Genomic DNA, 72,089 nt, shown 5'->3' on the forward strand with positions numbered 1-72,089 from the left:
ATTAAAAATTTACTTTGAACTTTGAACTTGTTTCTTCACAGTTATTTTATTAAGCGCTGATAGAACAAAGGGAACCAGGAATGTCGAGAGTTAAAGTACGGTAGCTAAGATCAAAATAGAAAAAGAAAAAAGGATGGCAGGCCAACATGTTCAGCCCTACTTACACCCAGAGGTGATAAATACTCCACACAAATTTGTAAATAAGAGTTAATCAATCCGATAATCCAAGTTCAAAAACTGTAATTAGGTACCAGAGTAGATTCCGGAATCATTCAAAGAAATGTAACCAGAAGGGGAAATGCTGAACAATGGTATCAGTCACGTCTATCCAAATACCTGTATATCTTTGTCCCCTGGAATGCCTTCCAATAACTTTCTCACAACTGATGTCAGACTCACTGGCCTATAATTTCCTGGTTCATTTGTAGAGCTTTTGTTAAACTATGGAACAACATTGGCTATCCTCCAATCCTCTGACAGATCCACAGCTGTCACTAAGAATGATTTAAATATCTCTGCTAGGGTCCTGGTAATTTCTGCATTTCCCTCCCGCAGGATCTGAGGGAACACTTTGTCAGGCACTGGGGATTTATCCACCCTAATCTGCCTGTGAACATTTCCTCCTCTGTGGACTCCATGCAGCTGGTGTCACTTTGCCTCACTTGGGGGTTTCCAACTCCTGAGTAAGTACAGATGCAAAAAAAATTCATTTAAGATCTCCCCATCTCTTTGGGCTCCACACATGGATTACCATTCTGGTCTTCCAGAGGACCAATTCTGTCCTTTGCAATTCTTTTGCTCTTAACATAACTGTAGAATCCCTTAGGATTCTGCTTCACTTTGGCTCCTGGCAGAAACCTCATCAGGAATTAGTTTCCCGATTTCTTCCTGAAGTGTTCTCTTGTATTTCTTGTACTCCAGAAGCACCTCATTTGTTCCTACTTGCCTATACCTGCAATGCACCTCCCTTTTTGTCTCTTAACCAGGGCCTCAATATCTTTTGAAAACCAAGGTTCCCTATTTTATTCTGACAGTATACAAGTTTTGTGGTCTTAAATTTTCACTTTTGAAGGCCTCCCTCTTACCAAGTATACCTTTGCCAGAAAACAGCCTGTCCCAATCCACATTTGCCAGATCCTTCCTGATATCATCAAAATTGTCCTTTGTCCAATTTAGAATCTCACCTGTGGACCATACCTATGTTTTTCCATATTTGTTTTGAAACCAATGGCATTGTGATCATTAGATGCAAACTGTTCCCCTACACAAACTCCCTGTCATTCCCTAATAGCAGATCAAGTATCGCACACGCTCATTGGGACTTCTATGTACTGAGGAAGGAAACGTTCCTGAACACATACAACAAACTCTATCCCATCCAGTCCTTTACAGTATGGAAGTCCCAGTCAATATGTGGAAACTTAAAATCACCTAATATAACAACCTTATTATTCTTGCAAGTCTGCAACCTCTTTACAAATTCATTCTTCTAAATCCCTCGGACTGTTGGGTGGTCTGTAATATAGCCTATTAACATGGTCATGCTTGTCTGATTTCTCATTTCCACCCCTGACACCTCACTGGACAAGTTCTCCAGCCTGTCCTGACTGAGCACTGCCGTGACATCTCCCCTGGCTAGGACTGCTACCACTCCCCATTTAATCACTCCTGTCGGTCGCATCTGAAACAAGTGAACCCCGGAATATTGAGCCACCAGTCCTGCCCTACCAGTAACCAAGTCTCACTAATGGCCACAATGTCATAATTCCATGTGTTGATCCATGCACTGAGCTCATCTGCCTTTCCTACGATACTTCTTGCATTGAAATATGTGCAGTTTAGGATTGTAGTCGCACTCTGCTCAACCTTTTGATTCCTGACTTAGACTTATGTATTATCAACACCTGTCTCCCCAACCTCTCCACTATCTGTTCTGGCACTCTGGTTCCCATTTACCTGCAACTCTTCTTCATAATTGTATCACTATGTTGGGAGCACCAGATCCATAATTTCATAATTCAAATTTAAGTTCAATTTCAGTTTATTGTTATTCAACTGTACACATGTATACCGACAAATAAAACCATATTCCTCCAGACCAAACTGTAAAACACCATACATATCATTCACACATGAAGTTCCACAACCACAAATAAATTAACAAACAATAGGGCATGTGTATAGGCAATTTAAAAGTACGTGCGCTTTATTTATATGTGATGTGGTGGAGAGTTCGGTAGTCTCATGGCTTGGAGAAAGAACCTGTTTCCCATCCCAACAGTCCTTGTCCAATACCTCCTGCCTGATGGTTGGGGTTCAAAGAGACTTTTGGAGGGATTCCATAATTTCATGCAACATTTATGTTTGTAATCTAGCGTGCTGCTGCTGTAAAAAAACCATTTGTCATGGTATTTGTACCTTGGATATGTGTGTTTGTGACAGCCTTTCAGTTAATGCCCCCGGCCCCCAAATGAGAACTGGATGTCGCTATTACAAATTTAGAACAGCCAAGAATCCGCTTACCAAACCTCTAAAGAGCTATTAAGTAAAATTAAATGGTACGTTTAATAATTTACAGCCGAGATGATTCAAAAATGCCTTTAGCAGTGGCTGTTCATGCAAATGAGCAGCACAATAAAACATAAACGTCAGCGTTTTGCTTTGTGTTACGCAAATTCAAAACAACATATATGTTTTAAAGCGTCTCACTGCCAGTTTGAAAAGAAAGTCGCTCGTCCTTTTAAAGGTGTCAACCACACTTGATCGCGAGCGGCCGCCGGCGTCTGGTGATTGACGGGAGAGTTGGACCAATAGATCTGCAGCACCCTGGTTTCCTATTCGTGGAGCTGTGGTGACAGAGCCAATTGTCTTGAGGTGTGGGCGGAACCTAGACCCAGCTATCAGGTTAGGGGGAGAGGTGGCGTAAGGCGGGAAGTTTCAGTGTGGCGACGCCTGAGGGAGTGAGCAGAGTGAGTGCGGGATCAGAGGGACGGCGGTCGGAGGGTGAGCTTTGGACGGCAGTAGAGGATAAGGATGAAGATGAGGATGTCGCCTTAGAGGAGTGGGCGGTGCCTGTAAAGTCAAGTCTTTGTTGCCATGGTTACTGCTGCCGATTTCGTCGACCTGTGACTTTCTCACCCCCGATATCACTTCATTCACCCGTGACCCCCTCACTCTCTGAGTAACCTAATCCACTTCTCCGTGAATCAGGTTTAATGTCACTGCCATGTGTTGTCTTACTGCAGCAGTGCATTGCGATACGTTGCAAAAAGAGAAAGAAAAGTAGTGAGATAGTTTATTCTCCATTCATGGCATTGGGGAAGAGGGCATGTCTGAATGATAGATGCTGCCTTTCTGAGGCATCACCTTTGGAATCACAATGCAGAATCAGCACATGCCGTGAAATTTGTTAATTTTACGTCAGTAGTACAATGTAATAGGTGAAAAATATAACAAACAATTACAGTTAATAGATATTAAATACTGTATTAAATTAAAGTAAGTAGTGCAAAAACAGAAATAAAGTAGTAGTAGTGAGGTCGTGCCCTTGATAGAGCTGGCTGAGTTTACCACTTTCTACAGCCTTTTCCAATCTTGCCTCTCCCTCCAACCCTGTGGCTACCCCCTACAATCTATGACCCTCCCATACTGTGATACCCTCCCCTCTATGGACCTCCAGCCCGTCCTTCAATAACCCACTCCTTGCCCCGTGGCATCCTTTCCTCTACTTCACCCTGTCATCAAAGACCATCCGGGCCTTTCTGACACCCATCAGAGATATTTATCGGAAGTGCTGTGTACGCAGAGCCCTTAGCATTGCCATTGGTCTCTCCTATCTGTCCAACAATCTCTTCGACCTACCATCAGGCAGGAGATACCACAGCATTGGAATTAGGATGGGAACATCTCCCTCCACCCAACCCGTAGGACTACGGATCTCCCTGTCACCACCCAGGTTTCCTTACATATGAAGTGCCAGCAGCATTATACTGTTTACTTTTTAACTTGTATCATATATGCACCTTATTATTTGTTAATTTATTTGTGGTAATGTTATTTGAAGTGTTAGGTGTGTGAGTTATATGTACTATGTTGCACAGACATCACATTGTTTGGTGGTACACATACTGACAGTTGAAAGACAATAAACTTGAACTTGTGACCATCTGCACCTTCTTCAACCAAGGAGCTGATAGTAGACTTCAGGAAATCAAAGCGCGTCGAACACTCTGCTTTGCACATATACGGGAAAGAGATGGAGAGAGTAGAGAGTTTCAAGTTCCTCGGCGTCCACATCTTGGCTGACCTCACCTGGACTGCCCATATCTCTTATCAGGTGGGGAAGGCCCAACAGAGGCTCTACTTCCTAAGGAAACTAAAGCACGCTCTCCTCCCTCATCACCTACTGATCAACTTCTATCGGACAACTATAGAGAGCCTCCTGACGTATTGCTGTGCAGTGTGGTTTGCCAGCTGCACAGAACAGAACAGGAAGGACTTGTAGCGGGTGGTGAGGGTAGCAGAGCGGGTTATTGGCACAACATTACCCTCCCTCAGAGACATTTATACTGGCAGACTTCAAAAGAAGGCTACTTGTATTTCAGAGGATCCCACTCATCCTGGACATCACCTGTTTTCCCCCCTACCTTCTGGGAAGAGATACAGAGCATTAAGGATGAAAACAAAGAGACTCCTTAACAGCTTCTACCCACAAGCAGTGAAATGTATAACACCCACTTCCCTTCTCCTGTCCCCCCACCAAGACGGCGGCAGCTAAATGCATCACACTTCCAGGAATGGCAGGTGTGCAATAGTCCCACCCCCCCATCCATATATTATTAATTTTGGACTGCACTCCTGAGGTTTTAGAGTTTATGTTATGTATATATTCTTTGTCATGCTGCAAAACGTTGAACTGCTAAACTGTGTTTCATTGCTCCACAACAATGACAATAAAGATCTTCTTCTTCTTCTTCTTCTTCTTCTTCTCCTTCTTCTTCTTCTGCCTCCTCCTCCTCCTCCTCCTCCCCCTCCTCCTCCTCCCCCCTCCCCCTCCTCCCCCTCCCCTCCCTCCCCCTCCCCCCTCCTCCTCCTCCTCCCCTCCCTCCTCCTCCCCCTCCCCCTCCCCCTCCTCCTTCCCCTCCCCCTCCCCCTCCCCCTCCTCCTCCTCCTCCCCTCCCCCTCCCCCCCCCTCCCCCTCCCCTCCCCCTCCCCCTCCCCCTCCCTCCCCCTCCCCTCCCCCTCCCCCTCCCCTCCTCCTCCTCCTCCTCCCTCCCCCCCCCTCCCCCCTCCCCCTCCCCCCCCCTCCTCCTCCTCCTCCCTCCCTCCCTCCCTCTCTCTCTCTCTCTCTCTCTCTCTCTCTCTCTCTCTCTCTCCCCCTCCCCCCCCATTTGGTACTAGAACGTACAATCATCACAGTGATATTTGGTTCTGTGCTTCACACATATTAAATATTAAAGATATTAAAATTAGTAAATATTAAACATTTAAATTATAAATCATAGATAGAAAATAGAAAAATGGGAAGTAAGGTAGTGCAAAAAAAACCGAGTGGCAGGTCCGGAAATGTCCTTCTGCTCCAATGGAACGTGCCCCTCCACTGTCTGGGTTAGATTTCATGCAGGCCCAGTGATTTATCTGCCTTCAAACACCATCAGTATTTTCTCTGTTAGATTGTTTAATCTCAGTCAGTATTTCCCACCTTTCCTTTGGAATTCCTATCCCCGATCCCATTCTGACACGTCTGCCCACGGCCTCCTCTTCTGCCACAATGAGACCCCCTCCGGGTGGAGAGGCAACACCTCAGATTCTGTCTAGGTATCCTCCAATCTGATGGCATGAACATCGATTTCTCCTTCTGCTATTTTTATTTTTTCCTTTACACTTCCCTCTTCTATTCCCCACTCTGGTTTCTTATCTCTTTAAGAGGCCGATCAAGGGCTACATCTGCAGCATGCTACCAGCCACACTGGACCCCCTACAATTTCCCTACCGATGGACAGGTGACACAATAGCCACAGCTGTACACACCATCCTTACACTCCTGCAGAATAGGGATGCTTATGTGAGAACGCTGTTCTTGGACTACAGTTCAGTATTCAACACCATAATACCTTCCAGGCTTGACAAGAAGCTCAGAGACCTCGGCCTTCACCTGCCTGGTGCAGCTGGATCCTGGACTTCCTGTCAGATTGCTGGCAAGTAGTAAGAGTGGGCTCCCTCACCTCTGCCCCTCTGACCCTCAACACAGGAGCCACCCAGGGCTGTGTCCTAAGCCCCCTCCTTTACTGTCCGTACACGCATGACTGTGTTGGCATCCACAGCTCCAACTGGCTAATTAAATTTGTAGATGATACTACATTGATTGGCCCTATCTCAAATAATAACGAGGCAGCCTCCAGAGGAGAAGCCATCAGCCTGACAGTGGTGTCAAGAAAACAAACTCTCCCTCAATGTTGCAAAAACAAAGGAGGTGATTGTGGACTGCAGGAGAAATAGAGACAGGCCTATTGACATCAACGGATCTGGAGTTGAGAGGGTGAACAGCTTCAAGAAGGACATCGAGGAGCAGATAGGCAGACAATTCTGGAATGGTGCAGTAATAACAGGGTCGTCGTGATGGGAGATTTTATTTTCCCCAGTATCGATTGGTGTCTCCCCAGAGCAAGGGGTTGAGATGGGGTGGAGTTTGTTAAGTGTGTTCAGGAAGGTTTCCTGACACTATATGTAGATAAGCCTACAAGAGGAGAGGCTGTACTTGATCTGGTATTAGGAAATGAACCTGGTCAGGTGTCAGATCTCTATGACTCTTTGCGGCAGGGTTAGCTTGGCTTCACCTTTTTCACAGACCTTCACCTTTGTCCTTCTCATTCATCCTGCTGCCTTCTCTGCGTCTTAACTTTCTTTATTATTGCTCTTTTCTCGTTGAGGTCGAGGTGCTTGCACCTGAAACTTTAACTCTGTTTCTCATCCCATAGATGTTGCCTGAGGACTTGAAGGATTGTGAATAGCAGTGGAAAACATTGAAAAGAACAAGCCTCCTTAGTTGTGTGTTTCCCTAGGGCCAATAAAAAGTTGGGATTAAGTGGCACAGGTATTCTGGGAGCAGCTGCAGTCTGAGTGGACAGGGTTAGAGCAGGGAGCTGAGGCTTTGGCTCCGAGGCCAAGGCTAAGATGAACATCTTTCTGTTTTATTATTAAGTTTCATTCGCAGGACCCGGGACAGAGCAAGAACAGGAAAATTGAAAAGAAGTGATTCTTGTTGCTTGTGCGAGAATTTCACTCGCGGGAAAAGAGGTGGGTCAGCTAATTGTTAATTTTATTTATTTAAAGATACAGTGCGTAACAGGCCCTTCCGGCCCAATATGCTGCACCACCCAGCAACCCACCTATTTAACCCTAACTTAATCACAGGACAACTATCAATGACCAATTAACCTACTATCCGGTACGTCTTTGGACTGTGGGAGGAGCCGCCCGCAGTTCACGGGGTGAATGTGCCCAGAATTGAACTCCGAACTCCAATGCCCTGAGCTGTCATAACCTTGTACTAACTGGTACGCTACCATGTCACCTGTCAATTAATAGATGATTGGCTAAGTACTAACAGCCAATAAAAAGAAGTAGGGTCACGCAGTGGCCCATTGGAGAGGGTTGATTTCTAATCTGAGTCCTGATGGCTGTCATAGTGTGGACTTTGGTGAGGAGATGAGTAACATTGAGCTGAGGGTAGGTTCATTCTTTTTATCTTTCTTTCCACCCTCAAAACTTTTTTAGTTATTGCAGATGAGCTCAGTTCTGTATCGTGCTTCTCCTGTGCAATGTGGAAACTCAGGGAGGGTATTGGAGTCCCGGATGACTGTGTGTGTGCAGCCCTTGACAGTCCACGTGACGGCCCTGGATCTGTGCATGGATTCACTTTAGATCAGGGGTTTTATGCCACGGACCCCCACCATTAACTGAGGGGTCTGTACACCCAGGTTGGGAACCTCTGCTTTAGAGCTTCTGCGATGCTGGGAACCCTGTCCCAGATACCTCTGTGGCTGAGAAGTAGCTACACCTGACGGACGATCATCCGGCTCCTCACCGTACTCTGCTGTGGGTATGCTGGAACCGGTAGAAGCCAAGGTGCTGGCCCTAAATGTAGCACTGATATGTCCTGGTCACTGTTGCTGTCGGTGCAGTGTACGATAGCCTTTCCGTCCTTTGGTGTCCCATTGAAGCACAGCATGTGAAACAGACTGAGTGCTGCCAGGCTGCCAGTGGTTTTTCTCTGAGACCGCTGCATGGTGAGGATATTTACAATGAGTTTAAAAAATATGTCTGTGAAAATGACATCCCCATTCATAAACTGGTGGCAATTACTACTGATGGGGCCCCAGCAATGAGCGGTGTGCACGTTGGTTTTATAGTACTCAAAGTCAATGCCTCCTTTGGGTCAAATTCACCATGTGAAATTCCATTTTCACAGATGAAAATTATTAAATCTAAGTACAGGAGCTGTCTTACTGACTCACACCTCACAGACTGTCTCAGACTGGCTGTCTGTAGTTATGAGCCAAATTTCAGGAACTAGCAGAAAGTATTCAGCCCCAGTTATCACACTGAGTGCAACAGTCAATTTTTATTCATTTATTTTTCCTGTTGAAATAAAATTAAATAATGAAACTTAGAATTAAAGGTGTGAAGTATTGTAATATTCTTAAAGAAAGGCAACTATGGCCTGTTTGATATGCTAGTTACAGTGTTTTCTTTTTTGAATTAATTTGAAAGTTTAACAGAAGTATTTTGTGTAATTCAAATACAATCAGCTCAAAAGGCCTCAAATTGGAAGTACAATCTGAGCTGTTTTTTCTCTGAACGATTTAGTTGGTAGATCTTGCCTTTCACTAAGGTCGAGGTAGGGGATCTTGGGCTTAAAAAGGTTGGTGACCACGAGTGTAGAGTATCTAGGGGTTGAGTTAAGCAATGGCAAGGGTAAAAGGACCCTAATGGCCTCCAAACAGCAGCTGGGATCTGGATTACAAATTACAGCAGGAGATAGAAAAGGTATGTCAGAAGGGCAATGTCACGATAATTGTTGGGGGTTTTAACAAGAAAGTGGATTGGGAAAACCAGGTCATACTGTACGTCAAGTGAGAGAATTTGTAGAACGTCTAAGGGATGGCTTTTCCGAACAGCTTGTCGTTGAGCCCGCCAGGGGATTGTCTGTTGTACAATGATCCGAAGGTGACAAGAGAGCTTAAGGTTAACGAACCCGTAGGGAACAGTGATCACAATATGATCGAGTTCACTTTGAAATTTGAGAAAGAGAAACTAAATATCAGTGTGTCGGTATTTCAGTGGACTACAGGAAATTACAATGGCAGGAGAAGGGAACTGGCCAGGGTTGACTGGAAAGGGACACCAGCAGGAAGGACAGTAGAGCGGCAGTGGCTGGAGTTTCTGCGAAAAATGGGGGAAGGGTAAGACAGGTATATTTCAAATAAGAAATTTTCAAGAGGAAGAAGGACATTACCGTGGCTGACAGTGAAGTTAGAGCCAAAGTGAAAACAAAAGAGATGGCATACAAGGAAGCCAAAGCTAGTGGGAAAATAGAGGATTGGGAAGCTTTTTAATAACTTTCCGAAAGAAACGAAGGTCATTTGGAAGGAAAAGATGAATTATGAAAGAAGCTGGTGACTAAATCAAAGAAGATACTAAGGCCTTTTTAAGTATATAAAGGGTAAAAGAGAGTTAAGAGTAGGTATAGAACCCATTGAAAATGACGCTGGAGATATTGTAAGAGGAACTGAATGCGTATTTTGCATCAGTCTTCACAGAGGAAGACATTTGCAGTATACCGGACATTCAAGAGTGTTAGGGAAGTGAAGTATTGCAGTGAAAATTACGACTGAGAAGGTGCTCAGGAAGTTAATGGTCTGAGGCTGGATAAATCTCCTGGACCTGATGGAATTCACCCTCGGGTTCTGAAGGAAGTAGTTGCGGAGGTATTAACAATGATCTTTCAAGAATCGATAGGTTTTGGCATTGTACTGGATCATTGGAAAATTGCAAGTGTTACTCAGAATCAAAATCAGGTTTATTATCACCAGCATGTGACGTGAAATTTGTTAATTTAGCAGTAGCAATTCAATGCAAAACATAATCTAGCAGAGAAAAAATAAATAAATAAACAAGTAAACCAATTGCATATATTGAATAGATTACCAAAAAACATGCAAAAACAGAAATACTGTGTACTAAAAAAAGTGAGGTAGTGTCCAAAGATTCAATGTCCATTTAGGAATCAGATGGCGGAGGGGAAGGAGGTATTCCTGAATTGCTGAGTGTGTGTCTTCAGACTTCTGTACCTCCTACCTGATGGTAACAGTGAGAAAAGGGCATGCCCTGGGTGCTGGAGGTCCTTAATAATGGACGCTGCCTTTCTGAGACAGCACTCCCTGAAGATGTCCTGGGTACTTTGTAGGCTGGTCCCCAAGATGGAGCCGACTCGATTTGCAACCTTCTGCAGCTGCTTTTGGTCCTGTGCAGTAGCCCCTCCGTACCAGACAGTGATGCAGCCTGTCAGAATGTTCTCCACGGTGCAACTATAGAAGTTTTTGAGTGTATTTGTTGACATGCCAAATCTCTTCAAACTTCTAATAAATATAGCCGCGGTCTTGCCTTCTTTATAACTGCATCGATATGTTGGGACCAGGTTGGATCCTTAGAGATCATGACACTCAGGAACTTGAAGCTGCTCACTCTCTCCACTTCTGATCCCTCTGAGGATTGGTATGTGTTCCTTCATCTTACCCTTCCTGAAGTCCACAATCAGCAAATTTATAGATGGTATTTGAGTTGTGCCTAGCCCCACAGTCATGGGTATAGAGAGAGTAGAGCAGTGGGCTAAGCACACACCCCTGAGGTGTGCCAGTGTTGATTGTCAACGAGGAGGATATATTATCACCAATCTGCACAGATTGTGGTCTCCCAGTTAGGAAGTGGAGAATCCAATTGCAGAGGGAGGTACAGAGGCCCAGGTTCTGCAACTTCTCAATCAAGATTGTGGGAACGATGGTATTAAATGCTGAGCTGCAGTCGATGAACAGCATCCTGATGTAGGTGTTGTCCAGGTGGTCTAAAGCCGTGTGGAGAGTCATTGAGATTGCGTCTGCCGTTGTCTATCACCACAATAAGTCAAATTGCAGTGGGTCCAGGTCCTTGCTGAGACAGGAGTTCAGTCTAGCCATGACCAACCTCTCAAGCATTTCATTACTGTCAATGTGAGTGCTACCAGTCATTAAGGCAGTCCATGTTAGTCTTCTTAGGCACTGGGATAATTGTTGCCTTTTTCAAGCAAGTGGGACTTCTGCCTGAAGCAATGAGAGGTTGAAAATGTCCTGAATACTCCCGCTAGTTGGTTGGCACAGGTTTTCAGAGCCTTACCAGGTACTCCATCGGGACCTTTGGCCTTGCGAGGGTTCACTCTCTTTAAAGACAGTCTAACATCAGCCTCTGAGATAGAGATCACAGGGTCATCAGGTGCAGCAGGGATCTTCACAGCTGTAGTTGTGTTCTCCCTTTCAAAGTGTGCATAGAAGGCATTGAGTTCATCTGGCAGTGAAGCATCACTGCCATTAGTGCGATTGGGTTTCACTTTGTAGGAAGTAATGTCTTGCAGACCTTGCCAGAGTTGTTGTGCATCTGATGTCACCTCCAACCTCGTTCAAAATCGTCTCTTTACCCTTGAAATAGCCCTCTACAAATCATACCGGGTTTCTGGTACAGGGCTGGGTTGCCAGATTTGAATGCCACAGATCTAGACTTCAGCAGACGATGTACCCCCTGGTTCATCCACAGCTTTTGGTTTGGGAATATACAGTAAGCCTTTGTCGGCACACACTCATCCACACAGGTTAATGAAGTCGGAAACAACTGCAACATGCTCATCCTGGTTGGAAGATGAATCCCTGAATACAGTCCAGTCCACCCGATTCAAAGCAATCCTGTAGGTGTCCCCTGTGCTTCCCTTGTCCATACCTTCTTGGTCCTCACTACTGGTGCTGCAGTTTTCAGTCTCTGCCGAAACTCAGGGACTAAAAGTACATCCAGATGATCAGGCTTCCCGAAGTGAGGGCATGGAATAGCACGGTAGGCATTCTTGATGGTGGTGTAGCGATGGTCCAGTGTGTTGTTTCCTCTGGTATTGCAAGTCATCTGTTGATGGTAATTGCTTAGTGATTTTTGCCCTTCATCTTTGTTAAAATTCTTTTTCTCTCATTCTACCTCAGAGGCTTCCTTCACCAGGTGGCCTCAAAGCCATTGGCATGGCACAGTAGTTCTGTGCTGTCGAAACCAATCCTATGGTCATCGTGAATGTAATGTTCTGCTGCTGATGATTTCTCTTGGCTCGATCCTTTTTCACTTTTAGTCCTGCAATGATTAGGTCTTAACAAGCCAGATACCAAGCCAAATCTAATGCACCTGCAGCTCCTGAATGAGGATATTGTGGAGACTGGTTTGCTAAACACGTGTCCTCGGATGGATTGAAGCTCAGCCTGTCCATGCCTGTGCAGATGGGATTAGCAGCAGCAGCAACTCTGTGCTGTGTTGAAACTGTAGAAGGGGGTGTTGTGGGTTTCGACCATGACTGTCAATCCCTGGACTAAGTGAAAGGTTGGCTGAATGGTGTGAACAGCTTCTACCTGTAGAGCTGGAAGCACTGACTTTTTCATAGCCAAAGTGCATTTGGACATATTCTTTCAGAAGCTGCATTGGCTGTTGTGATGACAAAGCATGACTGATTCTGGTTATATGTGGACTCATCACTGTCTAAGTCAGCTTTGCCCAACTTTGCACACATGGCACTGCGAGGGCAGTAGAGTGAAAATATAACACATCTTCAAAGCCATTGCCACAGACTGGAGACGTGTCTGACAGCCGTATGCTACAGTGTCAGCTTCCAACCCCAGCAACGTCAATCACCGAGCACTGGATCAGGTCAGAATGTGGCGCGTCTATCATGTCTTCGCAACGTTCAGACAAAATCACAACTAGCATAGCTGCTGCACAAGCCAAACCAGCGAGGCTGAAGCAGCAAGAATGAGAGCAGCTCATGCTAAATGTGAAGTTGAAATGCTGATAGGAAAAGCTCATGTAGGAGCTACACTGAGTGTGTTCAAGGAGGAGTGTGAAGTTGAGACGGCCTTAGCAGAGGCAAAGGTGTATGAAGCAGCTGCTGACTCTGAGAGGGTGACTGAGAAGTAATTTTGTGTACTTCTATCAAATCTCCTTTCATTCTCTTACACTGTAGGAAATAAAGCTGTAACCTATTCAATCTTTCCTTATAACTCAGATCCTTCAAGCCGACCGCCTCAGTAACCCCCACAATCCCAATTTAACCCTAAACTAATCACTTGACAATTTACAATGACCATTTAACCTACCCAGTATGTCTTTGGACTGAGGAAGGACACTTAGGGAAAACCCACACATTCCACCTGTGGGACGTACAGAGACTGTGTATGGATGATGCTGGATTTGAACTTGAAACTCCGACACCCTGAGCTGCCATTGCTTTGCGCTAACCGCTACGCCACTGTGGCATCCAAGTATACGAAGTGTGTTTCTGTATGTGTGTGGTCTTCTGTTGCTATAGTACATCCACTTTGAGGTTCAACGAGCTGTGTGTTCGGAGATGGTCTTCAGCACACCACTGTTGTAACGCGTGGTTATTTCAGTTACTGTTGCCTTCCTGTCAGCTTAAACCAGTCTGGTCATCTGCCAGGCGAGACACACTAAACATTCAGTAAACCCTTCAAGTTATACTCTGTTCCTACTGCTTGTGCGCAAGGCCCTCTCTTCCTGCAGCAAACTTCCACTTTCTGTGGCACCATCTGTGATTTGGGTCACAGTGACCCACAGAGCAAAAGGAGAGCGGTTGCTTTCCATGTGCTAGATGTGAACTCCAGGGATGCCGTGGTCTCATCAGCTAAACAGCAGCTAGTGAGATGGGCTGCAATGCTTCTTAAATGGGTCAGTCGCTGGCTACCACGGGGGAGTGGCTTTCGATGATGGACGCTCACTGCAACAGCATCATAGTTGGCACAGATACTGTGGGCCGAAGGGCCTGGTCTATATAGTATTTTACCTCACTGCCACGGGTGAGATTGCAGTCAGCAAACAGTGAAATGATGATTTTTTTTTCTTTCTCTAGTGACACTGTGACGTTCCTCTTTGTGCTTTTGCTGTTGAATAAGGACTTGTCCAGCCAAAGTATTTCACGAGGAGGACTGAGAGGGGACACCCCGATAGGAGGCTGTTTGTCTCCCTACACCTCTAGGCAGGCATCTCGCAAACGGGAAGGGAGTGTGGAAAGTCGGGGTGGATCACGCAGCTGGGTGACAACCAAGCCAGCGAAGTAGATGGTGCGGACAAGGCGGTGCAATGGCACCAATGATACGGTCCATGAGACCGACAGTGACAGGCTCCTGATGACTTCCAATGGGGGTAATGGGCAGAGGAGGCCCAGGCCCAGAAAGTCAAGTGGCAAGAGAAACAACTACTGGCTCAACAAGACGCCTAATGCCCGTGCGGTGAATCTCTCTCTGCCCAAAACAGAGATGAGGGGCACCAGCTCCAAATGTGCTGAAGATCAGGACAAAGCAAAAGATCCAGAACCAGAGGACCAGAAAGAAGAGGAAGTCGACTGGTGGGGTCAACAGCTTCCGATTGAAGTATTGGTTCATATCTTCGGTTACGTGGTGTCATCCAGTGGAGCTGTACCATTTCTCTGCAGGTGAGGGGCCAAGGTGGGAGAGGGTGCAGAGGAGATCTACTAGGTTGCTGCCGAGATTAGAGAGCATGTCTTATAAGGATAGGCTGAGTGAACTAGGGCTTTTCTCTTGGAGTGAAGGAGGATGAGAGGTGACTTGATAAAGGTGTATAAGATGATAAGAGGCGTAAATTGAGTGGACAGCCAGAGACCTTTTCTCGGGGCCAAATGGTGAATATGAAATGGCGTAGTTTTAAAGTGATTGGAAGGAAGTATAGGGGTATTTCAGAGGTAGGCTTTTTATTTGGAGAGTGGTAGATGCATGGATGTGTGTGTGGTGGTAGAGGCAGATATATAAGAAATATTTAGAGTGTAGAGAAAATTTGCAAGGATGTTGTCAGGACTTGAGGACCTGAGTTATGGGGAAAGGTTGAACAGGTCAGGACCTTATTCTCTAAATTGTAGGAGAATGAGGGGAGATTTGATAGAGGTATATAAAATCATGAGTGGTATAGATGGGGTAATTTGTAAGCAGGCTCTTTGCACTGAGGTTGGGTGAGACTAGAACTAGAGGTTAAGAGTGAAAGGTGAAATGTTTAAGGGGAACATGAGGGGGAACTTCACATAGAAGGTGGTGAAAGTGTGGAACAAACTGCCAGTGCAAGTGGTAGATGTGGGTTCAAATTCAACACCTAAGAGAAATTTGGATAGGTACATGGGTGGTTATGGTCCGGGTGCAGGTCAATGGACTAGGCAGATTAGTTTGGCATGGACTAGATGGGCTGAATGGCCTATTTCTGTGCTGTAGTGTTATATGACTCGACTCTCAACTCTTAGGTACATGGATGACTGAGAAATGGAGCACTATGTGGGAGGGAAGGATTAGATTGATCTTAGTGGGTTAAAAGTTTAGCACACCATTGTGGGCCAAAGGGTCTGTACTGTGATATGCTGTTCTATGTTCTGCGTTGAGGTATTGATGCACATGTGTGGTGACTAGTGGCATGTGAGTGTAGGGCTGATGAAATTGGGATTTGGAGATGGAGGGGAGGGTGGGGTGGTAACTGGTTCCCATGGGAGGTGGATGGTGATGAGTACAGAATTTAGACAAGGACAGGAATTTTGTCCCAATGTCTGTGCGAATTATTAAACACCCATTGATGTCAATCCCACAACCAATCCTATTTCATTCTCCCTGCACTCCCATTAGCTCCCCTTTGATTCCACCACTCATCTGCAGTATACATTGGGGACCGCACTTCATTTGCCAAAGCAGAAATTCCTGGTGACCAACCATTTTAATTCCTATCCCTATTCCTGTTCTGACGTGTGCCACAATGAGGCCACTCTCAGGGTGGAGGAGGTCTAGGAGCCTCCAACCTGATGGCATAAACATAAATTACTCCTTCGGGTAACTTTTTTTTCACATTTTTTTCTTTTCCCCACTCCCTTCCCTCTTCGAGACCCCACTCTGGCCCCTTACCTCTTCTCACCTACCTATCACCTCCTCCTTCCCTTTCTCCTATGGTCCACTGTCCTCTCCTATCAGATTCTTGCTTCTCCAGCCCTTCACCTTTCCCACCCACCTGGCTTCATCTATTACCTTCTAGCTTGTCCTCCTTTCTCTCCCTGCCACCTTTTTAATTCTGGCATCTTCCCCCTTCCTTTTCAGTCCTAATGAAGGGTCTTAGCCCAAAGCGTCAAATGTGTTCATTTCCATAGATGTTTCCTGACCTGCTGAGTTCCTCCAGCACTTGGTGTGTGGTGCTCCAGGTTTATACTAGTTAATTAACCCTTTGGGTGTTCTGTACCGTCAATGAACTTGGGAGTACTCTGGATTTGGGAGGTGGGAGGATCGTGAGAGAGCTCGAAGTTGGAGGTGAGATGGTGACTTTAAATTTCTGTTTCATACAGTTGGATAGAACAAGAATGCCTCTGCTGCATCCTGAGAGTTACAGACTGGATATACACGGCATGGTAGCGTGGTTAGCACAGTGCTTTACAGTGCCAGCAATGGGGATTCGATTCCCACCACTGCCTGCAAGGAGCTTGTACATTCTCCGTGTGACTGTGTGTTTCCTCTGGGTGTTCCACTTCCCTTCCACATCCCAAAGGTGTACGGGTTAGAGTTAGTAAGTTATGGGCATGCTCTGTTGGCACTGGAAGTGTGCGACATTTGTAGGCCACACATTTTCTTTGGACTGTGTTGGTTGTTTCAATGCATTTGGATTTACGTGTGACAGTTAAAGCTAATCTCTATCTTTTGGCTGAGGTGTTCTTTTGATCTGATCTTTGATCCTGCATTTTGAAACAGAATGGCTCGAGTGTGTCACCTATGGAACGCAGCCGCTGAAACCCCCACACTGTGGCGCAAGGTTACCATCTCTCGTTGCTGGGCCAGGCCTGGACATAAATTGCAGCCACCGGTTCAGCAAAAAATCCAGAACACCTTAAGCTGGCTGACAGAGAACAGGTTTGTTAAGGCAAAAGTGTTGTTATTAGTGGTTTTGACATGATTGGTTGGGGTTGTCAGAGCTGATGTATTTTCAGCTGGGGGACATAAATGAGGGCTCTGATGTACCGTGAAGAGAGATGAAATGGTCTGTCTCTGAATGGACTTAAACTTGAGGACAAGAACTGCAAGTCTGCAGAGGAATCGAGTCATACCCCAGGAGGGCATCGAGGACTTCTTTAAAAGACAATGCAGCATCAGTCATTTAGGACCCCCGTCACCCAGGACATGCCTTCTTCTCATTCCTACCATCAGGGAGGAGGTACAGGAGCCTGAAGACACATATTCGATGTTTCAGGAACAGCTTCTTCTCTGCCATCCAAATTCTGAATGGACCCTGAACACAAACTCACTATTTTTTTCTTTTTTCTTTGCTCCCTTTTTCCATTGCTTATTTAATTTAATTTGTTTTATGTACAGTATGTATTTCATATTGTAATTTATTATTTATTGGCATTGTGCTGCTGCTGCAAAACAATGTTTTAAATGGACTTCCTTCTATTCTGAGGCCTAGACTCCCCCACTATAGGAAACATCCTCTCACATCCACTCTATGTAGGGCTTTCATATTTGTTAAGTTTCAGTTAGATCCCCCCCATTCTTCTAAACTCCAGTGAGTTCCGACCCAGAGCCATCAAACATTCATACGGTATTTTAAACATAGTCCTATGGCCCACTGAGTCTGCACCTATTTTCACTAGTCCTGTTTTATTCTCCCCTTATTCCTGTCAACCCTCTTACCTGGATTCTACCTCTGTAAGAGAGACAATAGCAAAGGTCGTTTGGCCCACTGAGTCCTTGCAGATCCATTTTTTGATTCTCCCTGCCCAAGATTCCACCACTTGCCTACATACATTGGCCAATCACCTCACCAACCTCCATGTCTTCGGGATGCAGCCCAGCACATCATGGAAACTAGCCTCCCTCAATGGACTCGCTGATTTGATACAGCGGCGAGCATAATCAATGACCAAACCTCCCCCCGCTACCCCGGACATTCTCTCTTCTTCCCTTTCCCATTGGGCAGAAGATGCAAAAACCTGGAAACACGTACCACCAAGCTCAAGGACAGCTTCTATCCCACTGTTATGAGCTGTGGAAGCCAATTTATTGGGTATATTTAAAGCAGAGGTTCATGGGTACTTAACTAGTAAAGGCATCAAAGGTCACAGAGAGAAAGCAGGATTGAAAGGGAAAATAAATGGCAGAATGGCCTAATTCTGCTCCTATGTCTGGCCGTGCTACCCAAGTTGATAAGAAACGTGCGGTGAAATGAGTTTAATGTGTCGACAGTTATTGGTTCTCCGAATTCAGGTTCCTTTCCTACGATAGAGGTAGGGAACAGAGAGAGGAGTTGCCAACTGATTGATCTGCATTGATGTGCTTTTTTACACACAGGTTTTCACAACTTCGCGTGTTCTCTCTCTGCCACTGGAACAGCCTAGTGGGTTACACCCTGAAGGTAAGCCAGTAACTTCCTCTCCTGACACATCAGAGGCATCACTTTGTTTCAGTTCGGCTCCTCAGAATTTATTATTAAAGTACCTATATGTCATCGTAATTTTTTATTGAGATACAACATGGAACAGTCCCTTCATTGAAAACCTGCACACAGCAGAAATGGACAAACAGCCAGTGTGCAAACCACAATAAGCTGTGCAAATATGAAATAAAAGAAAAAATAAAAAATAAATGAGCAATAAATATTAAGAATATGAGTTGTATAGTCCTTAAAAGTGAGTTCATGGGTTGCAGGAAAAGTTCAATGTTGGGGTAAGTGAAATTGAGTTGAAGTTATCCCCTCTGGTTCAAGAGCCTGGTGGCTGAGGGGTAATAACTGTTCCTGAACCTGGTGGTGTGTGTTCTACGGCTCCTGTACCCCCTGCCTGATGGTAGCAGTAAGAACAGATCATGACCTCAGAATCAGAATCGGTTTTAATATCACAGGCATATGTCATGAAATTTGTTCACTTTGTGGCAGCAGTACAGTGCAATATGTGATAAATATTGCAAAGAAAAAACTGAATTACAGTAAGTATATATACAGGGCCTATAAAAACTCTTCTCCCCTTGGAAGTCTTCATGTTTTATTGTTTTCGAATATTGAATCACAGTGGATTTAGTTTGGCTTTTTTGATACTGATCAACAGAAAAAGACACTTTTGTTTCAGAGGGAAAACAGATCTCTACAAAGTGATTTAAATCAATTACAAATATAAAACACAAGATAATTGATTGCATGATTATTCGTCCTTTTTAATATGCCACATCAAATCATCACTGGTGCAGCCAATTGGTTTTAGAAGTCACATAATTAGTTAAATGGAGATCATGGTGTGCAATCAAGGTGTTTCAATTGATTGTGGTAAAAATACACCTGTATCTGGAAGGTCCAACTGCTGCACAATTAACATGGGCAGACCATATCAGGAAAGTTGAGGAGAAATGTAAAAAAGTAATAAATGTGATGAGATGTTTGACTGGTAGGGAATGGGGAGCAAGTGGTTCAGCTTTGAAGAGAATGTATGTGGCTTTAGTGAGATCTGTATTGGATTATGGAAATATAGTATATGGATCAGCAGCTAGGTCTCTTAAAAGGAAACCGGATGTGATTCACGCTCAGGCCTTGAGAGTGTACAGTGGGGCTTTTAAAACATCACCAGTGTCAGCACTACAGGTAGAAATGGGAATAATGCCTTTGGAACTAAGAAGGATGCAACTGATGGCAAACTACTGGGCTAACTTGCAGGGGCACAATGATTCTCACCCTACTAAAGGAGTGTTGCAGGAGTGCTGGGAAAATGGGAGGTTTCAGAGGGATACCTTCAGTTGGGTAGGGAATGATATCGCGAAAGAATGTGGAGTATTTGATCTGAGGATAAGTCCTTCAGTAGTTTATCCGGTTGTAGCTCCATGGAAGCTTGTATGGCCTGACATAGACTGGCATTTGTTAGAGGTAAAAAGGAAAGAAAGATATAAAACAGATTTGGTAAATGCATTTAACTGTCATGTGATGGAAAAGTATTGTGATTATACTCACATTTATACGGATGGTGTGAAGGAACGTGAAACAGGAGTGACAGGGTTTGGGGTGGTAATACCAGCAAAAGAAATTGGAATCAGCAGAAGAACATCTAATAAGTTAGGGGTGTTTACAGTGGAGATGCTGGCAGTGTTGGTTGCGTTGCAATGGGTGCAGAAAGCCAGACAAGCCAAAGCATTGATATGTTCAGATTCATCCTCAGTTCTAGCAAGTTTAAGGTCTTTTCACACAAACAGTCGGCAAGATGTACTTTATGAAGTCCTTCAGTTAGTTACAAGAATTGCAAATCAGGGAGGTCAGGTAAAATTTCTATGGGTTCCAGCACATGTAGGGGTGAAGGGGAATGAGAGGGTGGATGAGTTGGCAAAGAGGGCGTTAAAGAAAGAAAATGTGGAAATGCACATTAGGATCAGTAAAGCAGAGGTTAAGTGTGTAATCTGGGAAAAAGTCAACCAAATGTGGCAAGAAAGATGGGACAGGGAGGGGAAAGGGAGGCATTTATATCAAATACAAAAGAGTGTTGCAGTTACTAGGGTAGGTAATGGAACCAGAAGAGAGGAAATTGTGTGGACTAGGTTAAGGCTGGGGCATTGTGCATTAAACAAAACATTGAAAATGACAGGGAAACACCAGACAGGATTGTGTGAGGAATGTCAGGAAGAGGAGTCAGTAGAACATGTAGTTCTGAGTTGCAGAAAGCATGGGGTACAGAGAGAGATGATGAGAAATAAATTAAGGGAGTTGGGGATGCAGGAATTCACATTAAAAGGGTTGCTGGGCATGGGTGAGAGAGCACAAGTCCGGGTATTTTTAGCGTTTTTAAGGGATACAGGGGTTTTTTATAGAATATGACGAATAAACAGGAATAGGATACTAGGATGGTCAAAGATGGGAGGGTGAAGTGTAGGTTTGTGTGTGTGTGATTGGGTGAAGGGATTTAGAATGTATGTCTAGTGCACATTCTGGAGCAGAGGGTGGCGGTAATGCACCATTAAGCTGGATGCCAACTGCTGTAAAACAAGATACAGACTGACAGGTCCAACTGCTGGTGAGTCAGTATCTTAACAGGAACTATACCACGAAGACAAAAGAACACTTGAAGCAACTCCGCAAAAAGTTATAGAAAAGCACAAGTCAGGAAATTGATACAGGAAAATTTCCCAGTGGCTGAATATCCCTTGGAGTACAGTTAAGTCTATCATCAAGAAATGGAAAGAATATGGCACAGCTGTAAATCTGCCTAGAGCAGGCCATCCTCAAAAACTGAGTGACCGTGCAAGAAGGGGACTGGTGAGGGAGGAATATAAGATGATGAGAGGCTTTGATCGTGTGGATAGCCAGAGACTTTTCCCAGGGCTGAAATGGCTAACACAAGGGGGCATAGTTTTAAGGTGCTTGGAAGTAGATAGAAAGCGGATGACAGAACTAAGTTGTTCTACACAGAGACTGGTGGGTGCGTGGAATGCACTGCCAGCAATGGTTGTGGAGGTGGATACAATAGGGTCTTTTGAGGGATAAATGGAGTTCAGAAAAATAGAGGGCCATGCAGTAGGGAAATAGTAGGCAGTTTCAAGACTAGGTTATATGGTCGGCACAACATTGTGGGCCAAAGGTCCTGTAATGTGAGGTAGATTTCTATGTTCTTGGTCATGCTAGGATCGTTCCTGTCATATACATGCTCGTAGCTTGTTAAGCAGCCTTATGTGTGGCACCTTGTCAAAGGCCTTCTGAACATCCAACTACACAACATGAACAGTGAAGACATGCAAAACATTTATTCAGTTCGTCCCCTATTACTACCACTTCAGCATTGTTTTCCAGCAGTCCGATATCCACTCTCACCTCTCTTTTACACTTTATGTATCTGAAGAAATATTTAGTATCCTCCTCAATATTATTGGCTGGCTTACTTTTATATTCCATCTTTACCTTCTGATTGACTTTTTTAGTTGCCTTGTGTTGCTTTTTAAAAGCTTCCCAATCCTCTAACTTCCCACTGATTTTTCCTTTATTAGGTGCCCTCTCTGGCTTTTATGCTGGCTATGACTTTTCTTGTTAGACACAGTTGTTTCATATTTCCTTTAGAATACTTCTTCCTCTTTGGGATGTATATATCCTGTTCTTTCCGAATTTCTTTCAGAAATTCCAGCCATTGCTGCTCTGCTGCCATCCCTGCCAGTGTTCTTTTCAAAGCCAATCAAGTGAACTTTATTGTCGTTTAACTGCATAAATGTATATAACATATATAATGTATGTAGAAATGAGACAACGTTTCTTCGAACCAGGGTGTAAAGTGTCCAACACACTTAAGGGAAATAACACACAGTTCAAAGGGAATAGAATATAAAAGCCTTTGAGGAGACTGTTAGATAGGGACATGGAGCTTAGAAAAATAGAGGGCTGTGCGGTAGGGAAGTTCTAGGCAGTTTCTAGAGTAGTTTACATGGTCGGCACAACACTGTGGGCCTGAGGGCTGTAATGTGCTGTTGATTTTCTGTTTCTATATATGGTGTAAGCCAAACACACACCATCCCTAACGTAAAACGTGGTGGTGGCTGCATCATTTTGTGGGGATGCTTCACTGCTGCAGGGTCTGGAAGGTTTGTGAAGGTGCTGGTAAAATGAATGCAGCAAAATACAGGGAAATCCTGGTGGAAAACCTGATGCAGTCTGCAAGAGAACTGCGACTTGGGAGAAGATTTGTTTTCTAGCAAGACAACAACCCCAAGCATAAAGCCAAAGCTACACAGGAATGGCTTAAAAGCAACACAGTTAATGTCCTAGAGTGGCCAAGTCAGAGTCCAGACCTCAATCCAATTGAAAATTTGTGACTGAACTTGAAAAGGGATGTTCACTCATGATCCCCATGCAATCTAACAGAGTTTGTGCAGTTGCAGTGTCCAGATGTGCTCAGCTGATAGAGACCTATTCACACAGACTCAAGGCTATTATTGCCACCAAGGGTGCATCTGCTCTACTAAATACTGACTTGAAGGGAGTGAATACTTGTGCAATCAATTATTTTGTGTTTTATATTTGTAATTGCTTTCGATCACTTTGTAGAAATCTGCTTTCACTTTGTCTTGCTCTGTTGATCAGTGTCAAGAAAGCCAACTTAAATCCACCGTGATTCAATGTTGTAAAACTGAAACATGAAAACTTCCGAGGGGGGTGAATAGTTTTTATAGGCACTGTATGTATATTAAATAGTTAAATTAAATAAGTAATACAAAAACAGAAATTTTGCAAAGTAGTGTGGTAGTGTTCATGGGTTCAATGTCCATTCAGAAACCAGATGACAGGGGAAGAAGCTGTTATATCACCAGGTTCAGGAACAGCTACTACCCCTCAACCATCAGGCCTTTCAACAAAAGGAGATAACTACCCTCATTTAAGGACTCTTTTATGTTGTTATTTCATGCTTATTATTTATTGCTATTTATTCATATCTGCATTTGCACAGTGTGTTGTGCACTGACCCTGTTTACAGTCACTGTTCTATATGCTCACAGAAAAAGATTCTCAGGTTGTATTCTGGTGGCCCCATCAGCGGCAGGAGCAGGCCACAGCGACGCGGTTTGTCACAGATCAGAAACGCTTGTTTAAAAGGAGAGCTTCGAGGCATTCCGGGTCATTCTGGTGGCACAATCAGTGGCAGGAGCAGGCCATAGCAACAAGGTTTCTCGCAGTTTAAAAGTACAAAAGGGATGGCCATTGTTGGTGCAGAGTTGGCCAGTGATGAGAGTAGAAGTGTCAGGCTTTGGCTCAAAGAGGCATTGGCTCTGGGTCATCTTCTGTTAAGGTTCCCTTTTTTTTCTCTTGCTGTACCTGGCTGTTGTGTGTTCTCCATACCGGATATCGGAGTCCTGGGAGACCCAGAATCTCCCAGGGAACTAAATCTGCGTGAAATACGTGCAGCTACAGCACCTTGAGACTATGTTAAGGATCTGGAGCAGCAGCTGAATGTCCTTCAGCTTGTACAGGAGAGTGGGGAGATAATTGATCAGAGTTACAGGGAAGTAGTCACCCCTAAGTCGCAGGAGGTGAGTCGCTGGGTGATTGTCAGGAGGAATGTAAATGTGAATAGGCAGTTAGTGCAGAGCACCCCTGTGGCTATTCCCCTCAAAAGTAAGTATACTGTTGTGGGGTATGACCTCCTGGAGGAATGCCACGGCAGAGTACTGGTACAGAGCATGGGTCTGTGACGCAGAAGGGAACGAGGGAGAAAAGGGTTGTGGTAGTGATAGGGAAGTCAATAGTCAGTGGAACAGACAGGAGGTTCTGTGGACGTGAATGGGACACCCGAATGGTATGTTGCCTCCCAGGTGCCAGGGTCAGGGACGTCTCAGATCGCGTCCATAACATTTTGGAGAGGGTGGGAGAGCAGCCAGATGTCTTGGTACATATTAGTACCAGTGACATAGGAAGGAAAGGCAAAGAGGTCCTGAAAAGAGAATTTAGAGAGCCAGGCAGAAAGCTAGCCAGCGTCATGCAGCAATAAGGGTAGAAAAAGGATGATTTGGCAGATTAATGTGTAGCTGAGATGCTGGTGCAGTGGGGCAGGGCTTCAGGTTCTTGGATCATTGGGATCTCCTGGGGGAAGGTATGACTTGTTCAAAAATGATGGGTTGCACTTGAACCCAAGGGGGACCAATATTCTCGCAGGCAGATTTGTTAGAGCTATTGGGGAGATTTTTATCTAATCTGACAGGGTGGAACTGGAGTGAAGGGACTCAGGGTAAGAAGGATGGTAAAGAAAAAAGCAAAGGTTGCATGCTGTCAGACTTAAGATAGGGCAGGCAGATGATGGGACAAAATTGTAGCTATCACAGTGAGTACCAGTGCATTAGGGATGCAGAATCAAGAAGGGTAGCGAATACAGTACTCTTAAAGTGTTGTATCTCAATGCACGGAGTATAAGAATTTAGGTGGATGACCTAGTTGCACTATTACAAATTGTCTGGTATGATGTTGTGGCCATCACTGAATTGTGGTTAAAGGATGGTTGTAGCTGGGAGCAGAATAGCCAAAATTACACCTTGTATCGGAGGGATAGGAAGGTAGACAGAGGGGATGGTGTAGTTCTGCTGGTGAAGAATAGCATCAAACCAGTAGAAAGATATGACATAGGATCGGAAGATGTTGAATCCTTGTGGGTTGAGTTAAGAAACTGCGACGGTAAAATGACCCTCGTGGCAGTTATATACAGGCTTCCCAACAGCAGCTGAGATGTGGACCACAGATTACAATGGTAAGTACAATGGCGTGTCAAAAGGGCAATGTTATGATAGTCATGGGAAAATGTCAATATGCAGGTCGATTGGGAGAATCAGGTTGGTAATGGATCTCGAGAGTGAGTTTGTTGAATGTCTACGAGGTGGCTTTTTAGAGCAGTTTGTCATTGAGCCTACTAGGGGATCAGCTATACTGGTTTGGGTGTTATGTAATTAAGCGGAGGTGATTAGGGAGCTGAAGGTAAAAGAACACTGAAGCGACAGTGATCACAATATGATTGAGTTCAACTTGAAACTTGATAGGGAGAAAGTGAAGTCTGACGTAGCAGTGGATTAAGAAAATTACAGTGGTATGAAAGAGGAGTTGGTCAAAGTAAATTGGAAGGAGCTGCTGGCAGGGATGTCAGCAGAGCAGCATTGCTGTGAGTTTTTGGGAAAAATGAGGAAGGCGCAGGATAGATGTATTTCAAAAACAAAGAAATACTCAAATGCCAATATAGTATAACCGTGGCTTACAAGGGAGGTCAAAGCTAATGTAAAAGCAAAAGAGAGGACATACAGCAAAGCAAAAATTAGTGAGTAGACAGAGGATTGGAAAGCTTTTTAAAAACCTACAGAGAGAAAGTAAAAGAATCATTAGGAAGGAAAACTTGAAATATGAAAGCAAGCTAGAAAATTCAAAAAATCTGAGATGCAAAGGGACTTGGGAGTCTTTGCGGAGAACACCCTAAAGGTTAACTTGCAGGTTTGAGTTGGTGCTGAGGAAGGCAAATGCAGTGTTAGTATACATTTGAAGAGGTCTGGAATACAAGAGCAGGATGTGGTGCTGAGGTCTCACCTTGAGTATTGTGAACAGTTTTGGGCCCTTCATCTATGAAATGATGTGCTGGCATTGGAGAGGGTTCAGAAGGATGATTCTGGGAATGAAAGGGTTATTTTACGAGGGAAGTTTGATGGCTCTGGGTCTGTACTCGCTGGAACTTAGAAGAATGAGGGAGGGGAATCTCACTGAAACCTTTGGAATGTTGAAAGGCCTAGACCAGGGCTAGGCAGCCTATTCCGGCCCGTGAAGGTATTTTGACTGGCCCACGAGCAAATATTAGGGAAACTATGCTTATCCGGCCCGTGAGCGATTTTTCCTTATTCTGAGTGTTTCGCACGACCACACTGATGGACATGCATGGCGTCTTGTTACACTGGCCCCAGGTTCTGTTTTCTTCCAAACCAAACCTTGGTCATATACGAATGATGGGAAGGCAGACTACCTTATTAATATGTATTAGATACTCTCCATGCACGCGCAGGTTTTCAGATGAGATCGTTCAAAGTTGTAAACAGAAATAGCGTCACTGTGTTTTAACAAGAAATCCACGCTAAATATCCAGATATCTACATGTGCTATGATACTTGTTGAATAACTCGCGTTACGAAATAAAATCGAAGAAAAAAATTCCAATGGCAATGAATGCAAAACGCAGGAAGGTAGACACTGAGTGCCGAAATTTCCAAGACACTTGGACACTCGATTACTTCTTCATTGAGCAAGCTGGGAAACCAGTTTGTCTCAGTTGCCTGGAAAATGTTGCTGTGAAGAAGGTGGCAAATATCAGGCGACATTACGAGACCCGCCATAGTGGAAATTTTAACAAGTTTACCGGGCAAGCAAGGAAAGATGAAGTTGAGCAAATGAAGGCTAGTTTTGGAAAACAAACGTCCTTTTTTCCCCAAGAAAAGCAGTGAAAATGAAGGAAATACCTGTGCCAGCTACGAAGTCTCAAAACGTATTGCAGAAAAGATAAAGCCTTTTACAGATGGAGAGTTTGTCAAAGAATGTTTACTGGCAGTGGTGGATATTGTTTGTCCTGAAAAGAAATCTTTATTTGCATCAGCAAGAATGATCACACGGCGCCTTGAAGAAATGTCAAAAAAGTAAAGCACAAGATCTAGGCAGTTTTGTGAATATGGTCCAAGAATTGAGAAAAGAGTTTTCATCTCGTTTTGCTGATTTTTGCTTGCGTGCTAATGAGTTCAAGCTGTTTGCTACTCCATTTGATGTGGAAGTGGACACTGCATCAGAAATTTCTCAAATGGAATTGATTGAAATGCAGTGTGATGACATATTGAGATTGAAGATGTGTCAGTGCTTGTCTTCTATAGAAAATATATTCATCTTTCCTAACTTAGTGGACCATGCAAAAAAGATGGCATCATTGTTTGGCAGCACTTATCTGTGTGAGCAATTATTTTCAAAAATGAAACATACCAAGAACCATTTGAGAACAAGATTGACTAATGCCCATCTGGATGATGTTTCGCTCTTGGCATCAACAAATCTGACACCCAGTATTGAGAAGCTTTCAAGCAACAAACAGCATCAAGTTTCACATTGATTTATCGATTTTGCATTAAAATGTTCTTTTTTATTACACTTAATTTACCACCATTGACTGCATCATGTTCATACATTTTATGTTTAAGGATTCTTTGTGTCCTTTTAATAGATTCAAAAGATGCCTTGATTGAAATAAGTTGCAACTAAACTGAGTTCCTTGATTACTAATTGGCATCCTTGGTTAAGCACAAATGATTTTCTCGCATGCGTTATTCACTAATTTGAGGCAAAACATAACTAGATGTATTTAAATGGATAATTCCCATATTTCAAGTTTCTTGTGGCATTTATCTGGCCCACTGTCCGCTCATTAATACGCGACCTGGCCCACAGAGGCAAAAAGGTTGCCAACCCCTGGCCTAGACAGTAGATGTGGAAAGGATGTTTCCCGTGGTGGGGGACTCTAGGACAAGAGGGCACAGCCTCAGGATAGAGAGGGGTCCATTTAAAACAGTGCTGCAGAGAAATTTCTTGAGCCAGAGGGCAGTGAATTTATGGGATTTGTTACCGCAGGCAGCTGTGGAGGCCAGGTTGTTGGGTGTGTTTAATGCAGAGCTTGGTCGGTTCTTGATTGGACACTGTATTGATGATTACGAGGAGAAGGCCAGGAAGTGGGGCTGAGGAGGGGGAGAAAAAGGATCAGCCACGACTGAATGGCGGAACAGACTCGATAGGCCAAATGGCCTATTTCTGTTTCTGTGCCTTATAGTATATGATGGCATGCATTAACTCTGATAGTAAATTTTACTTTGAACTTTGAATTTTGTTCCTGAATCATTGATTGTGTGTTCAGGCATCTGTACCTCCTTCCTGATGGTAACAATGAGAAGGGAACAGGTCCCAGGTGGCTGGAATCCTTAATGATGGATACTGCCTTTCTGAGGCTGTGTTCCTTAAAGATGTCTTGGATACTATGCAGGCTAGGACCCATGATGCAGCTGACTAATTTTACAACTCTCTGTAGTTTACTTTGATTTTGTGCGATAGCCCCCAATATCAGATGGTGTTGCAGGGAGTCAGAATGCCCTCCACAGTACATCTGTACTGGATGGTGAAGTTGCAATGAGGGAATCTGAAATTGGGAGGGTTAGTAAGTTATGGGCATGCTCTGATGGTGCTGGAGATGTGGTGACACTTGTGAGATGCCCCCAGCACATGCTCGGACTACTTTGACCATTGATGCATAAGACACATTTCAGATAATAGATGAGCTTTATTTGTTTACACATACATTGAAACACAGTGAAATGCAATGCTTGCATCTGATGTATTTTAAGTGTACGTTTCAATGTACGTGTGATAGACAAATGAAGTTATTCTTGAAATATAGATGAGAATTAACTTTGTTCATTGTCAAATGTACATGCATGTAGAGGTGCAGTAAAAAACATAGCATTTATAAACAAACAGACATTACTTTGTCATTCTGTTGTTAAGGTGCTGAGAGTGCGCACCTCAGTGTCTTTCCCCCCCAGTATATTCTTGTAAAGGATTGGCTTTATGGTGCCCTTCCCACCATGCACTGCGGAATATTCCATCTCTTTGGTAACAGGGATGTGAAAATATGTTTGTTTTTTGTATACTGTATTTAAAGTAGCTACTTCTGTTTAGGGTGCATCATATTTTAATTCAAAGTTCAAAGTAAAATTTATTTCAGAGAACATACGATCCTGAGATTCTTTTTCTGCGGGCATACTTAGCAAATCTATAGAAAGGTAACTGAGTGTAGTTATTCCCTTGCCAGTCCTGAGGTACTTCTACCTTCTACCTGATGACAGTAGTGAGAAAAGAGCATGGCATGGGTGGTGAGGATCTTTGATGATTGATGCTGCTTTTCTATGGCAGCGTTTCATGTCGATGTTCTCAGTGGGTTTGACCCATGATGTACCGGGCTGAATCCACTACCTTTTGTAGGATTTTCTGCTGAATCAAAGATGATATGTCCTTGTGTCTAAAAAACATAACAGAGCTGATTGCTGTCAGTAGCTGGAAGAGATCAAGCTGCCAGGAGTTCACACTGGAAGTAGTGGGGACCTATTCTGGTAGACATCTTTTGTAAATATTAGCAGAAACCTTTTTTTGATTTTTATTTTGACGCACCAAGTAAACACCCAGGCACAAAAGTGCGAAGCGACTCCAACCATCTCTTCTTTAGTCAAAACCCACGTATACGTAACAGTTTGTATTCAGTTGTAGTCACTTCCTCATAGGAAGGATGTGGAAGCTTTAGAGAGGGTGCAGAAGAGATTTACCTGAATACTGCCTGGATTAGAGAGGAAGACAGATTGATTGAGAAAGGACTTTTGTCTTTTGATAGAAATAGGATGACAGGTGACTTTATACAGGTGTACAAGATGATTAGAGGCATAGATCGAGTGGATAGCCAGAGACTTTTTCCTAGGGTGAGGAAGAGTGATTTGAGGGAAGTATAGCAGGGATATCAAAGCTAGGTTCTGGAACTAGAGGTGGTGGTTGAGGCAGATACATTATTGACATTTAAGACACTCTTAGATAGACACATGGATGATAGCAAAATGGAGAGGTTTGAGGAAGGGAAGGGTTAGATTAATCTCAGAGTAGGTTAAAAGTTTGGTACAACATTGTGGGCCGAAGGGCCCGTACTGTGTTGTACTGCTGTACATATGTGGTAGTTGTCATTCAAAATAGAAGGATCCTGATATTGGTTGTGGAAAATTCATGAGGGTGCACTTGAGCAGTTGTGGTTAGACTGGTTACTGAAAACAAAAGATCTAATGTCATCCAACATCTTTTGCCCATCAATTTAATATGATGTCCTTTTATTAGGACATTATTTTGCATTCTTCTGTTGTCTTAGAACATTGAACATTGCAGCACAGTACGGATCCTTCAGCCCACAATGTTGTACCAACCTTTTAACCTACTCTGAGATCAATTTAATCCTTCCCTCCCACACAGTGCTCCATTCTACCTCATAAGAGATGGGTTGGCATTGGAGAAGCGCGCGAGAATGAAGGAGTTAACATATGAGGAACATTTGATGGCTCTAGGGTTGTACTTGCTGGAATGGTGGGAGGCGGGTGGTCCCATTGAAACCTATCGTACGCTGAAAGGCCTAGAGGGAGCGGATGTGGAGAGGATGTTTCCTGCAGTGGGCAAGTCTAGAACCAGAGGACACAGCCTCAGAATAGAGGGACATCCTACTAGAATGGAAATGAAGGGTGATGAATCTGTGGAATTTGTTGCCACTGACAGCTGTGCAGGCCAGTTCATTGGGATTATTTAAAGCAGAGGCTGATTGGTTCTTGATTAGTCAGGGTGTCAAAGGTTATGGGCAAAAGGCAGCAGAATGAGATTGAGAGGGATAATAGATCAGCCATTATGGACTGCCAGAGCAGATTTGATGGGCCGATTGGCCTAATTCTTCATCTGTGTCTTATGTTTGTACACTTAAATGTACCTGCCTCTGCCAGCACCGCAGCAGTGTGTTCCACGCGCCTACCACTCTGTGTAACCACAAACAACAGAAAATTTGCAGATGCTGGAAATCCAAAGTAATACACCCTAATGCTGGAGGAACTCAGCAGGGCCAGGGAGCCTCTATGGAAAAGAGTGAACAGTCGCCATTTCAGGCGGAGAATATGAAGGGTCTCAGCCAAAAGGTTGACTGTTCACTCTTTTCCTCAGATGCTGCCTGGCCTGCTGAGTTCCTCCAGCATTCTGTGTGTGTTACTGTCTGTGTAAGAAACCTACCTCTGACATCCATCCTATACCTTAAAATTATGGCCCCTGATATTAGCCATTTCTGCCCCTGGAAAAAGTCTCTGGGTGCCCACTTGATTTACGCTTTTTGTACATTTGGGGTTTTCCCTTCTTGTACCTCAATACACTGTTAAATGAATTGATCTCTATGAACAGTATGCAGGACACACTTCTTACTGTACCTTACCCAGATATTCTACCTCTCCCGGAAGTTCTGGGAGTCTCCCGCATATTGATAGTTGCTCCCTGATGCCTGGAAATTATATACAATATCCCGGAAATCGATTTTTTTTGAGAAAGAGAGGGAGAGGGAGAGGAAACGTCCATGTCAGCGCGGGAAGAAGATCAACTCCTTGAGCTTGCAAATGACGGTGGGCTGAAACGTATGTTTGACATTACATCTTTGCCGGCATTCCGGATCAGAGTCAAGGCTGAATATCCTGAGATTGCCACGGAAGCACTGAAAACGTTGTTTCCATTTCCAACATATCTCTGCGAAGTGGAGTTTTCTGCAATGAATGCAACGAAAACTAAATTGTGGAATAGGCTGGACATAAGGAACCCCCTTTGAGTATCGCTGTCTCCCACCACACCTCGACGGGACCGTCTTGTTGCAGGGAAACAAGCCCAGGGCTCCCACTGATTCAGCGATATTGGTGTGTTACAATGATTTTATATGTTCATACGAGGAATATATGCGCTGTGTTTAATATCTAAACGTTACTTAAAATGTTATGATGCTATTGACTTATAATTGACTTCTCACTGTATTCATGCGAGGAAAATATGCGCTGTGTGTTTAATATTAAATTGGTTAGATAAACCCTTTTAGAAATGAAATTGAGTGTATTAGCCACTTATAAGGTGACTTGTAGTTGCCTTATTACCTATATTCCGGTCGTGATTAACACCTCCGCCCCACCCCCCCCACCACCGTCGGCCGGTCCGCAAGAATATTGTCAATATTAAACCGGTCTGCGGTGCAGAAAATGTTGGGGACCCCTGCTAAGTAGACCTACCAGTTTTCTCTGTGGGCGGGCTTTACAGTCGACCTCAAAAAGAATGACAGTGTTGCTCGCTGCACTGTTTGCAACGGTGACTTTTCTATTGCCCATGGTGGGTTAAAATGTAAAAGACATGTTGAGGTGAGTTTAACAGGTGTCATTCGTTCATTAGCATAGCTAACGTTATTTAAACTAGCTGGCTAGCTGCTAAGGAGCTACGCTATTGATGTCCTTCGTGATGAGGCCAAACCCCCTGTAGACTTGCTTAAAGTTGTAATAGAATAAACATGATAATTTCATGTAAGTACATATTTTAATGTCACATTTTCTGCATATTCCCAACTTGGTTTACAGATTAGACAAAATGACTAAACAAAGTATTACATACACCCTTGGAGGTCGACTGGGGGTGGGGGGATATGGGTTTGCGGGGCGGGGGGTGCGGGGTGCTACCTCCCTGAAATGGTGGTGCTCCCTGCCTGAAATGAGTTTTTGCAGGGTGGGATGTCTGCTTACCTTTCTTCTTTCTTCACCTTGGAACATGTGACAACAATACACCAAGTTACCAATTTAAATTTCCTTCCATTCTTTTTGTTCCAAGGAGACAGGCCCAGCTTCTCCAGTCTAATGTTGTCACTGAAATCCCTCATCCATGGAGAACTCCAGTACAGTAGATCTGTTTTATGCACTCTAATTCTGTTTGACATTAAACATTTTGAATTTGAAAATACAATCGAATCAATGAAAAATTACACAGAAAGGCAGACAAACAACTAACGCACAACAGAAGACAGAAAGTGCAAATACTAATAATAAATAAATAAATAAATAAACAAACAAACAGTGCTGGTAACGTGAGTTGTGGAGTCCAACTTAAGATGTAGAGACTAAGTTATTCCACTGTTCTTACAATGTCACCATCTCTCTCCAGGTTGTCGCTGAGTCCTGTCCTCACTTAACCTCCTTGCGACTGACCAACTGTAACGATATCTCATCTGATGTCTTTGAAGCGCTGGCCACCCATTCCCAGAAGCTGGAAATTCTGAATCTCCAGCACTCAGTGGTAAGATGTTCGTAAGTTTTTGCAGCTGAGTTGTGAATGAATTCCCCGGTTACTTATTGAGAGATACAGTGCGAAACAGGTCCTTCCACCCAATGAGCCGTGCCACCATAAGATATAGGAGCAGAGGTAGGCCATTCAGCCCATCGAGTCTGCTCTGCCATTCAGTCTTGAGCTGATCCAATTCTTCCAGTTATCCCCACTTCCCTGCCTTCTCCCCATACCCTTTGATGCCGTGGCTAATCAAGAACCTCTCTATCTCTGCCTTAAATACACCCGGTGACTTGGTCTCCATGGCCTCTTTTGGCAACAAATTCCACAGATTCCACAAACCCTCTGACTAAAGTAATTTCTCTGCATCTCAGTTCTAAATAGATGTCCTTCAATCCTGAAGTCAAGCCCTCTTGTCCTAGACTCCCCTACCATGGGAAATAACTTTGCCATATTTAATTTGTTCAGGCCTTTTAACATTTGGAATGTTTCTTTGAGATCCCCCCCCTGCTCCATTCTCCTGAACTCCAAGGAATAGAGGCCAAGATCTGCCAGACGTTCCTCATACGGTAAACCTTTCATTCTTGGAATCATTCTCGTGAATCTTCACTGAACCCTCTCTAATGTCAGTATATCCTTTCTAAAACAAGGAGCCCAAAACTGCACACAATACTCCAAGTGTAGTCTCACGAGTGCCTTATAGAGCCTCAACATCATATCCCTGCTCTTATATTCTATACCTCTGGAAATGAATGCGAACATTGCATTCGCCTTCTTCACCACCGACTCAACCTGGAGATTAACCCTTAGGGTATCCTGCACAAGGACTCCCAAGTCCCTTTGCATCTCTGCATTTTGAATTCTCTCCCCATCTAAATAATAGTTTGCCTGTTTATTTTTCCATCAAAATGCACGACCATACACTTTCCAATGCTGTATTTCATTTGCCACTTCTTTGCCCATTCCCCTCAACTATCTAAGTCTCTCTGTTTCCTCCACCTATCTTTGTATCACGGGCAAATTTAGCCACAAATCCATTAATCCCATAATCCAAATCATTGACATACATCGTTAAAAATCAGTGGTCCCAACACCGACCCCTGTGGAACTCCACTGGTCACCAGCAGCCAGCCAGAATAGGATCCCTTTATGTCTACTCTCTGTTTTCTGCCGATCAGCCAGTGCTCCACCCATGCTCGTAACTTCCCTGTAATTCCATGGGCTCTCATGTTGCCTAATGTGCGGCACCTTGTCAAAGGCCTTCCGTAAATCCAAGTACACCACATCTACTGCATCTGCTTTGTCTACCCTGTTTGTAATTTCCTCAAAGAATTGCAGTGGGTTTGTCAGGCAGAATTTTCAGAATACAGGCCTGTGACTAGTGGTGTGCCCCAGGGATCAGTGCTGGATCCATTGTGATTTGTCATCTATATCAATGATCTGGATGATAATGTGGTAAATTGGATCAGAAAACTTGCTGATGATACAAAGATTGGAGGTGTAGTGGACAGTGAGTAAGGTTTTCAAAGCTTGCAGAGGGATTTGGACCAGCTGGAAAAATGGGCTGAGAAATGGCAGATGGAGTTTAATACAGACAAGCGTGATGTATTGCACTTTGGAAGGACAAACCAAGGTAGAACATACAGGGTAAATGGTAAGGCACTGAGGAGTGCAGTAGAACAGAGGGAATACAGATACAAAATTCCCTAAAAGTGGCGTCACAGGTGGATAGGGTCATAAAGAGAGCTTTTGGTACATTGGCCTTTATTAATCAAAGTATTAAGTATAAGAGCTGGAATGTTATGATGGGGTTGTATAAGGCATTGGTGAGGCCGAAACTGGAGTATTGTGTTCAGTTTTGGTCACCAGATTACAGGAAGGATATTAATAAGGTTGAAAGAGTGCAGAGAAGGTTTACAAGGATGTTGCCGGGATTTGAGAAACTCAGTTACAGAGAAAGGTTGAATAGGTTAGGACTTTATTCCCTGGAGTGTAGAAGAATGAGGGGAGAGTTGATAGAGGTATATAAAATTATGATGGGTATAGATAGAGTGAATGCAAGCAGGCTTTTTCCACTGAGGCAAGGGGAGAAAAAAAAACAGAGGACATGGGTTAATGGTGAAGGGGGAAAAGTTTAAAGGGAACATTAGGGGGCGCTTCTTCACACAGAGAGTGGTGGGAGTGCGGAATGAGCTGCCAGACGAGGTGATAAATGCGGGTTCTTTTTTAACTTTTAAGAATAAATTGGACAGATACATGGATGGGAGGTGTATGGAAGGATATGGTCTGTGTGCAGGTCAGTGGGACTAGGCAGAAAATGGTTCGGCACAGCCAAGAAGGGCCAAAAGGCCTGTTTCTGTGCTGTAGTTTTTCTATGGTTTCTATGACCAAAACATATGTGCCAATGTAGCTATCACACTGACTATTAACATTAGGAAATATTTTGGACAGTCTCTCCTTTGTCAAATAATAATGATGTACAATTTTAAATTGAATTAAAGAATGACTGGCGCAAATCGAAGAAGAGTTAACCAACTTCAAAATTCGCAACCAATCCTCTGTTATCAAGATCATGTTAAGCTCTCTTTCCCAATCTTGCTTAATCTTAAATAGAGGATAATTATCCTGTTGTAATAGTGAATAGTCACTAAAGGGTTCATTTTTAAAATAGTGTCTGACAGGTCAGAATCTTGTATATATGGAATATTACTTAAATATTCTTGTAAAAAATGTCTGACCTGAAGATATTGCAAAAAGTGTGAGTATGAGAGAGAGTATTTAGTTACTAATTTCTCAAAGGACATCAATCGGCTTTCTTGAAACAAATCCATAAAGGAATAAATTCCTTTTGCTCCAAAGGGAAAAGGTAGGATCACGAAGTGAAGGTTTAAATAAATAGTTTCGATAAATTAAACTAAGAAGGTTAAATTTTTTAAGATTAAAAAACTTACGAAACCGGTACCAAATTCGTAATGACTGCTTAATCATTGGATTTATATTTAAAATAGAAATTTTGGCTAGTTGTACAGATAAAGAAGCTCCTAATAACAAACTTAAGTAAAATTATTTCACAGCTTTCAATTCCAAGTCAACCCATGGTGGTTGTTCATTTTTATCAGTCCAATATAACCAAGAACACGCATAGCGTACATTAACCACCCAATAATACATTCTTAAATTAGACAAAGCAAGACCTCCATCCTTCTTTAATTTTTGTAAATGACATTTTCCTTGGTCTTTTATTATTCCAAACAAAAGATGAAATAATAGAATCAACCTGATCAAAAAACTTCTTAGTTAAAAAATAGGAATATTTTGAAATACATATAAAAATTTTGGTAAGATCATCATTTTAACTGCATGAATTAGACCAACTAACAGAAGTGTAAAAGGATTCCATCCAGAAAATAATTGCTTCATAAAATCCACTAATGGAACTAAATTAGCTCTATAAAGGTCTCCATAATTTTTAGTGATGATAATACCTAAATATTTAAAAAAATCTGTAACTTTAAAAGGAATATCATATATAAAAGCAGAATCATTTAAAGGAAATAATTCACTTTTATGCAGGTTTAATTTATATCCTGAAAACTTTCCGAATTCACTTAATAATTTCAATAAACAAGGAATAGATTCTTTAGGATTCGAAATACAAACTAAGAGATCATCAGCATAAAGGGAAATCTTTTGAATAAACCCATTAATGGAAATTTCTTGAGTATCCGTAGCTTCACGAAGTGCAATAGCCAAAGGTTCCAGCACCAAATTAAATAACAAAGGACTTAACGGACATCCTTGTCTCGTACCCCGTGAAAGTCGAAAAAAGGGGGATCTACAATTATTAGTAATCACAGTGGCAACTGGGCTTTTATATATCATTCTAATCTACTTATTAAAATTAGTACCAAAGCTAAATTTCTCTAAAACATTAAATAAATATTTCCATTCAACTCTATCAAATGCCTTTTCAGCATCAAGAGAAACAACACATTGGGGAGTTTTCGAGGGGAATGAGTTATATAGCATTTAACAGTCTCCAAGTGTTAGAAAAAGAATAACGGCCTCTTATAAAACCTGTTTGGTCTTGAGAAATAATTTCAGCTAGTATATTCTCCAAATGATTAGCCAGTATTTTTGAAAGAATTTTGGCATCTACATTTAATAATGAGATAGGTCTATATGAAGCACAATCCGTAGGGTCTTTATCTTTCTTAAGAATTAAAGAAATAGAAGCTTCAGAAAATGTAGAAGGTAACTGTCCTAACAAAAATGAATCTTTAAGCATTTCCAACATATAAAGAGTAAGCAAATTTTGAAAGTTTTTTTATAAAATCCTACAGAAGAACCATCTAGTCCAGGAGCTTTCCCAGATTACATTGAAAAAATAGCTTTCTGAATTTCTCTTTCAGTAAAAGGAGTATCAAGAATTTGTTGATCTTCAACAGATATTCTAGGAAAATCAATCTTTTGTAAAAAGGCATTCATTTAGAAGGATCAGCTGGAAATTGAGATTTATAGAGTTCACTGTAATAGTCTTGAAAAATTTTATTAATATCTTCATAGTTACAAGCTAAACTGCCATCTCCCTTACGAATTTTTAAAATTTGTCTCTTAAGCTCTCACTGCTTTTAGTTGGGATGCTAGTAGTTATTACTTTTATCTCCAAACACATAAAATTTACTTTTTAATTTGAGCAATTCTTTTTCAATAGGCTAAGTTAGTAATAAATTATATAGTGATTGAAGTTCAACCCTTTGTTTAAATAAATCAATATTAGGAGAAACTGCACAAGTCTTATCCAAGTCTTTAATTTGTTTTGAAATCCTATCCAACTCTATTTTTGTCTGTTTCTTAAGCTTAGCCAAGTAGGAGATTATCTGACCTCGCAAATACGTTTTAAATGTATCCCATATAATCAAATTCGACACATCTCCCGCATTATTAAAAAGAAAAAAATCTTTTATTTGAATCTCTATAAATTTGACAAAGTCTGAACTTTGTAATAAGTTTTCTGGAAAACGCCAAGGCAAGTTTACATTACTAACATCATTCAATTCAAAAATTAAGCTTAAAGGTGCATGATCTGAGACAGCAATAGCATCATATTCACATTTCTGGACTTTGGACGAAAATCTGAAATCAGCTATAAAATAATCAATTCGCGAGTATTTTTTATGGACATGTGTGAATAAAAAGAATAATCTCTATCATTAGGATGTAGATTTCTCCAGATTTCTATCAAACCATAATCAATTAAAAAGGAATTAATAAGTGATGCTGAACAACTCAGAAGCTGCTGAGTGGTTGAACTCTTGACAATCACGGGGTTTAAACAACAGTTGAAGTCCCCTCCCATCAGCAGCATATATTCATTTAAGTCTGGTAAGAAACCGAATACATATTTAAAAAAAGAAGGATCATCTACATTAAGTGCATATAGATTAATCAAGACAATTTTTCTATTCCAAATTGTTCCTTTAATAATTAAAAATCTACCATTGATATCCGAGACGATATCTTCTTGGATAAATAAAATATTAGATTTAATAAAAATAGATACTCCCTTTGTTTTATCTTGACAAGTAGCATGATACTGAAGGCCCTTCCACGTTTTAAAAAATCTATTTTGGTCGCCCATTCTGATATGCGTTTCTTGAACAAAAATTATATCGGGCTGGAATCGGTTAATAATTTTAAAAGTCTTCTCTTGCTTAATAGGGTGATTCCAGCCACGAACTTTCCAACTAATAGCGTTTATCTGTTTAGTAACCATAGAATATTGTTTTCAACACAAAAATACACGCATACCATCATGGGCTAATCAAAGATGGCGGTGATGAGTACAACCATATAGAAAACACGCCTGCTCCAGAGCTCCATAACGGGAAAAAACCTGTAATAAATCCCAAAATGCAAAAAAACCCCGAATCCTCCCACCATCCCAAAAGGTAGAAATCCGGCAAAAAGGGAGGAAAAAGCTGGAAACGACAGGAATTCTGCAGATGCTGGAAATTTAAGCAACACACATCAAAGTTGCTGGTGAATGCACAGGCCAGGCAGCATCTCTAGGAAGAGGTACAGTCGACGTTTCGGGCCAAGACCCTTCGTCAGGACTAACTGAAGGAAGAGTTAGTAAGAGATTTGAAAGTGGGAGGGGGAGATCCAAAATGATAGGAGAAGACAGGAGCGGGAGGGATGGAGCCAAGAGCTGGATAGTTGATTGGCAAAAGGATTATGAGAGGATCATGGGACAGGAGGCCCGGGGAGAAAGACAATGGGGGGGGGGAACCCAGAGGATGGGCAAGGGGTATAGACAGAGGGAGAAAAAGGAGAGTGAGAGAAAGAATGTGTATAAAAATAAATAACGGATGGGGTATGAGGGGGAGGTGGGGCATTAGCGGAAGTTAGAGAAGTCACTATTCATGCCATCAGGTTGGAGGCTACCCAGATGGAATATAAGGTGTTGTTCCTCCAACCTGAGTGTGGCTTCATCTTTACAGTAGAGGAGGCCGTGGATAGACATGTCAGAATGGGAATGGGATGTGGAATTAAAATGTGTGGCCACTGGGAGATCCTGCTTTCTCTGGCGGACAGAGCGTAGGTGTTCAGCAAAGCTGTCTCCCAGTCTGCGTCGGGTCTCGCCAATAGAAAGGAGGCCACATCGGGAGCACCGGACGCAGTATATCACCCCAGCCGACTCACAGGTGAAGTGTCGCCTCACCTGGAAGGACTGTTTGAGGCCCTGAATGGTGGTAAGGGAGGAAGTGTAAGGGCATGTGTAGCATTTGTTCTGCTTACAAGGATAAGTGCCAGGAGGGAGATCAGTGGGGAGGGATGGGGGGGACGAATGGACAAGGGAGTCGCGAAGGGAGCGAACCCTGCGGAAGTTGGGGTGGGGGTGGCGGGAGGGAAAGATGTGCTTAGTGGGTGGATCCCATTGGAGGTGGCAGAAGTTATGGAGAATAATATGTTGGACCCGGAGGCTGGTGGGGTGGTAGGTGAGGACCAGGGGAACCCTATTCCTAGTGGGGTGGCGGGAGGATGGAATGAGAGCAGATGTGCGCGACATGGGGGAGATGCGTTTGAGAGCAGAGTTGATGGTGGAGGAAGGGAAGCACCTTTCTTTAAAAAAGGGGGACATCTCCCTCGTCCTGGAATCCAGGACGAGGGAGATGTCCCCCTTTTTTAAAGAAAGGGGCTTCCCTTCCTCCACCATCAACCACCGCATCTGCTCTGAGGATGAAGCTTTTCATTTCCAGGACGAGGGAGATGTCCCCCTTTTTAAAAGAAAGGGGCTTCCCTTCCTCCACCATCAATCCGCCGCATCTGCTCTCAGGATGAAGCTTTTCATTCCAGGATGAGGGAGATGTCCTCCTTTTTTAAAGAAAGGGGCTTCCCTTCCTCCACCATCAACTCTGCTCTCAAATGCATCTCCCCCATTTCACGCACATCTGCTCTCACTCCATCCTCCCGCCACCCCACCAGGAATAGGGTTCCTCTGGTCCTCACCTACCACTCCACCAGCCTCCGGGTCCAACATATTATTCTCCGTAACTTCCGCCACCTCCAATGGGATCCAACCACTAAGCACATCTTTCCGTCCCCCCCCCCGCTTTCCGCAGGGATCGCTCCCTACGCGACTCCCTTGTCCATTCATCCCCCCCATCCCTCCCCGCTGATCTCCCTCCTGGCACTTATCCTTGTAAACGGAACAAGTGCTACACATGCCCTTACACTTCCTCCCTTACCACCATTCAGGGCCCCAGACAGTCCTTCCAGATGAGGCGACACTTCACCTGTGAGTCGGCTGGGATGATATACTGCGTCCGGTGCTCCCGATGTGGCCTCCTTTGTATTGGCGAGACCCGATGCAGACTGGGAGACCGCTTTACTGAACACCTACGCTCTGTCCGCCAGAGAAAGCAGGATCTCCCAGTGGCCACACATTTTAATTCCACATCCCATTCCCATTCTGACATGTCTATCCACGGCCTCCTCCACTGTAAAGATGAAGCCACACTCAGGCTGGAGGAGCAACACCTTATATTCCGTCTGGGTAGCCTCCAACCTGATGGCATGAACATTGACTTCTCTAACTTCCGCTAATGCCCCACTTCCCCCTCGTACCCCATCCATTATTTTTTTTTATACACACATTCTTTCTCCCACTCTCCTTTTTCTCCCTCTGTCCCTCTGACTATACCCCTTGCCCATCCTCTGGGTTCCCCCCCGCTTTGTCTTTCTCCCGAGGCCTCCTGTCCCATGATCCTCTCGTATCCCTTTTGCCAATCACCTGTCCAGATTTTGGCTCCATCCCTCCCCCTCCTGTCTTCTCCTATCACTTTGGATCTCCCCCTCCCCCTCCCACTTTCAAATCCCTTACTAACTCTTCCTTCAGTTAGTCCTGACGAAGGGTCTTGGCCCGAAACGTCAACTGTACCTCTTCCTAGAGATGCTGCCTGGCCTGCTGCGTTCACCAGCAACTTTTACGTGTGTTGCAGGAAAAAGCCGGAATGACTCCCCAAAGAGAAGAGAAAAAGCAGAACTCCGTGTGCGGCTCAATATAAATAGTGATTTAAAAGTTTTTCTCCCAATTCCCCCCTCCCCTTTACAAAGAAATCACATGATCCTAAGATAAGAAAGCCCAGCAGAGAAGCAGAAAAAAGATGTTTATAGTTAATCATTGAAAATAAACTAGGAGTGCAGAAACAGTCTCCAGAAGCGTCAAAACAACGCTATTAAACCTAAACAATACAATCTCTAACAAGAAAAAGACACCATTATTCCTTTAGCTTACTACCCAACTTTAACAAAGGAAACTAAAGCTAATTATCTATTCTAAACACTCCTCACTATATAAGTAAGAGTCTGTATAAACTATGAAAGCTATCACTTAATTAATAAAAGAAAAGGAAGAAAGAAGCAGATAATCAAACCAGTTAATAACCTGTCCACTGTGTTAGTTCACTCCATATACCAAACAGACTTCAAAAAAGTCATTCATTAGTCAAACCAAGAAGTTCACCTCTTCTTTAAATAGTTCATTGATAAAAGGAAATCTTCAGCATACCAAAAATCTTCAAAGCCTGTTTTCTTTCAGAAAATTATTCAGCAACCCAAATATCCTTTATGCGACAGCCGACTGCACAATTTAAAGTCCAATGCCGCTTAGGGATCCAAAAACTCACGAGGTGCAGAATCGTTAGGAAATAATTTTAGTCTCGCCGGGTAGCGAAGCAATGGAAAAAATCCCTTTGCATGAGCAATTTTCATCGCTGGGACAACTTTGATCCGCTGTTCCATAATTTCCCGTGGATAGTCTTCATAAAAATGGATCTTGGAACCGTTAAATTTAAGAACTCTCTGTTTCCTTGCACATTTTATGATTTGGTCTTTAACTTTAAAGCAAAGAAAGTTGACCAAAATAAGCCGAGGTTTACCTGAAATCTGAGAATTCGAAATGAAAATTCTATGAGCTCTTTCAACATCGGGAGGTTGAGGGAGAATATCCGGAACCAAAGATTAAAACAAATTGGCAAAATTGTCCAATAAATTCCCACTCTGAGAACTTTCCTTTAGTCCGATAATTCGTATATTATTCCGACGAGACTTCGCCTCCAAATCAGCAATTTTACATTGTGCCTGTTCCAAGCTGGTTGAAATATTCACAATTTGATGTTTCGATTCTTTAAAGTCAGTATTCAAGGAGTTAATATTTTCCTCAATAGTCTAAAAACTCTGTCGGAACGACTTCAACTCGAGAGTGTTATTGTCTGTTTTGTTGTCGGGAGCCATCAACGCACGTTCCAAACGCTCAGCCCAGACAGGCATATTTTCCGATTTTTCTTTCAAAGTTTTTCCCTTTCCATTGCTGGATTCAAGAGGCTGCTTTCCACTTCTTAAAGGATATGACATCATGACAACTATTTCCCTCTAAGATCCGAGAAATAAAAGTTAAAAATTCAAGATTTAAACTGGGGAAAAGGAGAAATTAAAGGCAGCCGCAAAATTTATGTATTACTCCATCGAGCCGCAGGCGAAGGTCCGCCAGTCAGTGTTGAACTCAATGTAGGACTGCCTTAGGGACTCCAGCTAAGGATTTTTTTTCAGGGTTTACTTCTGAAGCCTTCCCCATGAGTGGGTGTAGTTGCAGGCAGAGGAGGATGAGATCAGAGTTTTTCCCTCTCCCGGAAGAATTGCCAACCACAGCTGACGAGCCCCATCTTCTTTAGCTCTTTATCTTTTCCACCTATCATATCCTAGCTTCTTACTTCAGCCCCCTTCCCCACCACCCATCTTCATCTCACCAGGTCTCACTTATCACCTGCCAGCTTGTACACCTTTCCATTCTGGCTTCTGCCCGCTTCCTTTCCTATCCTGATGAAGGATCTCATCTCAAAACATTGATTATTTATTCCTCTCCATAGATACTGCGTGACCTGCAGTGTTCCTCTAACATTTTGTGTGTGTGGCTCTGAATTTCCAGCATCTGCAGAATCTCTTATGATTTACAGTTTTCTTTGCTTTTTGAACAACATGTTATTGAGAAGATAAGAAAGGGACATGCAAGCAAAGTAATGAGATAATTAAAGTACGATTAGTCATGATCTAATTGAATTTATCTAATCTAATTGAACTGATGTAATTGGGTTCCAGGGTAATGTAGCCGTTAGCATGACACTATACCAGCTCAGGGTGTTGGACTTCGGAGTTCAATACGATGTTCTCTGTGAGGAGTATGCACGTTCTCCCAGTGGAATGTGTGCATTTCCTCCCACAGTAAAAAGATTACCCGTTAGCAGGTGAATTGGCCTTTGTAACTGCTTTCCGGCAGTTTCTCTGTATTGAGCGGCTAATCAGCAAGAGGTAGTACGTAAAAAGGGCTACCGTTCAATGTCTGCGTGCACGCAGAGCGAGTTTGGCTCATCAGGCAGGGCGAGGTAAAGGCTCTGGCACCTGTTGGAATGCTTTGAAGAACTAATAAGCAGGACAGACAAAGGGGAATCGCTTGATGTTGTGTACTTGGATTTTCAGAAGGCCTTTAACCCATGAGGCTGCTTCACGGGCTGCAAACCCATGGTACTACAGGAGAGATTCTAGCATAGATAATGCAGTGGCTGATAGGCAGGAGGCAAAGAGCCTTTTCTGGTTGGCTGCTGGTGAATAGTGGTGTTCCAAAGTGTTGGGACCGATTCTTTTTGTGTTATATGTTAATGATTTGGATAATGGAATTGATGGCTTTGTTGTAAAGTTTGCAGATGATTTGAAGGTAGGTGGATGTGCAGGTAGTTTTGAGGAAGAAGAGGGGGTACTTAGACAGACTAGGAGAATGGGCAAAGAAAAGGCAGATGGAATACAATGTTGGAAACTGTCTGGTCATGCACATTGGTAGAAGAAATGAAAGGGCTAACTATTTTCTAAATGGAGAGAAAATACAAAAATCTGAGGTGCAAAGGGACTCGGGAGTCATGTGCAGGATTCCATAAAGGTTAATTTGCAGGTTGAATCTGTGCTGAGGAAGGCAAATGCAATGTTAGCATTCATTTCAAGAGGACTAGAATATAAAAGCAAGGATGTAATGCTGAGACTTTATAAAGCACTGGTGAGGGCTCACTGGGAGTATTGTGAGCAGTTTTGAGCCCCTTAGAAAGGATATGATGCAACTGCAGAGGGTTCAAAGGATGTTCATGATAATGGTTCCAGGATTGAATGGCTTACCATATGAAGAGCGTTTGATGGCTCTGGGCCTGTATTCATTAGAATTCAGAAGAATGAGGGGTGGCCTAATTCAAATCTATCGAATGGTGAAAGGCCTTGATCGAGTGGATGTGGAGAGAATGTTTCTGATGGTGGGAGAGTCTAAGACCAGAGGCTGCAGCCTCAGAATAGAGGGGTGTCTGTTTAGAACGGAGATGATGAATTTCTTCAGACAGAGTGGTGATTCTGTAGAATTCTTCGCCACAGGTAGCTCTGGAGGCCAAGTCTTTATGTATATTTGAGGCAGAGTCTGATAGATTTTTGATTGGTCAACACATGAAGGGATGCAGGGAAGCAGGAGATTGATGTTGCAAGGAAAAATGGATCAGCCATGATGAAATGGTGGAGCAGACTTTTTGGGCCAAATGGCCAAATTCTGTTCCTATTTCTTATGGTGTTATGTAAATTGTGCTGTGATGAGGCTGGAGTTAAATGGGGGTTGCTGGGCACTGTGGCTCAAAGGACCAGAAGGGCATGTTCTGCACTCTATCTGTAAATAAGGAAAGAAGATTAGACAGGAATGTGGAAGCCAAGTCATGAACCAAAATTGAAATACAATTAGGCATGATCTAATTGATCTTCTGATCCTAGATCTTACGAAGGTAAAGAGGGGTTGAGGGGTCCTGATTGATTGACTATCTCTGACCTTGCTTTGCAGGTTGATACAGCAGCAGTAGTCAGCTTTCTGGAGACAGCAGGTTTGAAACTGAGACAGCTCTTTGTGACGTACAACATTCGCCGGCACAACATCTTGAATGCCATTATGGTAAGGTTACCTTGTGCTCAGGAGTGGGCAATGGGATGGAGTTGCAGGATCCCACTATAATTGGGTTGTGCCATGGGAAGGAAGGGATGAACTGAGAGGACACCGGGGTTTCCTGCCTCTTCTCCCCCGCCCCCCATTTGTGACATTTACCAGGAGTGTTGCAGATGAAGGGCCCGAAGTATTGTTGAGGTTCTCCACCACCCATTCCACAATCGCTTTGACCCACTACCAACAGGAAGGAGGTACAGGAGCATCAGGATTAGGGATGCCAAACTAGGTAACCGCTTCTTTCCTGACGCTGTGAGACGAATGAATACCCTTTCACCACTGAGCTTTTGTCACTTGGACAGAGAGCGGTTTACTGTTTCTTTGTGCTGCATACTACAGTCTTTTTTATATTATATTTTCACTTAATTGTAATTCAACCATCCACATGTTTGTCGCCAAACAAAACAGCATTTCTCTGGGACCTAGATGTAAAGCATAGTACCAACAGTCACACAGCACAAGGCAGATATTGCACATAGAATTACATTGTCAGTAAAACATACAGTTACACAAAAACATATATAGCCCAAGCCCCTGGATGTCGTGGCCTGTAGAATGATGGTACATGGGATGTTGTCCCGGAGCCACGTTTCTGGAAGAACAGCCCACAGCAGTTCCACATGTCGCGCAAGTGCAGCTGCAGATGAATGCAGTTCAGCTTGCCTTCCACTGAGCCAACCCTGGAGGACAGCACTGACAGGAGGGACCAGCCCCCCACCCAGCACAATTTCAAGGTTGTTTATTGTAATTTTTCATTACATGAGTGCAAAGGAGAACAAGATGATTGTTACTCCAGATCCAGATCCGATGCAGCATATTTCAAAAAAACAAGAAGCATAAAACACAATGTAAAATGTAAAAGCAATCATAAAATCATATGTACAAGTTTGAGTATCGCCAAATATGTGAGAGCTTGTATACTTATATTAAATGAATATATATATATACACATGAAGCCATGAATACCACCTATTATTCCTTTTATTGTTGGTACTATGTATTTATTTTTGTTATTTATATATTTTTAAATGTTCTTACACTGTATTGCTGTTGCAAACCAACAAATTTCACATCAGATAAGACTTAGGAGCAGAACTAGGCCATTTGGTCCATCGCAGGTGCTGTGGCATTCCATGATGGCTGATTTATTATCCCTCTCGACCCTGTTCTCCTGCTTTCTCCCCATAACTTCTGAGTCAAGGCATCAAGAGCCTACCAACCTCTGCTTTACTTAAGCCCCAACGCACCTGCTGGGGCAAAGGCCACTGACAGTAGCTCGCCAGAGTCCTCTGTCCTGCCTCTTGGTTTATCCTTCCTGTCCCAGGGATAGTGTCTTTAGAGCTTCCGTTGGTGTTTCAGTAGCACTGCTTTTTTTTTCTCCACAGGATGGGGTTGCTAGCCCCATGCCCAACCCGCCTCCTTTTGCGGTCGGCTTGGGACACTCGTGGTGGAGTTCACTTCCGCTTTAAATGTACCCAATTATTAGGCCTCTACGGCCATCTGTGGCAATGAATTCCACAGACTCATTACCCTCTGACGAAAGAAATTCCTCCTCATCTCTGTACTAAGTAGGTGTCCCTCTAAATTGAGGTTGTGCCCTTCAGTCCTAGACTCCCCCAGTATAGGAAACGTGTCAGTGATAATAAACCTGATTCTGATACATACAATCTTATTTAAATGTTTTCAGAGGAGAATTTCATCTGTATGATCAGACTACAGGTGATTTAAAGTTCAAAGTAAACTTATTATCAAAGTACATATATCATCATATTTATTTATGGCATCCGTTAGTCTCATGAGACCATCAATTTGTGCCTTGGAAGGTTTCCAGGACGCAAGCCTGGGCAAGGTTGTATGGAAGACCAGCAGTTGCCTATGTTGCAAGTCTCCCCTCTCCAAGCCACCGATGTTGTCCAAAGGAAGGGCATTAGGACCCGTACAGCTTGGCACCGGTGTCGTCGCAGAGCAATGTGTGGTTAAGTGCCTTGCTCAAGGACACATAGGCTGCCTCAGCCAAGGCTCGAACTAGCAACCTTCAAATCACTAGACGAATGCCTTAACCACTTGGCCACACGCCATATACAACCCTGAGATTAATTTTCTTGCAGGCATTCACAGTAAATACAAAGAAAACAATAATACATATCAAAAACATGAGATGAAAAGGCCTTGAAAGTGAGTCCATAGGTTGAAGGGACAGTTCACTATTGGCGTGAGTGAAGTTATCCCCTTTGGTTCAAGAGCTTTATTGATGGTTGAGGGGTAATAACTGTTCCTGAACTTGTGGTGAATATCCTGAGGTTCTTGTAACTCCTTCCTGATGGCAGCAGCAAGAAGAGAGCATGCCCTGGATGGTGGGGGTCCTTGATGATAGATGGTGCTTTCCTACGATAGTGCTCTGTGTAGATGTGCTCAATGGTGGCGAGGACTTTACCCACAATGGACTATCTCTGTAAAGTTACTGGAGAGGAGTTTTGATATAGGTGAGATCCAATCTTCCAATTAGCTGACAATCACCATGTTTTATTTGATGTCTTTATGCAGCTGGTTGGTATTTGGTCCAGTTTGCTAACAGTTTCCTTCACCTAATCTGTGTGCTCCTGTCTCCTAGTCTGGCTGCTGCACTGAACTCAGAGTACTGGAGATCAACTCCGAGATCAGGCGGACTAATCCCTTCTTCCCGTTGTGCATTGAGATGCTACAGACTGGCTGCCCCAAACTACAGGTACTTGGGGTGTTGAGGGTGATGGCACTGTAACGTAGCGGTTCGTGTAATGTAATTACAATGCTAGTGACTCGGGTTCAATTCCCACCACTGTCTGTATGGAGTTTCTGTAGCATTGTGGGTTTCCTCTGCGTGCTCTGGTACCTCCCATATTCTGAAGACGTATGGGTTAGTGGGTTAATTAGTCACAGGAGTCTAATTGGGTGGGGTGGGCTTGTGTTAAGGTGCTTTATTTCTAATGAAAATAAAATTACTGCCTGTCTATTGAACTCTCTTTCAATGACCCCTCACTCATAAAGAACACCCTTGCCTGTCCATTTACGTTCCACCTACAAAGGCTAAAGGGAGACCTATTGAAGTTTATAGCAACAAGAGATTCTGCAAGTGCTAGAAATCTTGAGCAATACAAAGAATATGCTGGAGAAACTCAGCAGGTCAGGCAGCATCTATGGAGGGGAATACAATTATAACATTTGGGCTGAGACCCCTCATCAGATGAAACATTGATCATTTATTTTGCTCTGTTGATGCTACCTTATCCTTTCAGTTCCTCCAGCATTTGGCATGTGTTGGAAGTTACAAAAATTACAAGGGGTATACAGTATATATAGGGTAAACATCTTCCCCCTCCCCCCTCAGTATTTTTTAACAGGCATCCGTTAGTCTCGTGAGACCATGGATTTGTGCCTTGGAAGGTTTCCAGGGCGCAGCCCTGGGCAAGGTTGTATGGAAGACCGGCAATTGCCGATGCTGCAAGTCTCCCCTCTCCACGCCACCGATGTTGTCCAAGGGAAGGGCACTAGGGCCGATACTGCTTGGCACCGGTGTCGTTGCAGAGCAGTGTGTGGTTAAGTGCCTCGCTCAAGGACACAACACGCTGCCTCAGCCAAGTCTCAAACTGGCGACCTTCAGATCACCAGACAAACGCCTTAACCACTTGGCCAAGCGCCAACACCCCCCCCCCCGGCCCCCCACCAGCATAGAATGTCAAATACCACCAGTTCAGGAACACTTATTAGCCCTCAACCATCAGGCTCTTGATCAGAATGAGGAAATTTGGCCCATCAAGTCTGTTCTGCCATTCATTCACGGCTGATTTATTTTCCCTGTCAAACCCAGTCTCTTGCATTCTCCCCATAACCCTTGACACCCTGAATAATTAAGTAACTATCAACCTCCACTTTAAATGTACCCAATGACTTAACCTTCATAGCCTTCTATGGTAGTGAATTCCACAGATTGACCACCCTCTGGCTAAAGAAATTCCACCTCTTCTCTGTTCGGAAGTGCCTTCCCTCTTCTCTGAGCCTGCCTGGACTGTTCCACTACTGGAAGCATCCTCTGCACTTTCACTCCATCAAGGGCTTTCAATACTTGATAGGTTTCAGTGAGATCCCTCCCCTAATTATTTCAAATTCCAGCAAGTACAGGTCCAAAGTCATCAAACACTTCTTGTACGTTAACCCTTTCATTTCTGAGATAATTCTCGTAAACCTGCTCTGGAGCCCCTCCAGTGCCAGCACATCCCTTCTCAGATAAGGAGCCCAAAACTGACCAATGCATTATAAAGACTCGGGATTACATCCTTGTTTTTATATTCTAGTCCCCTTGAAATGAATGCTAACATTGTATTTGCCTTCCTTACCACCGACTCAACCTGCAAAGTAAACCTTTAGGGAAATCTGCACAAGTCTCTTCACACCTTTGCTGTTTCAATTTTCTCTCCAGTTAGAAAATAGTCTACACCTTTGTTCCTTCTGTCAAAGTGCATGACCATACACTTCCCTGCCCTATATTCCATCTTCCACTTCTTTACCCACTCTCCTAATCTGTCTAGGTCTTTCTGCAGACTCCCTGATTCCCCAACACTACTTGCCCCTCTGCCTATCTTGGTATGGTCCACAAACTTGGCTACAAAGTGATCAATTCCGTCATACAGGTTAACATATAATACGAAAAGAAGCAGACCTCTGTGGAACACCACAAGTCAATGACAGCCAACCAGAAAAGGCCCCCTTTATTCCCACGCTTTGCTTCCTGCCAGTCAGCCACTGCTCTGTCCATGCTAGTATAGGGTTATGGGCTGAGTGCAGGTCGGTGGGACTAGGTGAGACTAAGAGTTCGGCACGGACTGGAAGGGCCGAGATGGCCTGTTTCCCTACTGTAATTGTTATATGGTTATATAGTATCTTTCCTGTAACACCATGGGCTCTTCTCGTGTTTAGCAGTCTCAATTGCTCATTATGTTTAGTTTAATTTGGTATTGTGGTTGTCATAGCCATGATGGCTAAAGGGTTTGTGCCTGTGCTGCGTTGTCCTATATTGTAGAAATGCATCACATCACTTTGCTTCGAAGCAAGCCTTTTTGCTCCCGTACTGATCAGGAGGGCTCCCATTGTGTTACTGCCATTTAGCAGCACTTGGCTTGTGGTTTTCTATGCTAGGGTGATTCAGGTGCTCAAATCCTTTGATATGTAGAAGTTACTGTCTGTGTTAACTTGCCTCTCTGCAGTAAACCAGCTACTGCCTGTCTTTAACCAATTGTGTCATTTGGTGCAGGTTCTAAGACTGCTGAATCTGGCCTGGTTCCCAAGGGCTTCCACAACGATCGTTTCCCCTGAGGTCGGCTTCTCTGAGTTGGAGGAGCTGTGCTTGGCCACCTCATGCTCGCTGGTCACAGATGAGGTTCTGGTAAAGCTGCTGCACCTGTCGACCAAGCTGCGGAGCTTGGACCTCCGAGGTTGTTATCAGATCACACCGGCGTCACTACAGCTTCTGCCCTGCCAAGGTAGGGAGAACTGTCTCTCTCCTCATCTATGTATTTATCTTTATTGTGGTTTTTTTATTATTGTGTTCTTTATCTTAGAGTTTTTTCATGTGTGTAATGGAAAAGCTACAGAGAAAAGCAGGTAAACAGATCACAACGAGGTGGATTGTGAGGTCAATTGTCTATATTATTGTACAAGGGAGTCCATTCAAGACTCTGATAACAGTGGGATAGAAGCTGTCCTTGAGTCTGTTGGGAGAGGGGAGAAGAGAGAATGCCTGGAGTGGGTGGTGTCCTTCTATTTACTGAGTCAGCAAGAAGTGCGGACAGAGTCCACGGTTTCTGTGATGTGCTGAGCTGTATCCACAACTCTCTGCAGTTTCTTGCAGCCATGGGCTCAAGACAGCTTCTACCCTACAGTAATAAGACTATTAAACAGTTGCATAGTACGATAAGATGAACACTTGACCTCACAATCTACTGTGTTATGGTCTTGCACCTTATTGTCTAGCTTCACTGCACTTCCTCTGAATGCAACACTTTATTCTGCATTCTGTTATTATTTTCCATTGTTCTACCTCAATGCACCGTGTAATTAAATGATCTGCATGAACAGAAGACGAGCTTTCACTGTACCTCAGTACATGTGACGATAATAAACCAAAACCAGTACATGTGGGGAGAGCAAACATAAGGAAAGTTGGATCTTACTGAAAGGTGGAACAGACTTGAGGGGCCGAATGGCCTGCCCCTGACAATCTTATAGTATCTGAGGCTAACGAGCCAAAGTGATTTCTTTTGAAGCTCAGCAGGTCAGGCAGCACGTATGGAAAGGAGTCAACAGTCAACATTTTGGGCCAAGACTCTTCCTGAAATGTTGACTATTCCTCTCCTTAGATGCTGCTTGACCTGCTGAGCATAATTTCCAGCATCTATAGAGTCTCTTGGGTTCTTACGAAACTCTCTGCTTGTTCCATCACCAGACCTCTCGTGGTTGTTCCTGGGACTAGAGTATAGCACGCTACAGCTGGCTAAGCAGGGCTCACAGCAAATAGCTCTGAAGTGGAGACACTCTTTGGAGGCACTGGATATCAGTGGTCAGTTCTACAAAGGGAAGGACCTTGAGCTAACCATGGAGATCCTGGCAGGGACTGAGGGCAATGTCATCCTACGCTCCCTCAACCTGGCGGCGACAAAAGTCACCTTGGATGCTGTCAGGTAGTTATCAGTGTGGTGCTCACCTTTGCTATATTGTAGATCTGAAGTGTGAAAAGACCAATTAATATCACAGAGACTACAGAACACCACAGCACAGTGCAGGCCCTTCAGCCCATGATGTGGTGTGACTTTTTAATGTGCTCTTGAAGATCAATCTAACCCTTCTCTTCCATATAGCCCTCCAATTTTAAACATAGAAGAGTACAACACGGGATCAGGCACTTCAGCCCACAATGTTTTGCCGAACCAGCTAAAAAGCAGATTAAAAACACCCAAACACTAATCCCTCCTACCTATACAGCATGTCCTATGCCTCCACCTTCCTCACTTCCGTGTGCCTGTCGAAGCATCTCTTAAGAGACTCCAATGTATCTGCCTCTACCACCATACCACCACCCCTGGCAGTGTATTCCATGCACCCACCACTCTGTTTTTTAAAAGAAACTTACCCCTGACATTCCCCAATACTGTTCTCCAATCACCTGAAAATCTTGCCTCCTCAAATTAGCCCTTTCCTCCTGGGAAAGTGTCTCTGGCTGTCCACTCGATCTATGCCTGATATCATCTTGTACACTTTTATCGGGTCACTTCTCATCCTCATTTGCGCCAAAGTGAAAAGCCGTCGGTCACTAGACCTTGCCTCATGTGACATGCTCTCTCATCTAGGCAGTGTCCTGGTGAATCTCCTCGGCACCCTCTTTAAAGCTTCCGCATCCTTCCTCTACTGAGGCACCCAGAATTGAACACAATACTCCCCAAGTGTGGTCTAATCAAAGTTCAAAGTAAATTTATGATCAAAGTACATATATATCACCGTATATAACCCTGAGATTCATTATCCTTTTGGCATACTCAGTAACTTCAATAACCATAATAGAATCAATGAAAGACCACACCAACAGGATGGACAGACAGTGTTTAAAAGGCAAATACAAAAGAATAAAAGGAAATAAATATATAAATAATAAATATCGAGAACATGAGATGGAAAGTCCTTGAAAGTGACTCCATAAGTTATAGAAACAGGTCAGTGTTGGGGTGAGTGAAGTTATCTCCTCTGGTTCAAGAACCTGATGGTTGAGGGACAGTAATTGTTTCTGAACCTGGTGGTGTGTGTCCTGAGGCTCCTGTAGCACCTTCCTGATGGCACCAGTGAGAACAGAGCATGGCCTGGGTGGCAGCAGTCCTTGATGGGTACTGCTTTCCTGCAACAGTGTGCTCTGTGTAGATGCACTCAGTGGTTGGGAGGGCCATACCCGTGATGGACTGGGCCATATCCACTACTTTTTGTAGGATTTTCCACGCGAGGGCATTCCATACCAGCCTGTGATGCAGCCAGTCGATATACTCTCCACTGCACACCGATGCCAAATGTTTTCAAACTTCTAAGTGGAGGTACTGCCGTGCTTTCTATGTAATGGCATTTACGTACTACGTTTAATGAGATCTCCCCTCATTCTCCTAACCTTCAGCTGGTACAGCCATCAAACACTCCCGATGGATTAACCTTTTCATTTCCAGGATCATTCTCATGAACCTCCTCTGGACCCTTTCCAATGCCAGCACACCCTTTCTTAGATAAGGGGCCTAAAACTGCTCACAGTACTCCAAGTGCAGTCTGACCAATGCCTTATAGACCTCAGCATTACATCCTTGCTTTTTATATTCTAGTCCTCTCCAAATGAATGTTAACATTGCTTTTGCTTTCTTTATGGTGTATGGCTATTTCGCTATACACGTGACAAATAAAGTTAATCTTTTCTTAATTCAGTTCAAAGGTCAAGTTTAATGTCAGAAATGTATACAGTATACATCCTGAAATGCTTTCTCGTCACAAAAGCATTCGGTCTAATTAAATCTTCCTTTCCATGCAGAATCTCTGCAAGCAGAGCCTGCCTTTCATTACCACAGTTCTCTCAGGAAATGTTTCTGTTTGTTGCTTTAGGTCTGTGGAGAGAGGTTTGATTTTTCTCTTTCTCTGTTCTCCAGGGCGGTGGTGAGCAGCTGCTCACAGCTCAGCTACCTGAACCTTACATCCTGTTACTGTCTGCCCCGGAACCTAAGGCGCATCTACCGAGGCCGGCATAAGGTCAGCCAGTTGACCAACCGCTTGCTGAGCCGCAGCGTGGGTGAGCAGCAACCCACTGGGGACCACAGGCCGCAGGGAGAGGCTGACAGCTAAAGGCTCTGCTCATTAGACACCAGGAACAGCTGCAGCCCAATGGTAGAAACGGGTGCTGTCATAGGCGTGCCTTCATAAAGTTTTTATGTAGGATTTCGCTCCTTCCTTAAAGTTCAAAGCACTATCAATAAAGAAAGCAAAAAAATATATTGACTGCATTGTGCCGGGGCCTGGGACTGCCGAGATGTATTCTGGGTGCAGCTTGGAACTACTCTGGGCTGCGGTCTGCAGCATTTATTGTTCCAAACCAAACCTGGGCTGAAGTCAATTTGCTGCAAAATACTGAAAAGAGTTCCTGATTCCTGATCTACATCTTGAGCAGACCATATGTTGTGCTCTGAGCCTGCAGTTTGAAGCTGCCTTGTGAGGGAGCTGGGCAGACGTTGCATTCCACAGGGAGGACGTACCAACTCCTTACAGAGGATGCTGGAATTGAACTCTGAGCTCGGGCGCCCCTCGCTGTAATAGCGTTGTACTAACCATACACTACCGTGGCGCCCCTATCACTGACAAATGTCGTGAAATTTGTTGTTTGGTGGCAGCAGCACGGTGCAAAACATGAGAATTACTATAAGTCACAAAAAGAAATAAATAGTGCAAAAGACAACTAATGAGCTGGTGTTCATGGGTTCAGTGTCCATTCAGAAATCTGATGGTGGCGGGGAAGAAACTATTCATAAAACGTTGAGTGTGGGTCTTCAAGCTCCTATACCAGCTTGATGGATACATTTCAAAACAATTCTAACATTTTAACATAGAGCTCTTTGGAATTGTTGGAATATTAATCAAAACAAGTCATATTATCATGGAGCCCATGTTAACAACCATTGCTGACAATTGTTTGAAAGTTCCAGGAATTTTTAGTCACGCACAGAGGTCCTGTGCTAACCAAGGTTTAAAGCAGGATATGCCAGCTATTCCTTTCAAAAATCTGGGTTGGTGCTTTGGGTGATGAATAAGCTGTTCTTATTCTCAGAAGCTGTTGAGGTATGATGCTGTGGGTGGGAGGGAGAGCATTGATTTCAGGCTCTATATTGCGGGAGCATTTTCTGGGATTGGGCGCTATCTTCTGGACAGGATATTTGGAAAGATGCTGAGGCACTGTTTATGAAAGGCAAAGGGCCATGGCTCACATTGAATAAGTTGCTCATCCAGGCCAGTAGAGATTTTTCCTTGTTTAAATCCATTGGGAGCCTGAAATTTAAATAAAAAATGGATGTGCTGTAAATATTCAGCAGCATTTGTGGAGACAGAAACATTTCAAACAGCTGATCTTCCACAGAAATGGGACAAAGAGAAGCATTTGTTCCTACATCACTGAACCCTCTTTCACATCATCTGAGGAAGGTTCACCCTTCCTGATGTTTAGTTCCTTGGTGACGATCAGCTGTTGATGTATTTTTTTTGAATTCCACATCTGTAATTGCACCAAAAAAATACAAAGAATGTTGAAACTGTGAGCTTGGTTGAATGGTCAAACCAAAACATCAGGAGGGAGGAGAAGATGGCGGCGTGATGCAGCGCACGCTGCCGTTCTGAATGATATCGTATGTGCTAACTTGGGGGCCGTGCACAATCTAGATTTGATGGAGACAGCCGTGAGAAGCACGGAGGGACACCTGGAGTAACTTCTGAAATGCCTGCTTCGCTGCCGCTGCCACTGTGCGATCGAGAATCTCCGGAGGGGAAGGCCCCAAATCCTCGGCTTTGCCTATTGCCTGTTGCCGGGGCCGGGGTCGAAGTGCTCAGCAGAGATGGTGCTTGGTGCTCGGTGTCGGAGAGCCGGTCGGAGGCTTCGGACGGACTCGGAGTCGGACTGTGGTCGGATGCTTCCAGGATGCTGCATCGGCAAGTTGGCGGCGCTGGAGGTTCACCGTCTGCGTTTCGAGAGACTTTGAGACTTTTTACCGTGCCCGTGGTCTGTTCTTATCAAATTACGGTATTGTTTTTGTTAGTTTTAAGTAAGTTTGTCTTGTGTTTCTGTGATGTCATTCTGGAAAAACGTTGTATCATTTCTTAACGCATGCATTACTAAATGACAATAAAAGAGGACTGTGTGTCCTCATAATCTAATCTAACATACTTTACTCTGCCGAAGGACTTGACCCAAAATGTCAACTGTGCTCTTTTCCATAGATGCTGCCTGGCCTGCTGAGTTCCTCCAGTGTCTTGTGTGTGTGTGTTGCTTGGATTTCCAGAATCTGCAGATTCTCTCTTGTTTGTGATCTGACATACTTTATCCATTACTGTATTCCCTAGCTGAGCTCAGCTTCCTGTGGTCCTCTTGTAGGAGAAGCGAACGCTGAATATAACTGCACCTTTCCTGCTATGATTGAGGATTGGAGGGAAACTTTTCATCAAGGGTCTGAAGGTTCTACAGAAATCAGTTTTCCTTTTGGGCTTGTCCAGGTAACCTGAAGTATTAATCTGATTTACGCAATTCCGATTTTCAAATTGTAGCCAGAACTTCAAGAGCTTCATATTACTGGCTGCATCTTCATCAGGTACATCTTTTTGGCTTGTAATGAATCATTGGATGTTGAGAGCACGGACATTGTGTTCCTGTTGGCCCTCTAACACTGCAACATGACATGTTGGAGAAGTACAACAACAACATAATTGTCTTCCAACAGTGCGGGATGTCATCACAGACACCCACCTACACAATCCAACATTGTGGGTCTGACCCTCTCAATGCAGTATTCTGTCACGAGTGCACCGCAATACAACACCTTCCAGGGACTGTCCCTTCCACTGGTATACATGTTGGATGTCACTGGACCAGTATCCAGTGCCTGGACTATTGATCTGGAGACTTGAGTTTAATTGTGGTGTAATTAGGTAATTAATTAGGTAAATCTGGAATTAAAAGGCAAGAGTTGGTGGAAGTTACCAGTTGTTGCAGAAACCAAAATGGTGACCTACTGAGCTGATTAAGATCAAGATCTTGCTGCAATTCTTGATATCCTCTTCACTGTTTATGACACCACCTATTTCGGTATCATCTGCAAACAAACTATTCCTTTTATATTCTCATCCAAGTTGTTAATATCACCGAGAAATAACAAAAGGGTCCAGCAACGACCCATGGGCCACACCACTAGTCACAGACTTCCAGTCTGAGAAAACCCTTTCACCACCCTACCATCCTGCTAATTTTGTATCTGGTTTACTCACTCTCCTTGGATATCATGTGCTCTAACCTTCCAGAGCAGCCCTTATCAGAAGCCTCACTGAAATCCACATATACTCTGTTTGTCATCCTCCCCTCGTCAACCCTCTTCGTTGATTCATCAAGAAACTCAAAAGTCATAAGCCGAGATCTCCTACGCACATAGCCACGCTGGCTGTCCGAGTCGAACTCTATCTTATTAGGTGTAAGTGTATTTTATCCTTGAGAATGCTTTCTAGCAACTTGCCTTCCACGAACAAAGTTGCTGGAGAGCACCCTGAGGGATAAAATAGACTTCGGCAAACAGGTTCGTGGCCTTCTGCTGGTGTAGAACATCCACTTCAAGGTTCGACACGTGTGTTCAGAGATGCTCTTCTGCACACCACTGTTGCAATGCAGGGTTATTTAAGTTACTGTTGCCTTCCTATCAGCTTGAACCTGTCTGGCTATTCTCCTCTGACCTCTCTCATAAATAAGGTGTTTTTGCCCACAGAACTTAGTGGATGTTTTGTTTTTTACACCGTTCTCTATAAGCTTTAGAGCCTGTTGTGTGTGAAGATACTAGGAGATCAGCAGTTTCTGAGCTACTCAAACAACTCCAATGATCATTCCACAGTCAAAGTCACTTAGATCACATTTGTTCCCCATTCTGATGTTTGCTCTGAGCAACAACTAAACCGCTTGACCATGCCTGCTTGCTTTTCTGCATTGAGCAGCATTGGCTGATGAGATATTTTCATTAATGAGCAGGTGTACCCAATAAAGTGGCACTGAGTGTATAATTACTCGGTCTATCCTTATAGCCCTTCCTAAATATAGGCACAACGTTTGCTATCCCCTAGTCTTCTAGTACCTCGCCGAAAGATAGTAATGTTGTAAATATCACAGCGAGAATCCACAGTTTCCCATCATGTTCTTGGATATACCCTGTCCTGACCTGGAGATTTGTCCATCTTCATACATCTAAACACATGAAGCACCCCTTTTACTGTAACATGGAATGATCTCAAAAGGACTTTATTAACCTTGCCAAGTTCCCAAGTCTTCACATCTTCTTCCAAGGTAAAAACAAAGGAGAACTTTGCCGACCTACAGCACCTCTGCACATAGATTCCGGCTTGGTCTTTGACAGGCCCTGTCCTCTACATACCGTAGTTATTCCTTTCTCTTTAATATACTTAAAAAATAAAACTCTCTTAGGGTTCTCCATAGTTTTCTCTGGCAAGGCCATGTTATGCCCCCTGTTGGCCCTCCTGATCTCCTTTGTGAGTCTACACCAGCATCCAGTGATTCACTTAAACCCAGATGCCTGTGTCTAACTTGAGCCTCCTTTATCTTGACCAGATTTACAATATCTCTTCCCACTTGCCTAAACTCCTTTACCTGCAAACAACCTAGCCTAATCAACTTTTGCAACCTCTTGACTGACGTCACCAAAATTTGCCTTTCCCCTATTCAGAACACAAATCTTCTTGACTCCAGTCTTTAACATTGATTTACTTTTTTGTAGCTTTCTACCTGTCACCATAAAGTCCCAGACGATTCCTACCCTTGGATTCGCTGGCATCAAACGGCTGATTTTGGTTATGCTCCAAACCCTAAAATGAAAAGGACATTCATGGCAGTTGCAATGGACCTGGAGGATGAGAAATCTCCTTATGGCACGTAAGTGACAAAGTTTAAAATGTATTTCCAGATGCTGCTGAATAACTTCTGTCAGAAACAGCTGGATGTGAAGACAGCACACTGTGTTCTCAGTGAGCATTGTCCATTCCAGGATGTATTTTCACAGGAGATGGAATATCACAGCCAGGTGGTGATGACGGGCAAAAGGAATAGACTAAGTGACAACATCAATGAGGTGCAACCTTAGGCAGAGGTATAATTGTAGCAAAAGAGCCATGTGAAGAATTATTAGCAGATGAAAGACCTGGTTTCATTGTTGTAATTATTATTGGAATTCATCACAAACACGAACTCACCTTTGATGAACAAAGTAAACGTAAATGTAAACGTAGTAGCAAATTTGTGAATGGCAAGATCCCACAAAATCCCAAATGAATGATGGTTAGGTGGAACCCTGAGAGAACTGGCATTCATTTATTTGGTACGGGATCTTCAGCAGGAGTTAATGTGCCACAGTTATTGAGAGTATTGCACCACGTGCTTACCTGGGCTCTCGGGTTAACTTTGAGAGATGGTCTGGAATCCATAAAATTCAAACTCTGGAGAATCAGGTTGTATAAAGTGACAGCAAACACTTACTTTTATGTTTTTCAGCATTCATCTGCGGTATAAACAAGAAGTAGCCTACAGATTATACCTTGGTGCTCTTGCAATAGCTTATGGAGAGAGTTAAGTTGTTTTCCAAGGTCCTTTTCCAAAGCACTTCCAGCAAAAGAACTCCACAAAATTGAGTATCACCTATTCGCAGGAACTTGCTGTACTGGAGCTCAGTAAAGATGTGTTTGAGGTATGGTACAGATACAGTCAGCTTCTGATGACTGGTTGAACCGCTACACCTGATTCTGGATTAGCAATAATATAACTAAAAGAGGCAAAATCTAGCTTCAGAGATGTGCTAATGCAGTACACACTTGAGAGCATAATAGGATTGAGCATGGTCAACGTGAATTTATTGAAGAAAAGTTTTATTTAACAGATCTTCTGGAATTGGTTCCGGTGGATCCAGGGCTAAGGGTATCAAGAATAAGAGAAGGCAGGTTTTAGGTGAGGGGTAGTGGATTTAAAGTAGATCTGAGGGGAAGTTTTTTTTCTTACACAGTGTTTGAAATCTGGAAAATGCTGCCAGAGGAGGTGGAGAAGTCAGATACAATTGATAAATTAGTTAATTATTGTCACTTGTACCCAGGTACAGTGGAAAATCTTTGGTTAGCATACCATCATTACAACAATGCATTGAGGTAGTACAAGGGAAATCAATAGAATGCAGAATCAAATGTTACAGTTATAGAGATAGTGTTGTACAGGGAGACAATAATGGGGTAGATTGTGTGGTCAAGAGTCCATCTTGCACGAGGGGATGTTCAATAGTCTCATAATAGTGGTATAGAAACTGTCCTTGGGCCTGGTGGTACGTGCTTTGGGCATTTGCATCGTCAGCTTAAGGGGAGGTGGAGAAGAGAATATGTCTGGGGTGGGTGGGGTCTTTGAATGTGTTGGCTGCTTTACTCAGGTAACGAGAAGTGCAGACAGAGTCCGCAGAGGGGAAGCTGGTTCTCATGATTTGTCCACAACACTCTGCATTTTCTTGCGGTCGCTATGTTTAAGAGGCAATTAGATAAGCTCTTAAATAAGCAAGGCATAGAAGGATATGGACCTAATGCAGGCAAATGGGATTAGTGTAGCAAAAAGGCTAAAGAGCCTGTTTTTCTGCTATACAATGCTATGCTTAGATATAGACAGTTCCAATAAACAGATATGTGTTGACAGATTTATTAACACATGTTTATTCAAAACTTTCTCTGAGTAAGAACCAATTACTGCTTGCTTCCTTTGTACCTTCAAAGCCTTTGAGTTATTAATTCAGTCAGGTAAATAAATGCTGATCAGTGCTGTATGGAAAAAAAATTGTTCTCTCTCTGAAATCAATCCCTTGCACAGCTCCAGGCTAGGAATTGAGCAGTCTCTCTACTACTCTTTTAATAATCGTTGCTCCTACAAAATCATTGTGTCCTGTAATCAAACAAAGTGTTGGATGTACTCAACACTTTCCAATTATTTGCCCCTGAGAACTGCAATGGGGAGGAAGACGGTGCCATACCACTATGATGTGTGGTACCCATGATCATTTTCTGTGCCTGTCACACTGATCAGCAGGTTTCTGTCAGGAGCAGGAAGCAATAAACCAGGCAGAGCTTTTCTTGGCAATTCAGGACCAAGTTAGTTTGTAGTTATGGAATAAAATCGCCTGTGATCATTTTTACATGAACAAGTGTGTTGAGATTGGTGAACTGTGGTAGACTGAACCAGTATCAATGATTGGACGTTTTTATTCCCCATAGGTTCGATGCTGTTCAAAGTGGTATAATTCGAACTGTAAGTGGGTTTCGGCCCCCATGGTTTACAGTACTGTCAACTTCATCTGCAGAATTCCTCGTGTTTGCGTTTTTAAATTCACTACTGCGAAGCCTCTTCCGGTGATGCCTACACTGAAAAAGTTTAAATCTTCTCTTCGACGAGAGTTCAGTGAAACCATCTCTCACTGCTCCCCATCTGTAATTTCTTCGGCTCTTCACCTTTTCGCCCACATCTTGACTCAGACTCGCCTATCATTTTGGATCTCCCCCTCCCCCTCCCACTTTCAAATCTCTTACTAACTCTTCCTTCAGTTAGTCCTGACGAAGGGTCTCGGCCTGAACCGTCGACTGTACCTCTTCCTAGAGATGCTGCATGGAGGGAATGGCCCTGTAATCTGAAGAAATGTCCTCTATACAGCAGAAGTTCTAAGTTGCCTGACCCAACATTCATCATACCCAAAAAAAAATCATTTATAAAAAAAAAATCATCAGATGGAATCAAAAGATGTTTTATTTTTGTTCAAGTAACAAAGTGAGCTGGTTAAGTTTAAAATGCATATTGAGCCTTCCATCAGCCCTTCAAAAATTGATTGTTCTTGTGATCATGTTCTTATATAAGGTTGATTTTGATTCAGCTGTCTTTTAATTGACAGTGATATTGATTTTTTAAAAGTACAATATCTGAGAGATCTCTGCAGGTGTATTATACTTGGGTATGGCCATATCACTCATGCTTCTTAAGATTAATATATTTTCTAATGCATCTTTCCCAGGTGTTTCTGGGTCACATATTCTACATTTTGCTCTAGTAGTGATTGTCTTGAGTTCCTGCATTCCTGGTAGATCGGAAGAAAGGTGTGTAATGCCCAAGGATTGGGAACCCGCAAAGTATGATTTAAAAACTAATGCAAAGTTCTTGAAACATTTTTCCTGGAATCAGTCTTATTGCTTTGCTTTCTAACACTAGGAGTGCCATATTGCTGCTCCTTTACTACTTGTTACTCAAGTGGATGTACAAAAATATTGAAGCACAAGGAACAGAAGCAGAAGGAGGCCATCTGCTCTTCATTTGCTCTGCTGTTCACTAAAATCACAATTTGATGCCAGTTTCTTGCACTAACATAATGTTTGTTAATATCTAAAAATCTTACTGATCTGTATAAACTGTATTTAGTAGTGAAGTCTCTATAACCATCTTGGGTGGAGTTCCAAAGATTCATTAACTTCTGGGTAAAGAAGGTTCTTCTTGTCTTGTTCCTGAATGGATGTCCCCTTATTTTGAGCTTGTGACACCTGATTCTATTGCTCTGCCTGAGGGGAAATCATTTCTGCTGCATCTGTCCTGTTACGTTCCTCAAGACTGATACGGTGGCACAGCACCCAAGTCTAATCCTGAGCTTGAATGCTTTTTGTGTGGAGTTCACCCAGTGGATTTTCTCCACATGCCCCAGTTTCTCCCACATTCCAAAGATGGACTGATAGTTTCACCATTTATTGTCAGTTATCCTTGACCCAAAATGTTAGCTCTGTTTCACTTCTCACAGCTGCTGCCTGACCTGTTGAGTGTTTCCAGCATTTTGTGTTTTACGTATTTCAGTTTTCTAACACATTTTCATGAACTGTTAATTATTTGTTACAATGGGTTAATGAAAAGAGTTGGAATGTGTGAGAGTGCATAACTTGCTGAGTGCGAGGAGACCTGGGACTAGCTATTTCCCATTTTGTGCCATCTCGGAGCTAAGTGGAGAAATGGCTCGTGAGCAAATCAATGCAAAATTAAATTATTATAACTTGCCAGCTTAATGGCTGACTAGATTCCCATATAGTGTTGCCTTTTTGCTGAACATAACCATGTTGCTCAGTCATCAGGTGGAGGAGAGCATGTTATATTACTGGCACTCACTCTATGAGTTGTGATATTGAAGCAATGAGAGCCAATCATATTTTTGCTTGGCCGCTGATAATTTTAAGATTTGATACAGTCCATCCATCCAATTTAAATTGGGGGCAGTAGGAAAAGGATGAGAGTTTACACTCTCAGTAGTTTAGATTTGCACTAAATGCAACTCAGGTACAGAACATACAAAATAGAATGCATTCACCTAAATGATGAAGTCAAAGCTGAGAAGAGTGCAAAGCAGTGGAATCTTTAGAAGTTGATGAGAAAAGGGGTGAAGTGACCAAACGTGCAAGTTACTTGCACTGAAATGTAACTGTTGCTCAGCCAATGAAGATGCAGTGATGTACATTGTGTTTACTAGTTGTTCACGTGTAGCAGCAGCAGCAGTAGGCGAGGAAGGGACTCCTGCTGCAGTATTTGAACCTCCGTTGTCTGGAGAAAGGTCAGTGTAGGTAACTGGGCTGGGAGAGCAGTGAAAGGAACTGTGGCTGATGCTCCTGCAAAAGAGAAATACTCCCCAGTGGAAGAGTTGGAAAAGGCATTTAAGCTTGGATCTGCTCATTATCACTTCACCTCCTATCCTGCTGCAGCTCTGATGAAACAGAGTTCATTGTTGTCAGTTTGCACTATTTCTTTCAGTCAGAGTCCAGGTTTATCACCGGCATATGTTGTGAAATTTGTTAACTTTACAGCAGCAGTACAATGCAATGCATGATAATAGAGAAAATAACTGTGAATTAGAAAAAAAAACTATATACCAATAAAATAGTTAAGTTAAATAAGTAGTGTAAAAATGGAACAAAGAAGTAGTGAGGTAGTGTCCAAGGCTTCAATGTCCATTTAGGAATCGGATGGCAGAGGGGAAAAAGCTGTTCCTGACTCACTGAGTGTGTGACTTCAGGCTTCTGTATCTCAGTGGGGTCCTTAATGATGGACACTGCCTTTTTGAGGCATCCTTCCTTGATGTCCTGGATACTACAGAGTCCAGTGCTCATGATTGAGCACTCATTTTTGTTCACTGAATAACAAATAACACTGTAATAACTGAGTTTCTCCTTGTTGAAGCCCTCACCTTGGGTTTCTTTAGAAGCTAATTCTGTTTATAAATTTTCTATCATTTCTCTTCTCGGATCCTCAATTCCTTCATCTTTAAGTAATTTGACTGATAATTTTGTAGTTAAACACACCTTGAGGATTTGGGTACAATTTAGAAACTATTTTGGTTTATTGAGTTTTTCACTTTCAAGTCCCATTTTTTCTAACTATTTTTTTTAAACCTTCTATGATGTAGTTTTTAAAGAGTGGAATAGATTGGGTATTAAATGTTTTCAGGATTTGTTTGTTGGAGATAGTCTCTCTTTTTTTGAACAATTGTCTGCTAAGCATAGCCTACCCAAAACTCACTTTTTTCGATATTTACAAATTAGAAACTTTTTGCGTTCTCAAGTACATACATTTCCTAAAAGTCCAGATAAGAATTTACTTGACACAATTTTTAATTTGAAACCCTTCCATAATGGATCTATATCTAAATTCATGGTATGTTGTTGGGAATGAGAAATATTCCTTTAGACAAAATTAAAAATCTCTGGGAACAAGATTTACAGATTCCAATTTCTGAGGATACTTGGAATGAAATTTTTAATTGGTTAATACCTCATCGTTATGTGCCTGTCATTCCCTTCTACAATTTAAACTGGTTCATAGGGCCCACATGACTAAAGATATAAGCTGTCTCGTTTTTATTCGGATATATCTCCCTATTGTGATAGATGTAACAATGGAGACGCTTCACTAATTCATATGTTTTCGACTTGTCCGAGTCTTGAAAAATATTGGAAGGAAGTATTGCAAAGTTTTTCAGTGCTTTTTAAAGTAAGTTTTAAACCTAGTCCTTTGACTGCCTTATTTGGTATTGTTGGAGGAAATGATATTATTTTGGAGTCACATGATTTGCACATTTTGGCCTTTATTTCTCTTATAGCCAGGAGGGCATTGTTGCTTAGGTGGAAGGATGCCACTCTGCCTACTCATACTCATTGGTTACATGATGTTATGTCATGCTTAAATTTAGAGAAGATCCGCTGTTCAATTTCTGAACCTAGACAAGATTCTTTAACATTTTGGGGACCTTCTTTGAATTATTTTCAAAATCTTTGATTTGCTAATAAGCACAGATGTTGGCTAATAATATGTTTTATTATATGATAAGGATTTTTTCTTTTTTTTAACCAAACAGCTGTTTTTTTTTCTGGTAGTGGGTTTAGTTTTTTTGCATAATAAAATTATCTCTTTTCAATATTATGTTTAAATTTAATGTTTACGGATATGGGGTAATGAGACTATATTTGTGATTCCAATATATTGTAAATAATATATATTATATCCTACTGTACTCTGTATTCTTTTATGTAAGAAATCAATAAAAATATTGAAAAAGAAAAAGAAACCCTCACTTATTGTGCAACTGTTAATAAATAACAATGTCAATAACGTGTCTCCTTGTATGGAATGGTATCATGTCCCATTTTCGAGGTGATTCAATGAGCTCTCAAATATACTGAGATTTTCACTTTGCAGGAGTTGGGACTTGGAGCAAAAGTGGGAGACTTTGAGGTAAGTTAGCAACTTACTAAGTTGCTAGTAGAGTGAGTAAACCCTTGTTAGTTAATTGTTATTCAGCTAATTAGTTACTTAACAGCAGCTAATAAAAAGTAGGTAGGCTCAAGAAGAGCATTAATTTTGGAGTGGCGAAGGTGGACAGGCACAAGTGTGGAGCAGGTACAAACACAAAGTTTTATTTTTCTGTTCAGCTTTAGTATTTCTCTCAGTGACAACTAGCGTGGTGGAATGCGCCTCCTGCAACGTGTGGGTGGTTGAAGGCTGTTTCTCAGAATGAAGGCCTTTGGTGTGCTGCAGGGTTTGATATTGGGAGCCTCGTTATTTATTATTTATATCAATGATTTTGACGCGATTGCAAAAGGCTTGATCAATAAGTTTGTGGATGACATTGTTGACAGTGTAGAAGGTTGATCAGTTTGGGAAGTGGCAAAAAGATTTCAATACAGGTAAGTGAGGCAATGCATTGACAATCATAGAGCAATACAGCACAGGGACATACCCTTCAGCTGAAGCAATCCTTGCTGACCATTTTACCCATCCAAATGGACCCAAATTCCTGCTTTCTTCACGTATCTCTGTACGGCCCTGCCCCTCCACGTACCTATCCAAGTGTTTCTTAAATAATACTATTATACCTGTTTCAGCCACTTCCTCCGTTATTGTTTTACCTTGTTCTATCTCAATGCACTGTGTAATGATTTGATTTATATGAACAGTATGCAAGACAAGCTTTTCACTGATCTCGGTATTTGTGACAATAATGAAACAATGCCAACTGTTGTGAATGGTAGGCCAGTGGAAGGCAGGATGGTAATGAAACAGAGGGTTCTGGGAGAACAAGTACATAGTTCATTTAACGTGAAGCCATAGTAGACAGGATGGTGAAAAAGCATTTAGCATGTGTAGGCTCATCGGACTAGGACTATGATTCTCGCTTAGGGTGCGAGAGATCCCGGGTTCAAATCCCTGGTTTTAGTGTTTGGCTAATCCAGAAGATGCATGAGGTCCACAGCAAATTGGCTGTTTGGATTCGGAACTGGCTTGCACGAAGAAGACAGGGTAGTGGTTGAAGGGTTGGAGGTCTGTCATTGGAGTCCTGCAGGAATCTGTGCTGGGGCCTCTGCTGTTTGTGATGTATATAAATGACCTGGATGAAAATGTAGGTGGGTGGGTTAGTAAATTTGCAGCTGATACCAAGATTGGTAGAGTTGTGGATAGTGTAGAGGTCTGGCAAAGATTACAGCATATGTGATATAGATCAGTTGCAGATATGGACTGAGAAATGGCGGATAGAGTTTAACCCAGATAAGTGTGAGGTGTTTCACCTTGGTGGGGCAAATGCCAGGAGACAGTACACTGTCAAGGGCAAGATCCTTAACAGTGTTGCTGAGCAGAAGCAATGTTGGGGTCCAAGTTCATAGCTCCTTGAAAGTGGCTCCACAGGTTTCAGTGGTTACGAAGACTTGTAGAATGCTTGCTCTTATTAGTCAACGCATTGAGTTCAAAATCTAGGAGGTTATGTTGCAATTTTATAAAACTCTTGTTAGGCCACATCTGGAGTATCACATACAGTTCTGGTCTCATTACTACAGGAAGGCTGTTGAGGCTTTGGAGAGGGTGCAGAAGAGGTTCACCAGGATGCTGCCTGGTTTAGAGGGCGTGTGCTATCATGAGAGGCTGGATAAATGGGTTGTTTTCTCTGAAGTGTTGAGGTGGGAGGGAAGATCTGATAGAGGTTTATAAGATTATGAGAGGCATACAGAGAGTGGACAGAGAACATCTATTTCCCAGGGTTGAAATGCCTAATACTAGAGGGCATGCATTGAAGGTGTGAAGGAGGGGTGGGTTTAACGGGGATATGAGGGGTAAGTTTTTTTTTACTCAGAGTTGTGGATACCAGGAATGCGTTACCTGGTATGGTGGTAGAAGCAAAAACTTTAGGTGTTTGGGTGGTTTTGATCTGCTTTTTAATTGCTGGTGAACGTAGCAGGCCAGGCAGCATCCATAGAAAGAGGTACAGTCGACGTTTCGGGCTGAGACCCTTCGTCAGGACTAACTGAAAGAAAAGTTAGTAAGAGATTTGAAAGGGGGAGGGAGAGATCTGAAATGATAGGAGAAGACAGGAGGGGGAGGGATGAAGCCAAGAGCTGGACATGTGATTGGCAAAAGGGATATGAGAGGATCATGGGACAGGAGGCCCAGGGAGAAAGAAAGGGGGAGGGAGGGAAGCCTAGAGGATGGGCAAGGAGTATAGTGAGAGGGACAGAGGGAGAAAAAGGAGAGAGAGAGAAAAAAATTAATAATAATAAATAAATAATGGATGGGGTATGAAGGGGAGGTGGGGCATTAGCGGAAGTTAGAGAACTCAATGTTCATGCCATCAGGTTGGAGGCTACCCAGACGGAATATAAGGTGTTGTTCCTCCACCTCCCTTTCATTACCCCATCCGTTATTTATTTATTTATTATTAATTTATTTTTTTCTCTCTCCTAGAGGAGGTGTTTAAAAACAAAACCTGGGAACTAAAGATCAGTCCAAACAAAAGAAAATCTGCAGATGCTGCTAATCTAAGCAACACACAAAATGCTGGAGGAACTCAGCAGGCCAGGCAGCATCTATGGAAAAGAGTAAACAGTCGGGAGGGGTGCTGGGAAGTTGATTGGTGAAAGAGATAAAGGGATGGAGAAGGGGGAATCTAACAGGAGAGGACAGAAGGCCATGGAAGAAAGAAAAAGGGGAGGAGCATCAAAGGGAGGTAATATGGAGATAAGGTGAGACAAGGAAATGGGGAATGGTCGGGGGGGGTGCAGTGTATTACTGGAAGTTCGGGAAATTGATGTTCATGCCATCAGGTTGAAGGTGACCCCGATGGAATAGAAGGTACACACACAAAATGCTGGAGGGGTCTTGGCCCAAAAAGTCAACTGTACTTTTTTCCTATAGATGCTGCCTGGCCTGCTGAGTTCCCCCAGCATTTTTGTGTGTGTTGCTTGGATTTTCAGCATCTGAATTGAATTGACTTTATTTCTTACATCCTTCACATCCATGAGTAATAATCTTTATCTGCATCTAAATGTGCAATGTAAAATAGAACAGTCAATGTAATACAGAGTATACTCAAATCAGCGTGAGTTCATCAGTCTGATGGCCTGGTGGAAGAAGCTGTCCCGGAGCCTGTTGGTCCTGGTTTTTATGCTGTGGTACCGCTTCCCGGATGGTAACAGCTGGAATAGATGGTGGTTGGGGTGACTGGGGTCCCCAGTGATCCTATGGGCCCTTCTTACACACCTGTCCTTGTAAATGTCCTAAATCATGGGAAGTTCACATCTACAGATGCTCAGGGCTGTCCACACCACTCTCTGCAGAGTCCTGCGATTAAGGGAGGTACAGTTCCCATATCAGGCAGTGATGCATCTGCAGGTTTTCTCTTTTTTGTGATCAGGGTATAAGGTGTTGCTCCTCCAACTTGTGTGGCCTCATCATGACAATGGAGGAGGCCATGGATAGACATAACAGAATGGGAAGTGGAATTAAAATGGGTGGCCACTGGGAGATCCTGCTTCTTCTAGTAGACGGAGCGCAAGTACTCGGTGAAGCGGTCTCCCAATCTACGTTGGGTCTCACCGATGTACAGGAGGCCACACCAGGAGCACTGGATACAGTAGATGGCCCCAACAGACACACAGGTGAAGTGTCGCCTCACCAGAAAGGACTGTTTGGAGAGCATTCTGACAGACTGCATCACTGTCTGGTATAGAGGGGCTACTGCACAGGACCGAAAGAAGCTGCAGAGGGTTGTAAATCTAGTAGGCTCCATCTTGGGCACTAGCCTACAAAGTACCCAGGACATCTTCAGGGAGCGGTGTCTCAGAAAGGCAGTGTCCATTATTAAGGACCTCCAGCACCATATCCTTTTCTCACTGTTACCATCAGGAAGGAGGTACAGAAGCCTGAAGGCACACACTCAGTGATTCAGGAACAGCTTCTTCCCCTCTGCCATCCGATTTCTAAATGGATATTGAACCCTTGGACACTACCTCACCTTTTTTAATATATAGTATTTCTGTTTTTTGCATGTTTTTAATCTATTCAATATGTATACTGTAATTGATTTACTTATTATTATTTTTTTTTCTCTTCTATATTATGTATTGCATTGAACTGCTGCTGCTAAGTTAACAAATTTCACATTACATGCCGGATAATAAACCTGATTCTGAATGGTAGTGAAGGAGGAGATCTAGGGGCGCGTGTAGCACTTGTTCCGCTTGCAAGGATAAGTGCCAGGAGGGAGATCAGTTGGTGTGGGGGGGGGGAACAAATGGACAAGGGAGTCACGTAGGGAGCAACCCCCGCAGAAAGCAGGAAGTGGTGGGGTGTTGAACAGAAAGATGTCCTTGGTGGCAGGATCCCGCTGGAACTAAAGACCAGTGAACCTACCATCCATGGTCGGTAAGTTACTGCAGGGGATTCTGAGGAATAAGATGTATGTGCACCTGAAATGATGGGTTGATTAGTAATAGCACAGTTTTGTGCATGGACGATCAGGTCTTGCAAATTTGACTGAGTGTTTTGAAGAAGTAACCGAGGTTGATGACAGCATGGTGGTAGACATGGTGTATATGGACTTCAGTCAGGCCTTTGAAGTTCCTGCAATGTAAAGTTAGGATGCATGGACTGCAGTTAATTGGATACATCTTTGGCTCAATATTAGGAAGCAGGGGGTGGTGGTGGTGGAAGGTTATTTCTTGGACTGGAGCCGCTAGTGATTGGTGTTTATTGGTGCCCATTGTTATTTATCATTTATTTTAACTACTTGGAGGAGATGGGCTGGTGAGGAGAAGAGATGAAAGGGTAACCAGAATGGGGAATGGAGAAAGATGAGTAAAAGGGAAGATAAATGACCAGGTTCTCACCTCATCCCCTTCACCTGATCTCACCTACCACCTGCTAGTTTCTACTCTTTCCCCTTCCCCCACCTTCTACTCCCCTTCCAGATCTGATGAAGGGTGTCAGCCTGAAATATTGACTGTTTATTCCTCTCCATAGATTCTGCCTGACTTGTTCAGTTCCTCCAGCATTTTGTGTGTTGCTTTAGATTTCCAGCATCTGCAGAATCTTTTGTGACTGTTCTGTAACATGCCTCCAATAAAC

The 72,089-nt window shown here is 43.2% G+C and overlaps 1 protein-coding gene across 1 annotated transcript; it reads left to right on the forward strand.

Annotated features, from left to right (window-relative positions):
• Window positions 1–2,969: 2,969 nt before the first annotated feature.
• LOC134340824 (F-box/LRR-repeat protein 6-like) lies at window positions 2,970–55,261 on the forward strand. Its single transcript, XM_063038375.1, has 9 exons — window positions 2,970–3,003; window positions 17,073–17,231; window positions 18,669–18,732; window positions 33,616–33,747; window positions 46,154–46,261; window positions 48,921–49,034; window positions 51,594–51,822; window positions 52,785–53,019; window positions 55,009–55,261. The coding sequence occupies exons 2-9, from the start codon at window positions 17,074–17,076 to the stop codon at window positions 55,199–55,201; spliced, it is 1,233 nt and encodes a 410-aa protein (XP_062894445.1). The 5' UTR covers window positions 2,970–3,003; window position 17,073; the 3' UTR covers window positions 55,202–55,261.
• The last annotated feature ends 16,828 nt before the right edge of the window (window positions 55,262–72,089 follow it).

Source organism: Mobula hypostoma, chromosome X2 (assembly GCF_963921235.1).
Source record: "Mobula hypostoma chromosome X2, sMobHyp1.1, whole genome shotgun sequence".
Classification (NCBI taxonomy): domain Eukaryota; kingdom Metazoa; phylum Chordata; class Chondrichthyes; order Myliobatiformes; family Myliobatidae; genus Mobula; species Mobula hypostoma.

Bases quoted from the DNA above. Each gene is read 5' to 3' on its own strand.
- LOC134340824 (XM_063038375.1), top strand. From the start codon at position 17,074: ATGGCTCGAGTGTGTCACCTATGGAACGCAGCCGCTGAAACCCCCACA. The intron at 46,262-48,920 runs GTAAGGTTACCT...CCTGTCTCCTAG, and splicing joins ACATCTTGAATGCCATTATG to TCTGGCTGCTGCACTGAACT. The intron at 53,020-55,008 runs GTAGTTATCAGT...TCTGTTCTCCAG, and splicing joins GTCACCTTGGATGCTGTCAG to GGCGGTGGTGAGCAGCTGCT.